Here is a 65,445-nt window from a genome sequence, read left to right on the forward strand (position 1 = left end):
TTTCCCTGCCCAGGGCCCCTCCACAAAGTCAAAAGTGTTCGAGATTACTTTGTAGTTGTATCATGAACAACTGGTGAAGAATTAAAACACTAAAATTAAATTTGATGTATATAAGTAAAATTAATGTGCAATAGAGAGTTTCTATTACGAAGAAAAGCTACCTATTCTAACAGTTGCTCTTTGTTAGTCTAAATTAAAAATTGCTAGTATATAAATCAAAGTGTACAGTACATTTTACCACAATAATTTAAGTAATAAAAGAGATAAAAAATTGTGCTATTTTATTTTTTCTTTCGCAATCTGTAAATTTTATTAATATTGTTATTTTGATTCATACTTTAATAAATTTCATATTACTTTAAATTTATACGATTTTCACAACATTGCACTTTAAAACTGACGACACTCCGCTTAAGCCGTCATAATTTTTCTATAACTTGAGGTGACGACTTATCGAGGTTTTACTGTAATTTTTTTTTAAGACAAGAAATTTGATTTGGTAAAACAGTAAGTTTGGGTTACACAGAACAGTGGTTTTTTATGACACCTTTACGTGCCTAAGCGGCCATGCCCTAGGAGGTGGGGGTGCATACATATAATTTCTTCATGACAACAGTGGAAGCAAATCTCAAAATTTATTGTCTCAAAAACAGCTACTTCAATAATTAACATACTACCTACCTATATCAATAGTAGGTAGCCCGAGGCATTTTCTGCTTGGACAGTCATAGACTATTAGTAATTATAACCACAACTATTTTCCCTCTTCTGAGCTGTCTACAGTCTTAACTGCCCATCGTAAAATTATGAAACTGCAGGAACTTTCCAATGAAGAGATGGGGGATAATTTTTTCAAAGCTTCGTTAAAGACCAAAAATCTCCACAAATTTGCATGCAGAATCAACATGTTTGTAGAAGAGTTTCTCCAGCAAAGCAGCTTCTTGCAAACGTAACGTCACACACTTCAGTGAAGAAATGAGAAATAAAATGGATGAATCAAATGGTGGATTTAAAATTCTGCACACGCAAAATTAGGTATGTGGTTTAGTCAAACCGCTCAAGAAAAATAAAAATTAGAGGAAATGTTGATATCAATATCTTGAAAATAAGGAATATGTAGTTGGCCAGACCACAAAATGAAAATATTAACCCATATTTAGATCTTTTGATTAGATCTTTTTTTGATCCATTTATGCAAGCAACAGCTAATTAGAATCAAACTCGCATTGGAGGTATTGGTGCTCGTCTTAGTTTTGCATAGGACAGACTGATTTTTCTTCATTAAGGCCTGTGATACACATGCTACTAAGTTGTACAAAAGTATGACACTTTCAAACATATGCAACCAATGAGATTATTAGTAACATTTCATGCAAATGCTACTAATAATCATATTGATTGCATATGCTCAAAAGTTACATGCTTTTGTACTACTTAATAGCATGTGTATCATGGCCTAATTCTGTCTTTCAATGCCACCCGTGTCTTTCAACCCTACTGGAAACCTGCACCCATTTCTGAACAGCTTTGCTTTCATGATGCTTATATTGAGTTTTGCTACACAATGATAGAAGAAAACATGATTTTATTATTTAAAAAACAAATGCTACATACATACTAGTACATTTTTGCCGTAATTACAATGGCTTGTTCATAAAAAACGTTTACAAAATTATACAAATTAATATATGAAAAAGCAATTTTTCAGATCAGATGGATCAAACAAAAAAAATGTATATAAAAATAGTCAAACAATTTGCGTCAAAATAATTCTTGAGTAAAATAGCGCTGCTGCATAACTGTATCCTGACTAAACAAAAGAAAATCATTGTATTTCACAAAAATAAACACAAGCATTTTAAGGGAAAACCAGACAATAAGAGCTATTCAAGGACTTGTCGTGTTTGGACAAAAAAATTTAAATTCTTAGAGACTTTTTTCGCATAAGTTTACCCATAAGACCGTATTAAATAACCAAATCTGGATCAAAACCAGCTATAGATATGAAAGACTTCATTTTTTCCTTATATAGTTATGGTATTTAAAAACTATATTTTATTATCTAACTGGGCATACATAAAAAAATGAAAAAATTTGAATTATGGATTATGGAACAATAAAAAGGCAATGTTTTATCAATAAAATATATTGATTCAAATTCATATTATGCCAAATCACAAGCAATAAAATTACAAGCTAATCATAAATCATTAAATACACTGTAATACAAGATCCACTCCTTGAACACCATAAAATAAGAAAAATTCATCAATCTAATCTTCCATTTCTGATTTTATTACTTGATTTAAATATATGCAATCTATAAATAATTACATTCTGCATGTTATGCTCTTATATAAATACACTATCCAATGGAAAACGGGTGATATGAAGCATTTCAAGATAGATTTCCCAAACTTGTAGATTCCCAAAATTATAAGAATTACTGCAATTTGGAATTGTGATGCCTTTCTATTTTATTTTTTTTCATCAATGTCAACTTCATGATCTGCAACTTTGCACATTGTTAACCTTGAAATTTTTTCCCCACTATCAAATAATATTTTTAATAGGTAAAAAAATGATCTAACAATAATTTAAACTTACACTAGCTGTAATACATGAATATCATAGGAACTTGTCTGAAGAGATTTCAATAATAACTGCTTTCATTATAATGCTCTACGTTTCATCATTTGAACAAATGGGAATATTTTTGCAAAAATTGATACGCCAGGATATATATATATGAGTTTTACTATAAATCTTAAAATTTTTGCAAAATAAAGTAGTTTTCCCCCATATTGCCAACTTTTGATGGCGGGCTTCACCTTCTTCTCCTAAGTTTCAGTTAAAAACTTTCATTTCAGAGCGAGTATAACACATATTTCATAATTTCACATAAAGGAATGAGGAGAACTGAAGGGTCCATCTTGAGTTTCTTAATAATTTACCACAAAAATCAGCAATCTTGCAAAAATTTAAGACTAGCCAGGAACATTGCAAACTGCCTGCTTTTAGACAAAATTCTTGGCTGTGGTAGTATCTAGACTGACTCTTGGTACTACCATCCGCTAAATTTGAAAAATTTCACAGAATTCACCAACAAAAAAATTTATGGCGACACCCCCTTAATTTTGGATTTCATCTAATGACGACCATAAAACTAAATACCTTGACAAAACTGCTATATCACCATGAAAAAATTATTCCAATGGGCAAAAAAATGGGGAAATCTAAATGCATAAATTTTAATCACATAAAATTTCAAGTACAAGGGGCATTTCAAAAATGAGAGAGGCAAATGGATTATATAAAAGAAAAGAACGAGAGAGAGAGAGAAACAGAAATATATCGTCAGCCATTTTCTACACTTTTATATATTTTTTAAACATTTTAGATACTGTAGAATAAGCCATTTTCAAGAACAATCAAATTTATCATTCTTTTTAATGGCCCAACAATCCATATATTTTGAATGCCCTCACAATTTTATATGCTAGGAGTTCACACAATAATAATTTACAGTAAATTCAAATTAGATTCACAAAAGAAGTAAATACAGTAGCCTGTCGATAATCTGGCTGTACACTAGTCTGGCCTATTCAGTAATCCAGCGTTTTTAAGGCAGGTTTTCTTCAAGTATAGAAGAGGAAAACATGTCACTGCATGTCTATGAGCAGAAGTTTATATTATTTAAATAAGCTTTTTCAATTAACTTTCAGTAATCTGGCAATTTTGGTAATGTGGTTTTGACATGTGCCAGATTAGTAAAAGTCTACTGTACTCAAAATTAAGGTTGAAATTTAGTATTAAAAAATATAGTGCAAGTGTGTTTTCTAAAACAATATGTATAACTTTATTTCGATATGAATTTTGAATCAGTTTTCAAGAAAACATTTTTTTTTTTTTTTGCATAGATAATGAAAAAAATTTCTTTCAACATTCATCAAAAAATTTATAGAAACACAGTTACACAGATAATATGAAAATGTTCAACCCAGAATTGCAGCAAGTAACAAATTCATCGAAAATATTTAAAAAAATGTTTTCCTTAATACAATTCTTATTTTATGTACATTTTTAAAATTTTTTTCTAAATTCTGCAGATAAGAATAGAAATCGAAGTAAAACAGATTGTGAAATACTGAATTTTTTTTTTCAAATTAAGTGCTAACACATGTATTTGATAAAATAAGATAAATTCACATATCTTCGTTATAATTTAACTGAAGCCAGGGATAAAATATGATGATCGAACGCAGATACAGTGGTACCTTGACTTTCAGTTTTTCACAAGCCCCTTTTCACAGCAAATATTCAACTTATGAGCTTGAATTTGCATTACGAGCAAAAGTTCAGACCTTTTGAACAAATTGAAGCTGCCAAAACTGTCAGAATATTTTTGTCTTGTAAGCAAAACTATCTCTTTTTGCACAGAATAAGTACACTGCACTATGCCATGCTAATTGATTTTTGATTTTTATACAAGTATTATTATTGTACGGACCTGGGACAAATTAAGGTGATCTCTATTATTTAGGAATAATTTGTTAAGAGTTTCTCATGAGATATGAGTATCTTTCAGTGATGAATCAAACTCATAAGGTGAGGTACTATTGCATTCGTTTTTCACTACTTTACTATGACCTATTTGTACAGCATAAAAGTCATAATAAAAGTCATAAATTTCATTTCTAACTAAAGCATGATATAATTAATTCGTATGTACACACACACACACACACACACACACACACACACACACTAGCACCAAAATTAATATCACTATATTGCATCAGCTGCAAGTTTCATAATTTGAATTACTTACGTTGACCACCAAAGCATTTGTGTAAGTATGTAAACATCATAAAGTGCATATAAAACTTTAAATTTTATCTTTAAAGATTTATTTTAAATAGTCTTTCTATAACCAAACAATGCTTTTTGAAGAAACAGTTTAAAGCAGTAGTTCCTAAAGTGTGAGAGTTCAGTAACTGAACTGGGTGGAAAGGGAATTTTCAAAATGAAAATGTCTTGATAAGAAGTTCAATTTCATCTTCTATAATGTAAATAAAAATATCAAATACATAGTATGTATGCTTTAACTCTTAACTGAGCTACATAATATATTGCTAATGGGCTGCAATAGTAGCATAACTAAAAAAAGTAAGTTTTGAGATAAATGAATTATGAAACTAATTGTAACAGGAGATATAGTGAGGAGGGGCACCTTCAAATTCTTGTCAAAAGGAGGGTCGCCAATAAAATTCTCATCCGGGTCACACTTTAAAAATGTTTAGGAATCACTGATCTCAAGCACCGATGTTGCTTATTCACACTTGGTATCTTATTAACATTTGCATTTCATTAGTAGGAGAATTTTTTAATTGAGTGATAATTTCCTCAGGTAAACGAACACATATTTAAAAAAAAAACATTTACTTTCATCATTTCTTTCAAATTTGTACATGTGCTAACAGGAGAGGCAGAGAGAATGAGGAAAAAATAATAACTTTTTACATACAGTAAAAGTCTGATCTAATTAGAGCTGCTTATAACGAGAATCATGCTATTGCAAATGATTTTCAGAGTCAATTTTAAAGGTTAAAAAAAACATGAGTTCATAGCTAGTTGAAAAATTAAGCAGCTTTCATTATAAAAGTAAACAAAATTCATGTAAATGCCACTTTTCACACATTTCACATTTTGAATTAAAAATTAGTCAGCAATGTTCCAATGACATTCTAGAGATTCACACCTATACATTTAACTTAAATTGCATATTATTTCATTTATACTGCTAGCAACTTTAATTATGTCATTCTTGTCAAAAATAAAACTATCCAAGCTTTCCCCTTGCATTTGATTGTTTATGTAATAATTGAGAAACAAGGATATGCAACATATATTAGTTTAAATTTTTTTTTCATCTTTTTATAAATGCAAAACACTTCAAAAAATTAATGATTAATAAAATCAGCCACTTCATTTTTGAAAATAAAATGTTAAAAATTTTCTATCAAATGAATAAAGGATATTTTTAAAATTAAACAGCAACTAATATTCTTTCAAATGTATGAAAAGGTCTTAATAATGATTTTTTTTTTCATCTCATGTTTAATTTGGTTTATGTGTTTTTTTTTAAATAATTAATAAGATGTTCAGTTGTGTATATTTTCAAAAACTGGCGGGATTATTGGAAGAAAGCAGAGCTATGACAATCTGTTTCAGAGAACTTCAAGGGGGAAAAAATGATGTAGGATCAAAAGAAAGATAAGCTGTTGCAATCCAAAGATTTCAAATAAATGCACTTGACAGACATACAAAGAAATTGTCAAAGCAACTGGGGCTTTGACAATCAACAAAGCTAAAGCAATCAGAGAATTACTATAATAGTAGTTCTATAAAATTAATTCACATATATTTCATTTAAAATTCAATGATTCATTCAAGTGACAAATTAATGAAAATAAGAATCCTGTCCCAAATAATTAAGTAAAATATATTTCAGTTTTAAGTGATTTTACTTCATTTGGTTCATAATTTTCAAATATAGTCAATTCCCAATTTAACTAATATCGTTATAGCAAAAATCTCTTTTTAATGTGAAAACTTTTGTAATAAAGTTTATTAAGGTAAGTTTACACAGGAACAATGTAAAAAACTGGAATTCCTTTATAACAAAATTTTTTCATAACAAAGTGATTTATCTGGTCTTTTGGAGTTTGTTATAACAAGATTTGACTGTATTGGCAGAAAAATAAGCACACTATTTACTGGAAATATTGTCACATTTCTTTACAAATTATAGTCTGATGATGCAATAACACCATGAATCACCCTCAGGAGGAAAAACCCTCATCAAGTTAAAAACTTAATTAGAAAACATGATTTTTTAGTAAGGCACTTTCTAATATTCTAAAGCTCTAATCAATTACTTAATACTTGCATCTCAAAAACAAATTTGGCACATGATGTGGCTGTTTGTAATAATATATTGCAAGCCCTAAAAAAATGTAAATAATTATTAATGATTTATACAGTAATAATTTACAGTATTTTAATGTGTATAAGGAATCTTGACTTTCTGGGCTTAAAATTTAAAAAAAAAATTTTCATCAAAGATATTTTTTATTAATCATAGAAACCATTAAATACCTCATCACTCTCATCCGATACATCACAATCAGCTACAATCAACTAGTTCATTATCATCAGAATCAATCCCATCATAAATTGCAAGGAATTGAGTGTAATTTGTTAATATATATAATACTATTCTTGTGTATATGAAATCCTCCCTACTTTTGAGGTCCAGTTTTCGGCAAAAAAGGGTTCCTTATACATGTTAAAATACAGTAATTTTTAATCTGGTAATTTCCTATGATCCTACCTCATACTTTTAGTTTCAAGTGAATTTTCACATCACTTATCACACATTCCCTCCAGTTATCATTTTTTTATCTGCACTGACTGTTGTTACTATGTACTCACTATATACAATATATTGTATATGCCACTATATACGATATAGTGAATTCTTATAGCGCAGTAGCAAATCTGTGTGAGCTGAAACATTTTCGACATACGTGGCTGCACACGAATGCAGCATAATGGGACCATTGCATTACATTAATAAAGTACCATATTTGACAACAAAATATTATTTTTACACAAGAGTTTCCAAGCAAGCATCTAGGTCAAGTTTCAATATTAAAGTACATTAAAAACATTGCTCATGAACTCAATATCTTATTTTTAATAGCTAATTCAATATAGTGACTCAACCAGAATAGATCTAATAGATAATAAATAAGTCTTTCACAAAAATAAAAATAAGATAAGATATTAATTGTGTGTGAGGAAAAAATAATTTCCCCAAAAAACTATACACTGATTATTCTTGTAGCAATATTTAAATTATTCATAAAGCTACAATCAATTTATATATTCCAAGTAAATTACCAATATTTTTGTTTTGAAAGTTCTAAACCAGGGATCTTCAACACATGGTCAGCAGGCCACTTTTGACCCATCAAGCTTTTTGAAAACATGGTTAGTATAACCAAGTGGCTTGCTTGTATAATTAAAATTTCAAATATTGCCCACACTGTGTCAATGGTTGACGGCACCTGTTCTAATCAGATTTAATATTTACACAAGTTTAACTTGTAAAACTTGTGTAAACATTAACCCTCTTATTAAATATTGTTAATAATATAATTCACCAATGAACTAATTTAAAATAAGATGCATAACTCAGTTTCTCCACTAAAACAGTCACTAAACAATACAAACACCGAGAAGAGACTATAAAAAAATAAAACTTAAAATTGATATATATATAGCTGCCAGAATAAATCTACAAAATGCAACCAACCTTAATGTATAATTAATATGATAATTTTAATCTCCCCTCTTAAAAAATTTTTGAATGAAGTCTAAAAGAAAGTTTTTAAGTTACAATGTTATGGCGTCACCGTTTTTGTGTGTGTTCATCTGCATGTATTTGATAAGCAATATATAAGAACATCATTGTCAAGTCATTTAATAGAATGAATTGAAAATTTTATAGTCAATGCGTTGATACTATAAATAATATTATAGAATAAAATTGTCACCTTAGTGAAGATCATAGCCAGAATTTTTGTCAAAGTAATTAAATTCGGCCAAAAAATAAAATTTTATTTTCTGTTAGGTTTTCAGTATTTTCAGATTACCATGTTAAAAGAAAATCAAATTGTTTTAGTCAATTATTATATCACAGCTATCAGCCCATAATTTTTTGCGACTAGATATTTCTCTAGACAGTTATAAATGATAGTTTAATTTATTTATTATGTAAAATTGCAGACAAAAAATGGACACTTCACCAAAACAAATGTAAACTAATAGTTAAGTTTCTTTGCCATGAAATTATGAACTACAAATCCCAAATACAAATATATATATGTTTAATTGAAAAACAAAATTCTCTCTAAAGAGCACTAGCCAACTAAAGGGCTAAATTCTTACAAATTTCCAAAAAGCTAGCAATGGCTTTAACTCTAAGCAAGAAACTAAAAAGCTTATCTTTAAACTAAAATCTTTTATTATCACAAAAATTAGAACTTCATTTATACAAAAATTGACACATTTTTAAGAAAAATAAAATTTAATTAGTCGATTGGTCGATGCTTTTCGGCTCTACAATTGAGAGCCGTCATCAGGACCTCATAGTCAGAATTCACACAAATGAGTCGTGGAGGGTTGATGTTTATGTCTGGTTGTCCGCAGAGTTCGCCTTTCTATTTGCTGCGTCCGAGTGGTCTTTGAATGTGAATTGGGGCGCCATCTGTTGCAAAGTGTTGAAAACTCTGTTTCGACTGAGGTTAAAAGCCTGTCCAAGCTGACGAAATAGGTGGCATGTTCCTTCCATCATTAACGAGGAAATCCTGGCATGTTCTGATGAAGTATCCCTCGAGAAAATTCAGTTCAGAATTATGTGTTGCTTTTTTAAAAACAGATGCTTTATCAAAATCAAAATTATGTGAATGTTGCCAACAGTGTTGAACAATAGCCAAATTATTTGTCTGTCCCTTCTCAACATGATTTCTGTGTTCGAGAACTCGAATATTCAGATTTCTCCTAGTTTGGCGAATACACCCATTTTTGCAATTCTTGCATGGGATGAAGTAGATACCAGATTCTTTGGAGGGTGAGATAGGATCTTTGAGTTGGGAAAAGGTGAGTTCATTTGTTGGCTGGAATATTTTATGCAAGTCCATACAATATTGTATGGAAGAAATTAGTATGGATTAAATTTTAAAAAAGCAACACATAATTCCGAACTGAATTTTCTCAAGAGATACTTCATCAGAACATGCCAGGATTTCCTCGTTAATGATGGAAGGAACATGCCACCTATTTCGTCAGCTTGGACAGGCTTTTAACCTCAGTCGAGACAGAGTTTTCAACACTTTGCAACAGATGGCACCCCAATTCAATTCCAAAGCCCACTCGGACACAGCAAATACAAGGGTGAACATCACCCCTCCACGACTCATTTGTGTGAATTCTGACCACGGGGTCCTGATGACGGCTCTCCATTGTAGAGCCGAAACGCATCAACCATTCGACCAATCAAATTTTATTCGTCTTAAAAACGTGTAAATTTTTGTATAAACAAAATTTTTTAATTGCTTATCTTATATAACAAATTCATCTAATGATCACAAAGTTTCAATTGATAAAAAATAAGTCAGCTGAATTATTTAGATGAAAAATTAATCAGATTTAAATTGTATCTGCCAAAACTGTGGAAAATGAAAATACAAGCAGATATACACAAATTTTCTTGCCTTGCACTTTACTTCAATAATGCTTTCAGCATAGAGTGAATATCTAATAAAAAATATCAAAGATTAAATTTTAATCAATATTAAAGAATGCTTCAAAAATATAAATTTTTTTATATATACATTCTATACCTACATTTTCAACTGGCAGAAGCCACATCAAGACAGTATCAGAATAACAAATTTAATAACAAAGTAACTACAATAATAATGCTAGTCACATTTTTTATGGACTAACTGGTTGTAATAGTCATTCAAACATACCAAAATATGCTTTCTCAACTTCTCAACACATTATAAGAAAAAAATATGTTATTTTCAATTTTTATGAAAACAACACTGCAAGAAAATAGTAATGAAGAAATAAAAAAAATGTTTAGAATGAAAACTAAGCAAAATACATTTACAGTTTTTGGCATTTTGAAACCCTAACCTATCATATTATTCCACGTATGAGGTATGGTCATCTTTCACTCTCTTTATTTTTTATAAGTGTTTCTACAACTATACAAACTAATTTAAAATTCACAGTATATATACAATAAGGTTCAACTTTTATTCATTTAATCAAAACTGAACATACTTTGATATAAATCATTAGTTTTTGGAGGTATTACCACTGTTTACAAAAACATGTGGAACAGTCATATGTAATACAAATTATATTATGAGGAAAAACGAGATTCTGACTCAATCCCTTCAATAACTTTTGAAATTAAAACATGAATGACTAGGTAATATTTTTACATAACTATACACTTTATCCGTGTTTAGGCAAATGGTTTAATATACATGGTCCCTTTACTCTATATATACATTTCAATTCCAGAGGTTGCATTTTTTTCTTCTAAAAGACAGATTCTTAATAGGATTCCTAATCCCTAAAGGTAAGTATTTAAAGATTAGAAATGAATCAATAAATAATGTATATCAACGTAAATACCATAAATTTTTATACATAGCACACATGGGCTATTCATGAAAATTGTTTTTTTTCGTTTGTTTTTTACATGCTGAGGGCAATATAACAATGCAGGCAAAACAGTAATAATATTTTTATTCCAAAATCAGTGAGAAATTTCCATCCAATTCAACTTTTACTTATCCTTCACTCACAAACAGGTTTAAAAGTAAAGTTCAGCCCCCCCCCCCTCCCCGCATCCTGAAATAGATATCCCAGGCTGGGGTCTTTCGCATGCTCCTAGGCAAAAAAATTTGAAGAATTAATTTCCAGTAAATTTACAATGCTAACAAATAATAACATCCCCTGTCAATTTAACTTATCTAAGAGGCCTTAACCCTTTAAGTGGCATTGATGAGATATCTCGCCTCCTTAAAGTCTCTTATTTTAGCACTGACAAGCCCAGATGTTTTGTAAAGTTGATTTCTCAATGGAACACTTTTTTCTATACCCCTCTCACTACCCTCAATATTCACAAAGTGAAAAAAAATTCATGGTAAATTTTTTAAAAGAAAATTAGTTTACATAAAGTTTTTTTTAACAAAGTTTTATTTTTGGAGAAATCAAAATATACACATATATGTATATATTGCCATACACACCACACTTTTAAAACTGTAGACATGGCTTGTCCAGAAATTAATATATAAAGGTAATAAGAAAAAAAAAATTCTTTTAAAAGAAAAATAGCACTGTAGAAAAGTCATCAACAGTGACAAATATTTGTGCTTGCTCTCCAGCTTCCTATAAAAACTATAATTTTTTAAAGACCAGTAACACAAAAATATTTTCACTCTTCAATTAAAAGGTACATTAGTGCTGGTCAAATTTTAAAAAGAAAAATTAATACTAGTGTGAAACATTTTTTCACACAGTTTCTCACTGTGAATTTGACATTAGAATCTGACCAGAGAATGACATCTTAGAATTACACTTCTAAATGACAATATTTAGTTCATTAATATAGTTCATATTTTAATATGTATTTTCAACCAAAAAGATCAAACTTTAAATCACAAAAATTTTAATTTATCATGAACTACATAAAAATGCAACCCTCTGGAAATACAAGAAAAAACAAACAGCTGAGAACTTGTGTATGTGATGCCTTTTCTTCACATTTCATTAACAGAAACTTCATTCATTGTCCTTTTCCTAATGGCACAAATCTGATTTATCAAAACTTCATTAAATGACTTGCTTCCACTCATTCACAGCATTAAAGAAACATAATATAAAAATTATTTCACAAAACAGAAATGAAATTTATACATAAGCAGAGTTATAGAGTTACTTAATTTCAGAAAGCTCATACAATAAATCAGCTTGTATATCCAAACTGTTTGATAATTCTCTGCGATTGTTAAAGTATCAAGTCACAAAACTGTAACAGGAATTGTTTTTTCTTTCTCTAACCCTGTTATTTCTTCAAGATCAGCTGCATCAGAAGTCAATGCCCTACTTTTCTTCCCATAGCCTCGCCCTTTTTGTTCACTCCATTTGCAGTAACAAAATATAGCAATGCTTATTAAAGACAAAATTAATACTGTAATGATAGTGCTCACAATTGCAGCCACAGGTATAGGTTTAACACCTGCACATAAAAAAAAATAAATGAATTAAAATCTACAGAAAATACTTTTACAAAGGAAACAATGCAAACATTAAAATTATTATATTATTTTAAAGAACTTAAACAATCTAAAGATCTAACTTTTTGGCAATAGCTGTATACAGGGTGATTATAAAAAAAACTATCCCGACATATGGGCCCCTAACTATCATACCATTCACAGAAACTGAATGAAATTTTGGCATAAGGTATTTTGATGTATGCGCTGAAGAATGATATGGAAAACAACAGTGTCACTCTAACAGTTACGGTTACAGTGAGAAAATTTCGAAAATATCAAATGGCAACACCAAGTTTTTTGTATTGGAATGTGATCTCCATTGTGAAAAACCCTAAATAGCGTTCGAACGGCAACTGTAACATGAAAATCACCGGCGGTAGATAAGCTAAAAGTGAGGACAACCAATAAGGACAGAGAAGCAGCATAAAATAAAGCATTTTATTGTCTTTCACAAATTTTCCACATGAGCTTGTGGAGGACTAATCAGGCTGGGATCTCAGCCGAAGAAACGGTGTGACGAATGAAACGAACATTAATGCTCTGGTGCACAGCAAAGTCCTTTTTACTTTTTTCTTGCCTAGCTCCGGGGATTTTCGTGCTACAGGTGCCATTCCAATGCTATTTAGTGTTTTTCAGTATGGAGATCGCATTCCAATCCAAAAAACTTGGTGTTGCCATTTGATATTTTTGAAATTTTCTCACTGTAACCGTAACTGTTAGAGTGACACTGTTGTTTTCCATATCATTCTTGAGCGCATACCTCAAAATACCTTATGCCAAAATTTCATTCAGTTTCTGTGAATGGTATGATAGTTAGGGGCCCATATGTCGGGATATTTTTTTTATAATCACCCCGTATATGCTTGTGCCATTAGTTTCCTTCCTTAACCGTTTAAAGGCCAAACTATGAACAAAGTGAATTATTGTTTTGAAATTTTTAATTCAAGATCCTTTTACATGCTTATAGATAGATCAACTTTGAAATTGGACTAAAAAAATTGTTTTCTATGTTTTTCACAATGTTCCGTAAATGGAACATTGGCGCTTGGAGAGTGGTGAAAGTGGAAACTCTATCACCTATATTCTGACGATTATTCTTTTCTAGAGTACAGTTATACCACAAAATTTTCTGCTTTCTACTACAAATTCAAATCTACAACTCATACCGGTTTTTTCAACACAAAAATGAGTGCAGAAAATTCAATTTTTTTCTAATGTCTGTGATAAAAGAAGAAAAACACCTTTCGTTGACCCATTTGTCATATTGGTAACATTTATAAAGTGTTTTTATGGCAAACCACACACAGTTCTTGCGTCACTGGCACAATATAATGGGCATCAGATGACCTGGCATCTTTTTTTCAGTTGACAACATGGACCTGGATGAATGGTTAACCCCTCCTTCATTCATAGAAGGTTCATTGTCACTTTTCTTTGGAATTCCAAATGTGAAATATGATACACTTCTCGCAACTATGAATGAATTTTCCTAAATATGCTATAATGGTCATATACAGTCCATGATGGTCATATGGCACATCTTTTTCTAATAGAATTCACAGTTGTGGTTTTGATTGGGTTCTTGAAAGAATTTTATCCCATGCAATAGTTTTTTTTTTTGGATTGCTCAAAACGTTCTTGCCTTTTTTTAAAATTTTCATGAGATGAGTATTGTGCTTACGTTTTGATCCAGTTTTCTCTCTCTGCCATAAATCTTCTAAAGAACACGCTGCAGGAGTTTCTAACACCTCGTCCTCGTTGTTGAAAATATATCTACCATTCCACATACATCAGTTGGAACTTTTGTCACTAGATCATTTTTCACCCACATCCTCTTCTTCATCCGTGATGTTTGCAGGTTCATTAGCTGGTAATTGGTGTATATTTACATCTACTATTTCTGAATCTGAGAACGTTTCTAAATATCCTACAGGTTCTCTAATGTATAAGATATGTTTTTGACACAGTTACACTCAGCTAAATGCAACAAGACTATCTATGATTGCCGATCTCGGTTGGATTAGTCTGCGTTTTACAAAAACATGCACTCCTAAAACTGCAAGAATAAAAAAGTACTAACCCAATGTAAACTATCCACCCCAGAAAGCACATTCCTCTGTGTCATATTACCCAAAATTCACCACTATACACATGTCAAATGATGACACCACCTTGTGGTTCAAATGGGAAAATTGAAGCAGTGCGCTGCACATTAGACCGGGATTACACAATAAAAGTTTTGTAAAAATGCCTTTATAAAACTTGAAAAATACAACCAATAAGCTGATCGGTACATTTGCTCGACTGTAACCGACAAGCTTATTGGTTGTATTTTTAAAGTTTTATAAAAGGCCTCTCATAAAACTCTTATAGTGTAATTCTGGCCTTAGACATCCCTAGAACTCCACTCTTTTGAAAGGCTAATGTTCCATAAATGGAACATGTATTTTTGACTGCATGTAGCTTATTCACGTGTAACAGTACAAAGAAATATTTAAAGTTTATTAGATTTTAAGATATTTTCATGATTTTTAAGCTTGTGGTGTTCATGTTGATGCAGCCCCTTACACATTAGTTTTTATTTGAAAGAGAAAAAATAATTTTTATATATTTGCACTCTGAAATGCAATGAAAAAAAACATTTTTTAGAGATCCCATTTTTCTTTGGTCAACCAAAAATTATTCTATGAAATAGATTAGGATATTTTTCCCACCTCCTAAATGCTAATCATATTCCACTACCTCACTTTCATTTGTTTTGCTTTCTTCAAAACCATTTGTTGAAATATGTGCCAGTACGATCAAAAGCCAGTATATACAAAATGTATATGGTGCTTTTTGTTGTTTCTTTTTTTTGCATACCAGCTGAATTCCACAAGTATGCAATTAAAAGTATTCAAAAATAACTTAAGGCTGTGGAGGAAAAGAAAGGATACTTCAAAGAACAGAGATGAAGTCAAATTTCTCTATTTTTTTTTCTCAAGAACTTATATAAACACTCAGAACTTTTAGGTTGACTAAACTGTTAAGAGGTATGTATGATTCAGAAGTTGTGTTCAAATGTGATAGAAGATGGATCCTGTACTGCTTGTATCAATGAAGTAGAAGTCCAAGAAAGGATAGAAAATCATCGCTTCACTGTGAGGTCGATGACAAATGCAGAATTAACACAGAAAAAAATGTGTCAAATTTTAAATGAAGACTAGAAGGAGAAAACACTTCCAAATATTTTTTTTACATTTTTTGTGTGAAGATGAATCTATATGTTCAAAATATGCAAAAGGACATTTTTAAAATTGTGTAAAAAAATTCTTGAATTTGATTGAAGCAGAAAATAAAATATGACATTTATGTTGTGATCCTACAAATAAATGCCAGGATGCTGAACTAAAGTCAACACCAAAAAAAAATAATAATAAATAAAAATTTCCTTCAAATATCAAAAAAGAAGGCAATGTAAGTGTGTTTTCTTGGAAGCAAAGGAATTATTCACAATGAACTTTTTCCTGTGGGAGGGGGTGTTAACTATTACTGCAATCTTTTATTTGAGCATTCTGAAATGCCTATGCTTTCTTCGTCAGATACAAGTACTCAACACCTAGCAATTGGTATCCATGCAGTTATTTTCTATTCCCAAAATTAAAGTTGCTATTGAAAGCTACTATCAAAAATTATAGTGAATTGAAATCCAAAAATAAAAAAATGAATTTTAAAGAAGTCATAATGAATTACTTACATATTGGAAGTTTCTCGACATTCCATTTCCCCGTAGGTAAGCATATCAAGTATTTTTGGCCTCTTATTTCATAGCCATCCTCACAACTATATGTAACATTGTTGCCTGCAGAGAATCCAGTTATAACTTTTTTTCCATTCCGAATTTCCCCGGGATCATCACAGGAGCTTCCTACCAGATTATATAGATTCAATTCATGAAAAATAAAATATATTGCTCAGAGGTGTCGACATAAAGAAAACATTGGGGGGGGGAAGCTGCTGGTCATCCCCATATATACAGGACTCAAGCATGTACACAGGAGATAGAAGGCGACATTGATTTACAGAAATTATTGGGGAGGGGGCTCAGATGACCTCAGCCCCTAGGTTCTGGCACCTACGATACTGCTTCAACAACCACAATTCTCAAGTTATTCTTCCTGGGCAGACAATAACAATTTTACAAGGTAACAGGCTTATATCCCTTATATAGGACATTATATACAGGGTGTTAACAAACTGTTTAGGAAAAATTTGGAGGGTGGTGATATTACCCATCAAGACAAACAATATTTATAATGTAACCTACAGTCAGGGTTGGCAAGTTTTGATGCATGGCAGTTTTTGATGATTAAACTGTCACATCAAAAACCTCAAATATTGCTTTTAAATACAAAAATTCCCATTGGAAATACACACGTTAATTGCATGTGATGTTTAAAATGACTTATGTTATACAAAGAATAAATATACTTAATATGATTGTAAAATAATTTTATACAGAATTATTTTGCGAAATGTTTTTCTTCTCACAAAATATACAATTTGAATAGAGCATAGCATAAAAGCTGAAGGAAAAACTATGGAACTATTTGATATTCTTCAATTCCAGATGATTCTTGACCTTCTAAAATTTCTTCAACTGCTTACACGTGTATTGATATAAATCACATGATGTACTCTTTTCATAACAAAAAGGTGTTTAAAAATGTCATACATGTAATGGTGATTTCTGTTATTACTAAATTATCTAGATAATCACTGATACTTAAAATAATATCCTTATTGTGCATAACAATAAAATATATCTAGCAATCAAAATACTAAATTGTAGGACTAATATGTCTTTTATTTACAGTGCTGGCTTGTATATGGTGCTTAAGAAACTCCTGTAACTTATTCTTAGTGCAAAAGTAAGAATAACTAAGTTTGACTATGATATGGTATATTTAATGGCATTTATATAATGCAATGTTTTTCCAATTGAAGATGTATTTAAATGTGCAAAACAATACTTTGGGTATATCTAGTCCTGCCAGGTCTTGCTTTGATTGAAAATACTTTTTAAAACTCTGAATTTATACATTATACAACCTAAGCTAAGAAATTTTTAGGTGAGAATAAATTAATTTAATTAGTGTATTGACAGATGCTGCGCAAAAACTTTTAATATGGAATAAAATTTTGGGATGATCAGAAAATTTTAAATATTGAAATACATATTTTATACACAGTAATTATAATTCAAAATATAATACACTTTAATCTACCTGAAAGTGTTTTTTTATTTAATATATCTATCAGTTAAAAAAAAAACTATTTGACAACATTGACAATAAGTTTTTCACTGTTTCAATACTGTGTTTCTGAGGTCAAAAACTTAACTCTGATCACTTATCACACATATTTTGAATAAACAGCTATATTTGATTAAGTAAATTGAACAAAGATAATTAATAGTTTAGATAAAATGAACCATGAAATTAAGTGTTATTTGTTCTAGAATCTGCGCGTCAAAAAATTCATTGGTATTTTATTTTAATTATTGTAATAAATTAGTGTTTAAAAATGAAACATTGTAATATGCAAAAAGGTAAGTCTTCATTATGCACTTATTCTGTTCAAAACATTATCCAAAAGCATTTATTTAGGTTTTTGATGGTTTTCAACTGTTTTTGACATCAAAAACCCAACCTTGCCTACAGTCGCACTCCACTCAGAAAAGCGAAACTTAAAAACATGTCCAACAAGCATATGTCCTCACTTTTTGATGTCATTTCTGTTCTGCTGTAGAAATTTGTGTTCTAGAAAATTGTTCTCTTCTTGATGGGTGCTATCAACCCCTCCAATTTTTTACACCCTGTCTTGATGAATGCTAATATCCCTCCAATTTTTTACACCCTGTATATATTAACTATGCAATGTAAGATATTAAAACGATTTTTCTTGAAGTCACTGAATTGTTCATTTTGTGTCAGAGATTATTGCAAGACATCTTTAAACACTTTGAGCGGTTTTTAAAAAATTTTCCTGATATAACTTCCACATTAGAAATCATTAAGCCTTCTAGAAATTGCCACCCATTTTCAAGAATTTTTTTCCAATTACAAGCGGATAAATGCTTCTCCCCCAAAAAAAACAAAAAACAACAGTAACAATGAAAAACAAGGAAGAGGAAAAAAATAAAGTTTTCCGATTTATGCTGTATACAATAATACTATATTACCTTGAAGAGAAAAGAAAAACATTGTCTCTCTCCTCTCCTGTTATCAGAATTTGAGCAAAAGCTAATTCCACCCACTGGCAGTCGATTGACAAGGTGGAGGTAACGGAAAACGTTATCAGAAGAAAACTCTCGACAGTATATGGGCTTGAGGGGTTATCATTTTGAGAAAATTTAAAGAACTCGCCATCGTAAGGGTTAAAAAATTCTTTGGTGCACAGCTTGTTAAAATTTGAAATGACATTGTATAACATTTTTTGTGAATTGAATCAGAAATTTTTGAATTAAACAATAAACATAGTATATAAAATAGTATCCTAACTGGGTACAGTGATACCTCAGCTTAAAAATCTTTTGGCAAGATTTTTCTACCATTTTTCAGACTCGCTAACAAACGTTTCAGTTTATATGGAAGCACACACTAACATAACTGTGTTGTGAACTAAATGTTCATACCAATCATCAGAATTACTGTCACTTGAGCTTGATTAAACTATGTCTGCTTTGAATCACTTTTCAGATATATGTATCTTTATTTCCCTTTCAGAAGGTTTTTCAAGCCATTTCATGTAAAATGAAAGATTAAGGTATGAGAAAAATGTATTTAAAAAGAACCTAGACTCTCATTATTCTCGTTTCATACCTTAAGACTTGGTATCAACTGGTAATTCTAGCATTTTATCTTTTCCATCTGCATGTATGATACAGAGAAATGTGCTGACCACATCATATACGGACACCTATGACCCCAATAGGATTGTGTACATAGTGTGAATCAAAAAGAACTGCAGTATTTCATCGTCCCTTAAATTCTCTTTTATCTAATTGTGAAGCTGTTCATTCCAACCTTTGGTCAATTTTATATTTTTCATAGTGCTACTTGTGTTTTATAAAACGAATCAAATTTTGGACAGTACCTAGAACGGATACAACAATTTTTCACAGATACCTATGGGAAATCACATTTTGGTTAACAAGCGTGATTCCGACATTAACTATATCCATTAGCTAGGATATCACTGAACATATATATTGATAAATTAAAATATTACCATTCATTGGAAATGTTGTTCCTACAGTTGGAGTTGTGAGTGTAAACAAATGAGTTCTTGTTACATCTACTTCAGATTCTGTATTCACAACAGCAGTAGGGTCACCTGAAATATGAAAATCATTTCAAAGAAAGTATAAAAGAATAAGTTTAAAATTAACACAAGATATTATAAGCATAGACATAATATGGCACATCAAAAAGGTTTGGTGAAGTTTTTTTTTAATTTCAAAATGATCTCCACCAGACATAATAAATTGTTTATAATATTCACAAAGCTCTTAAAAGCTATGGGGAAAACTATCATTAGCAACTCTTTTTCAGTATCACTGTCTTACACAGTGATCCTCAAAGTGTGCATCACTGCTTCTAAGGGTGTCATCAATCTTAGTCAGGAATGTCATGGCGATCTGGCAACACTGATGTATGCCTGTTCAGTGCTTTGAAGTGGTTTATTTCTGGAAGTTTTGTTTGTTTTCATTAAATTTGAGAAGCCACTGAGAGCGTTTTCATGGCAAGGGAGCCACAAATGGCAAAAGTTTGACAAACACTATATAACCACTACTAACATATTGAAAAATAATAGCATTTACAAAAATTTTATATAAGAAATCTGGCTAGTCACACAGGCTTTAATCTCTGAATGAATGTATGCCAGAACACTGCAACCAGGCTTATCCTACACTGCCGAGATCTCTTCCAGCCTAACTTTGTAGCATAGTCTGGAACAAGGCTGTAATCTCTGAAATGTTCTGTCCATTATTGCTTACCCCAAATGTAATATTCTGCATGCACAAATGTTCATTACTGTACATACCCAAACTTTTATCTATGAACCTTGTTTAGGACAATGGAAAGGTAGAAATTGAGACTACAGTAACTTAAAGATAGCCGCTGTGGTGGTCATAGTAGAGGACTCGCATCACAAGGATCCAGGTTGGAACCCCATCGTCGCAACAGTGGCGGTCAGCTGAAGTTGGTTTTCTGTGGTTCCTAACTTAACAGTGCGAATGCGAGCCGGTCTCTCCTGTTAAAAAGTCTTGCCACAGAGAGCAACAGGACTAAAACGATAAAATTATTCAGTCATAGTGAGAAAAATTGGTGGCAGATTTCAACACTACACATAACAAGCATTACACAGAAACAAACTTCACGTCAGGTTCACAACACATACACACACATTCCAACATGTACCAATTCGTTAGAAGTTCCACAGAGGAATACGGACGAGGTGCATTTATGGTTTAATAGCAGTAACTTAAAGATATACACTATGTTTCCAAAAGTCTGTGTCCTTTTGGAATTTAGGCATTTTCGCGAATTTCTAGAAAAATACTGGTTGAATCGTTCTTAAATTTCGGTCATATATATCTTACATTGATACTCACCATTTTCAAGTGAAATTGAAAAAATTTGGTACATTTAGGGGACCAGTGGAAAACTAAATAAGAAAAAAAATGTTTTTGATCAACCCTGTATCAAAAATGACTTGCAACTTCAGAAAATATTGTACTAACTTTGTGCAATACTTTTGTGCATTTTTGTGAGAACACCATGTATATTCACAAAAATATAAATGTTTTCTATAAAAATTCTGATTTTAATCACATATTTGCTTATAACTTGCTGAGTTTTCAACCAATTTTTACGAAATTCACAGAAAACATCATGCTAAACATTAGACATACTGTACAGGAACTTAAAATGTGACAAATCATTATTCAATAAGTTAAGAGTATTTTTAATAAATAATTATTAATTCTGCATGTGCAAGAAATACAAATTGAAATTTGCATAATTTGATTGTGAGATATATAGTAGAACTTGTGAAAATTCCAGCTGAATATCATGAAAATTTAGAAAGATATATGCGATATTGTGAGCTATAATTTCAAAATTTGCTGAAAGCAACTGAATAATAAGGGATTTTCCACAAATTGATACACTATTATTTTCTGCTACTTGATTATTTCGAGGATAAGCCCACAGCCTTATACGAATGAGTGAAGATGCGTATCTGATATGCTATGTAAGAGAATTGTTTTAGCATAACACGTGTGTATGATATCAAAGTAAACAAACTGAAGTCAGAAATGAAATAACAGCAAATAATCGTATACCAATTATGGAAAATTCCTTATTATTCAATTACTTTCAGCTAGTTTAAAAATTACAGCTTGCAATATCACATATATTTTTCTGAATTTTCATGATATTCTACTGGAATTCTCACATAAACTGCAATATATATCTGACAATCAAATTGCGAAAAATAAAATAAAAATTTCTTTCACATGCACAATTTATAATTATTTAATAAAAATACTCATAACTCATTGAAAAATGATTTGTCACGTTTTAAATTTCTGTATGGTATGTCTCATGTATAGTGTCATGTTTTCCGTAAATTTCGTAAAAATTGGTTAAAGCTCGGCGTGTTATAAGCGAAAATCATGTGCACATTGAGTGCAAAAAAATTGCACATTGAATGTTCAAATCAGTAATTGGTGAAACCCTCCCTGGTGGTGATGCATGCTTGTATACGTTAATGTAAGGAGTGATAAAGCTTCCTAATCTCATCTTGAGATACATTCTGCCAGGCATTCATCAATTGTTGCTCCAGATTTGAACATTTTTAGGTGCTCAAATACAGCAGTCTACCATGTCCCATACATGTTTGATTGACAAAAAGTCTTGTGACCTTATGGAGACAGTCCAGAGATAAGTAAACCGTATTTGGCCTGGCATTATGTTGTTGGAAAATTGTCCCAGGATGACATGCCATGAAGGGTAACGTGGCCGGCTGCAAGAAGTCATCAACATATTGTTATACTCTTAAAGTTGTACACAGGAGGACTAGAGGCAGCCTGCTGTCATAAGAGATAGCACCATCACACCAGGGATAATGGCTGTATGCCTCTGTAAAACAAAGGCTGATTGAGACTGTTGGCCAAAGCCCCTCCACACACGATGGTCATCTGCTCCAAGATTGAAACAGGATTCATTGCTAAACACTATGTGATGTCAGTATGCTGGCAGCCATGATGATAGGCAATGACACCACTCTAGACAAATCTGCCGATGTTGTGGGGTTAAAGGCAGATGTCTTAAAGGCAGCTGGGAGCATAACCCCGTTCAGTCGAGCGCCGTGAGATGGTGGAAGGTACCACGGGTGGTACGGAATACACTGTAGTACATTGGATAGCAGAAAATTATGTCATTGGGAAAATTGGGACCTGTTGCACAATCATCCAATCTTGCGTCACATTCATGCACCTTGGCATTCCAGAGCCTTCATTCCTCAAATGAGTTCCTTGCAGCACCTTTGCACAGCTGTGTCCTTATAGTGCAGGTGGTGGCCTATTGCTTGGTGTAACCAGCCAGCTTCATGCATCCTGACTATGCGACCATGTTCAAAGTCATCCAATTGGCTATAAGGTCTTTGACAGCCACGTAACGCCAATATCTGTTGTCTCCAGGGAACTGCAATGCTGACAATGAGGAAAAGATAAACCATCCATGATTGTTACCTGTTTTATGCAATGCCAGTTTTGCAGTAGAATCACCAGCTATGACCAAAGTTAACATTCATTGGCCCTGAAAATTTAACCATTTGCATACTTGTAATAAAGGAATTTTCAAGTGAAATTTCAAGATAATCATATTTTTTAGGGGTGCTTCGTTTTTCTTTTTTTTTGCAAAAGAGCGTATTTTAGTTTTATACTTTTTGAGGTCTGCTATAGCTCTAGAAAATATCACGACTAAGAAAATCTGATGAGAGACCAAAATAATTTGTTTCTTATACTCAAGGAGTCAATATATCCACAAAAGTAAGATTTTGACTTACTTCAATTTAACTGTTTCATTTTCAAGCAGCTTAACTTACAATAAACTATTGTAACACAAATTGCATCAGCAGTATTACAATGAAAAACAACCAAACTAAGTATATAAATAAATATATACACATATATCTATATGCCAGAGGTATAGGGCACCATGTCACAAAAGGGGGAATTTTTCCCAGACGAGCTGTATAAAAACATTTTTTCGTGTGTCTCTCTATGAAGCTTGCTTGATTTATAAAATGAATATCTCTATTATTTATTGAAATAGGACTTAGTGTCTCATACCAATGTGCAGTGTAATGAAATTACTGCAAATTAATAGCACATTATCTCAATATTAATGTAAATGGACATAGCGCTGTTACCTCTGGCATACAGGTATATATACATACAAATACAACGCCACAACAAACAAAATGCCCAACGAGGTGGCTGAGAAAGATGCCCATAACAAATATGGATGTCATATATTTCAAAAACACAGCAACCCAATTACAAACACAATCAAAAATTATAAACAATATATACACATAAAATATTATACAATGCCCATAAAGAATATTATGATTGTCTTATTCTAAGTATGGATAGCTTCTCAATTTACCCCAACATGTTTATCGTATTTCTTTTTAAATGTGTCAATTGTGTTACAATTTACTACCTTCGGGGGTAAGCTATTCCATTTATTGACAACCCTATTAGAGAAAAATTCCCTGCGATACCATAACCTCGCATTGTCCCTTACCAATCGATACTGGTGTCCCCCTTGTATCGATTGGTAAGGGAAAATGCGAGGTTATGGTGTCGCAGAGAATTTTTCGCTAATAGGGTTGTCAATAAATGGAATAACTTACCCCTGGAGGTAGTAAATCGTAAACTAAAAGGAAATGCAGGGTGGTCTAGAAGTCTAGACGTTCTTAAAAAAATATATTAAAGAGATGTAGACAATGCTTAAAGCATTTGAAAGAGGTTTCAAAGTTGTGTTTTTACTTACAACAAAATTTCTACATGTGTATTAGTGACAAAGAGGATGTAAAGCCTATAGCATTTCTTGCCATGTCATTTGCAACATGGATGTTGCATAGAATGGAAATAAGAATGAAAGTAAAAATACTCTGAAACCTCCTCTTTCAAATGCTTTAAGCCATGTTTCTATCTTAAATAGCTTTTTTATTTTAATTTTTTTTTCAAAACAAAGGTCTAGACCTCTGGAGCACCTTGTAGATGTATATACCTTCGCAGACAGGTAATGACAGTTTCCATGTTCCATCTTCTAAACACTTTGAAGCTTTGGTTTTCTTTTCATTATTACAAGTAAACACTGCAATATCTCCAGCTTTGTAAATAGCCTTATTTGGCATAATCCGTCCATTTTTAAGAGGACCAGGATTATGGCATGTTATCTCTGTAAAATCAAGAATTTCAAATGGGTTAATAATTATGCAATACCATCAAGCAATGTAAGTGAAAAAAACGTCTGAATAAGTCTTCCTCAATAATAATCATGGTTGAAAGTTAGATAACGTAAAAACAGGAATATAATAAAGCTTAAAAAAATCACAAACAAATATTTGGCACCAGCAGCATTACTTAGGAGCCAATCAAAATGATATAAATTTCTCACTTTTATTCACATCACTGATATACTAATCACTGATATACTAAGTTGTTAAATATGAGATTCAATAGTGAAACTTCAAACAACAGTAGCATGAGGAAAGTGTGACTCTTTAATCATAATAGGCATCATTAGATGCAATACATCTTCCCCCCATGAAGATAAAAATGCAAGAATTCACAAGTTTCACGGAAGTCTAGCATTTTGAACAAAAAAAACTCTAGAGGTACTTTTGAGGACTGTTCCATAATTGAAGCTATGCACTCTCAAAGAATGGTTTAAATGCTTAAAAAAGTAATAAATAGTTAGTGAGAGGCCTGGAAAGAAAGAGCCTCATGGTGCAAGCTGTGCATTCTTTGGACTGTTACTCTTCACATGCATGGGTTTTGTTTAATGAAAAAATAAAAGTCTATTTCTAATGACCAAGGTAGGTTGATAAACTAAGAAGTTTTTATGAAGCATGGCATCAATCTGGCTACAGAAATTCTTTGCAGTAATGGTTTCACTTCAAGAAGACAGCTTGGTCAACAACACTTCAAGAAAACAGCTCACTTCAATGATTCAACTTCAAGAATCATACTATAGATCAAAATTTTTGGAACCCTCACCAAATAGTTTATTAATTTATAATATCATCTCCACAGGTATTCTGTTGTTTCTGGTTGCCTCTGCTGTATTGTGATCAAGCTCACAAAGAAAAATATCCATATTTCGCCTAATTCCTTGTTGCATGCTACAAAGCTAGCACTCAAATGATTTTTTGCCCATATGCTGTAATATTTGACCACAACCCTTTCAGACTTTGTACGCAAAAACATATGGGTTGTTTCTTCTAGATTTAAATTGCTCTTTTTTTAACCTGAGGGAGTGCTGCTCTGACGTCAAGGATTACGTGTGTGTGTGTGTGTTATTAGGTATCATTGAAATCAAGGCTGAACTCTGAGCTAAAAAAAAATCTACAGTGAGAAAAAATTACCCTTGCGTTTGAGTCTGAAAAGATTATACAGTCAGACCCTGATTTAATGAACTCTGATTCAACAAATTCCTTGATTTAAGAAATGTTTTCTGAAATTCTGGCAAAAATAGAGGTCAGACCCCTATTTAACGAATAAAGAACCTGGATATAATAAATATTTTTCGAACTCTCCAATTTTTTTTTCTCATCACTCAAAACCACAATCGAAAGATTTGACTTTCCAGGAATGGACCTTCAGCCCCTCTTTAGAGACAAAACAAAAAAGAACAGGAATCTGTTGCTTTGAGTAAATGAGACAATAAAGCCATTCAGAATATATGTGGGAAGGTTCAGCAATCGGTACAACACCAATACCATAAAACAGTGTGCTGTTCGCTTATTAAGATTTCAGTAAAAAATAAAGTTATTTCAAGTTATATAGTGTCTTGACAAGTAAAGAATGGCGGATCATCTGAAGAGAAAACCTTTTTTGATTATCGGGGGAAAAAAAAGACATTTTCGACAGAATTTGATGAAAATTTTGGATGTATCAAACTAACTTTTAAAACACAATCTTTTCATGCATCCTGACTTTATTTTCAAGTTTATGTTGTTGTTTTTTTTTAATTGTTGTCAGAAATAAATTATAACAGCAACCCCCAAAGTAAATAGCTTTATAGCTTTTAAAATTTGTTTTGAGTGTGTTTATGCTCCTGATTAATTCGACTACACTTTAACTATTTCCTTTATTAACGAATAAAATTGTTGACTTCTTCCAGATCATTAAATCAAGGTTTGACATTGAAATATAAGTAAAAAATATTTTAAATATTTTTCCGCAACTTCAATAAAACTCACAAATGAATATAATAAAAAGTAACCTAAAAGATCTAAAAATTATACCAATACATGCTGGTATGTCTCCATCCCATGTTGCATCTCCTTGACAGATACGTTGCCCACTACCCTTCAAATGATAATGCCTATTACACTCGTATGTTGCAACTGCTTTATAATTTCTATGATACGAAATAACTTTTCCGTTTTCAGGATCTGATAAAATTGGACAATTAACCACTAGAAAAATTAAAGAAAAAGACATGTCAACAATTGTATGCCAAAATAATTCAAAAGAATAAAAAATGTTGAAAATTGAACTTGTTTCATATCTTATTGTCATATACCATTGAAAAAGTTTTTGGATTTGATTTGAAAAAATGTATATATATTTGTTTATTAAGAAGACACCAACGAATAAGGCAAATACATGAAAATAAAGTCCTAATGCATTTCAACACCAATGGGTGCCGTCTTCAGAGGAAAATTTAACCACTAGTCACGCTGACCGAGTTTCCCACTTGGGTTGATTTCGAGTTTCCCACCCATTGGTGTTGAAATGCATTAGAACTTTTTATTTTCATGTATTTGCCTTATTCATTGGTGTCTTCTTAATATTCTTGAAAAAATTTGATCAACTCTTCTATATATATTTGTTGTTGAAATGTTCTTTTTAAAAATTAAAAAATAAAATGACAAAACTGAAAATAATATTTCAAAAAAGTACCAGCAACCATGTAAGAAAATTTTTTAAAAATGAAATATCACCCTTCCGCTTTTTTCTTTTGCTTTAATTCTTTAAAATGCTCAGATATTTCTTGTCAAAGTAGAATAGTTCAGGTTTTGACAATTTTTTTCATTTTTTCACTCCTCACCCTCCTCTGGGACTTAGATCGGTATTTCCAATTCCCACCTCTGTCAAAAGCCTTCATTTCTTTCCCGCTGTTCATGAAAAAGCCTCCAAAACATACCCATACTCCCCGTCTGGACAGTCTTTGAGCATTAAGGGGTTAAATCTGCAAAAAGTGGCAAATTACTATCTTGGTAACTCATTCCTACTAATCACAAGATGCTCTCTCCCCCACTCTTATCAATGTAAGCTTTGTTAATATGTGAACCTATCTGACCATCCCTTGTGCATAAGTCAGAACAAGTGCTATATAACACTCCCTATGACATTGACTAGAATAACACTCCCAATGACATTGACTAGACATATCGTCTCCTTAACCCTTTAAGCGCACAGCAGAAATCACTAAAAACCCCATTCAAAATTCATAAATCTTTCATAATGAAGTAGGCTTTCTTCTGATTTTCAGCAGATGCAAACTAAGCAGTTTAGGGATAAGCGTTCCTTTGAGAAATCAACTTTACAAAATATCTGGGCTTGTGAATGCTTAAAAAAGAGGCTAATTTTAAGGAGGCAAGATATCTTGTCAATGCTGCTTAAAGGATGAAAAGTCTCTTATTTTAACATTGACAGACCCAGCCATTTTGTAATTGTTGTCAAAAGTCAACAGACAAAAAAAAGTCAAACCCAGTTGACTTTTCAATATAACACATTCCCATATACCTTTTGATTTGCAACTGGCAAAAATCAAAAGATTGGTCATTATTAATTTAACACTCACATTCCCAATGTGGGGGGCCAAATTAAAAAAAAAAGATTTTGTTGAAGGAAAATTTTTTTTTGCATTTAAAATTTTATGAAAAATAATCAGGTATGTACAAGGTGAATTTCATCTAATCTGCCAAACGAAAAGGGGTGTTAGACAAACCCATGTGGAAAGTAAAATACCATAGCAACTTTTCCCTGTCTCCAACCGTTTCTAAATTAAAATGGACAGAAGAGAAATGTGTCAAACCTGAAAAACCAAAATTTGTGAAGTTTCTGAAAGACCTACATGCACAATAAGTACATATTTGGCAAGAGAAAAAATCCTATAAGGTGCCACCATTTCTATCAAGATATCTGGATTTGATGATAAGCAACAAGCGCTGAGAGATTGTGGAAGTTCAAAATCTGTAACTGCAAATTTTGCAAACACCCGATTTCAGTGATGTATTGCAAAATGAAAGGCTAAATTTCTCCTAAACTAGAACACCAATATGGTTTATTGTAGGCTCTTATGAATGCTGGTAAAATGAACAAGTTTTTGGTAAATTTCACCAATTGTAGCTAGAAGGATCATATTGTCTATCACACCCTTTCATTTGTCAGATTAGGTGAAATTCATTTTATATACCATTAATCATCACCAACTCGCATTAATTGTGCTTCATTAAATACATTTTGTATTGTAATTAGTTTTTATACCACAGTTTTTGCAAAATAGCTTCTTAATTAAGCATATTGAAAGTAATGGAGAAAACATCTCTATATGTGATTAATAATAACATTCAAAATTTTCAAACACAATTAAACATTATCCTGCAGTAAAAATGTCGGCAAAAACTCATTATAATCGCTCAAGGTTAGAATAGTAGACAAAAAATTATTGTATAGCATGCGGCTTTGAATTAGCCACAAGAGCAAAAAATTAACTTAAAAAGCTATACCAGCAGCAGCTTAATTGGGGGTAGTTTTAATTAGCCATAAATATTCATGAAATGAAATTACTTTTGATATACAGTGAAACCTGCCTAAGATGGACACTGTATGAGATGGAAACTGGTCTTGAACAGAATAAAAAGATAGTTCCATCGATGAATAGTATATTGAGATGCACCTTCCTAAAATGGAATATTACTTCAGTTTTTTGACGTTCCCTTTTCATGCAGGTTTCATTATGTTTATAATGAATGTGGATTATACTAACCAGCATTCAATTTTATTAGTATTCGTTTTTTTATCCTAAAAATGATTGAAATTGAGTGGGGTCAAGATGACCCTTATCTCCAGAATATATGTAATTTTTTTATCTTGGGAATGCAAAGGTCAACTTGTTTGTTTCTACATTCTTATAATTTTTATTTCTTTAATGATCATAACTTATGCTTTTGTTCAGTGGTACACTTTTTGCCTTCAAAGTTACTTTCGACGTGTGTATACTCTTCCAAATTTATAATAAAAACTTATTGCAAACCAAATTTTTTACTGAAGAAAAACTGGATGTATTCAATTTTTTCCCCCCACATGTAAAATTTTAAACCTACCATCACATGAGGGTAATTTTGGTTGCCAGGCACCAGATGCTGTACAAAATACTGTTGGCAATCCTTTCATCAAGTAGCCTTCATCACAGTTGTAAGTCACTTTATTTGGGAAAGTAAAGGAATCCCCAGTGCGATGTGAATTTTCAATATCTCCTGGGTATCCACAACTTCGAGCTGCAATAAAACAAACAAAAAAATTGATATTCAAAAAGTATGAAATGAATTTTCAGGAAAAATACATGAAATTAGTCCATGATAACTTTCTTTTTGAAATTAATACACCTAAAATTTAAAAATTAATCACTGTATATCATATCATAAAGTGTGTCAAAAAAATACTTATCCCAGTCAATTTTCTTCTCAACCATTGATCACAGACATATACTTCCAATTACAAAAATATTTTAAATGAAGTAAATATTCATGTTATTGCATCTTACATAAACAAATTAATTTTTGAAAAAAAACAATAAAATCTAATTTCTCATATGCTTGCTCCCTCAGTCCTTATACTGTAGTTGCAGACGTGCCAACTTTTGAAATCCAGAAATCCGGAGATTGCGATTTTCCTGAGGGGGGTACCTCCCCCCCCCGACACTCATAGACTCGATCAAAAAAAAAGTTCATAAAAAAAAATTAGAAAAAAAATTTTTTTTAATAAATTAAGAAAAAGTTATTCTTCCTCCCCCCCCCCCAAGGCAGGTTCTGCATTGCCCCTGAGAAGAACATAATTTCATGTCAGTCTTTCCATGCAGAATAAAAATATCACATCTACATACTGTTCATACAGTATAAGTGTTTCCTTCCGTGGATGCTATCAGTGATTGATAATCTTGGGTATATGAATTCTTAAAAGCTTTATATTTAGCTTTATATAGCTTAAAGTTTTATATTTTCTTTTTGAAGATGTTAAATCGGAAGAAACAATTTAAAAAAATTCAAATTACAAAGCTGCGGACGAAAAAACATGTTTACCGCACGGCTGTTAATGGAATACAATAACGATTATACAGGAATTTCGGCAACCAAGGTCATGCCCCTGATAAATGATTGCTGATAAACGCTATGAAAACAAAGTCGCGTCTTTGCCAGTTGTTTAAATGCAGTCACAGAGACTTTTTTACGGCTGTGCTCGATGGAAATGACTACGGCTGTCCTCTATGGGTATTTTCCCTAACGGCAACGGTAATCATTGACGCCACGACAACGTGAAAGTTCGCGTAAACTCTAATTTTCTGCCAAAATCCAGAGAGCGGGAGGAAGGATGAAAAATCGGGAGAGTTGGCAAGTCTGTAGTTGTATTTAGAAAAAGTTTGTCTTTTCAGAAATATGCAAAACAAAACAAGTTTCATCACTGTATAACAAATATTGACCAAGATATTAAATTTTGAAGTATGAGAGGGGATTAAGAGGTCATTCAGAAATTGAACAGCAAAATAATTAAATTTTACTGATCTGTGATATTGGGAAGATGGGAATTGTTTCCAATTTAGAATGAATACTGCCTTGAAACTGTACAGTTAAAGTCCAATAGAAAGAGATTTAAACATTCAACTCAGAGCATCAAACACACAATGCAAATTATTGGGAGGCTAAGATGCACATTTCATAGTCTCTAGTGTCAACAATATTTAACCCAGTAGTGCTCGCACAGTAGAAAGTTTTGATGAGAATGTACAGAGAAGGCATCTCTTATCTCTCTACCTGTCAGACCAGACACAACCTGGGCTCTGCCCCTTCCGGGATGTAAGCCCTTTACCTGTGTGGTTGTGGTATCTCTCTACCTGACACCAGAGGCACATAACTGAGTCTGGAACTTTTGTACAGATGGTGTAAATTACGGATATGGTGTTATTGGCCTGTAGCAGAGCTGCACAGAGTATAGTTCTAAGAGTGGTGTCCCTTTGTTTCTTATGGGTTAGTATGAACCTATAAGTGAGGGCAAAACCATTTGAACAAAACCATGCAAACAAGCATCATAGGCCCTCAGGGCAAAGTAATTTTTTGAGTCCCATCTCCCCCACATATGAATAGAAATGCCTGTGTGCTAACCAATTTACATGCTCACCCTCTAAATTTTTTATCAGATCTCATTTTCATGAGGTGCCCAGGTAAGTTCAAGCTTTAAAATGGCACTGAGTAGGGGAAGAGATATCACCTCCAAAAACCATTGCTCAGCATAGAGTAGTATTTACAGGCAGGTTAAACGAACTATAGCCCAGGGCAGCAAGTTTGGAGAGGCAGCCAATTTTAGTAATTGGTGGTTGAAAACATTAAATTGGAACGAGAGAAAGGCATCCAAATTTTAACAGCCTGCAGGCAGCAAAGCCATAAATCAACCTCTGGCTCTGCAGCAAGGCATAGTTGAACAAAGGCAAATCATAAAGCAACAGTAAGAAATAATTGTTCAGATAACTAATAAAAATTCTTGAGGGAAATATGAAAATCTCTGGTTTTCAATGTATTTTTCTTTTAGATACACCCCATGATTGCCAAACCATAAGGTGCGACTTCTCAGGGAGGCATCAAACTTTCCCAGTAAAAAGGTCCAATTGTATTTTTAAAACTTGCTAAATAATAAGCTTTTTTTCTTTTTTTCTTCAAACATTACATTGATGAGAATAGAACATGGGGGAGGCACGGGTAGATTTTGGAATCTCTACCTTAGGCAATAATAATTGCTACTACATACAATTAAATCCAAATAGCTGAAAGCAAAACAATATAAATTAAAACTCATTATGTGGAGGGACATAAGATTACCTCTACAAGGTTCTTGAGGAAAAAGCCATGATCCATTTTTGCATATTATTGTTGGAAATGGAACATCAGCAGTATATCCTGGATTACATTTGTACGAAATTGAGTCGCCCGTAAAAAATGGTGGTTCTCGTCCATCAAGTTTCAGCATACCATTGTCAATGTCAGGAATACTTTCACATGCCGCTAAAAATATACACATAATCAACATGATGAAAAAGTGAAGTGCTTAAGTTTTTTAACAATATAATTTCAGACCTGCTAACCTCAGAAGATAAAAATCATACTCTATCCATAAAAAAAGCGTAACGCAGCCCGTTTTCCAATTTACATGGGGGAAAGGAGGTGGGAAGAGGGTGCCCCATACTAAAAATTGATTAAGAAGTTAACTAATTATAATCAGAAAAAATAATTGCTGCATGAGAAAAGATATGGTTTACTTTAAAAAAAATTCTCAGGAAGACAACAGATCCCTAAAAAATTTGTTTGCTTGCGTCTATCTTTTGACATTTTCGCACTATAGACGGGTATGGTAGTGCACTACCATGCTCGTCTTGATAGAGAAGCCATCAAAATATTCAAGCACCACAACATAAATCGAAAGGAGGAGACGATGAAGGTGCATCCCACTTGGGTCCTGGTACTTCAGCGGCGTAGAGAGTCGAGATGTGCTTCCGATGAATGCCAGAGAGAAAATTACCTCGACAGCCAATTGCTACTTGCAGTCAATCACTGCACAATACATCCACACAAGCCAACCAATGCGGTTTTTGCGGCCGATCAAGTCTCAGAAGTGCATATACAGAACAAGTCAATGGCAGTAGATGTACGAAGCCTTTCTTGCTTGCCGCTGAGACTTACGTCCAAATAACTTCAGATGATGCCTGCCACAGATGTGGGCGAAACGTCAGGAAGAAAATCTCCTAGACCATGGCCTAATAACCCAGAAACTGTTTGCAAGTCATAATAATAAATTGACAAGTAATCATTTAAAAATAAATAAATTAATATAAAAGTATTAAAAAATAAAAGGGTAGAGAAAAACTTCTATTTAGTAAATAGGAAGAAACGTGCAGAAATTTTTCAAAATCAACAAATAGTCAGGACTGGATCCAATAAAGATGTATTATGCTTAAAATGATAGTAATTATTAGTTGAAGAATTTCCTATTTGATACTAAAGATGATAATGTTTAAAATATAATTCTCATACAGGTATCCATTGCTTTACTTGATTTCGCTATAATGCAATTTTTAAAAGTTGATTTTAGAAATTCCAACCTCCAAGATTCGGCTCAGAGTTTAACTTCAATCCTGGAAATGGGCTTGCAAATTGAAGATATATATCATACTTAAGTCTTTTGATGACTAAATACGAATGGATTTTATGATGTAGCTGAGACAAATATGAGAGAAATTCTTAGATACAACTTACCAGATCTCACTGATAAATGTTTGGTAACACATTGACAATGCCACAAAAAATTTAATAAGAAAAACGGTTCCAGTGAAACTAGAATTATTGTATTTGAGAGAAATATACAGCTCTGGATTTCTTACTAAAGTTTTATAAGGAGACAAAAAATGCTACTTGTCAGCCAAATCTCGACTATTTCATTAAAATGAGTTATCAGCCTATGATACAAGGCTTTTCAGGAAAAAAAACATTCACACTCACTAGACTCAATCAGAAGTAGTGAAGACAGAAAAAGTATTAATTTAATTCATTCATACTGCCTAAATTTATAGAATTTATTCATATAAGTTTGAATAATTAATTCATTAAAAAAGTTCCTTTGCTATTGGGTTCAATTCTTTTAATTCTTCTGAAGAAAAAAAAACCAACCCCCTCCCATCCTTATCTTTCACATGTTAAATTTAACTCATTTTACACATTTTTGTCTTATGCGACTATGTTGCAGAACCAATTGATTGTGTAAAGCAAGAGATGCCTGCACTGTTTCATTACTCCAGTTATTTAATAATACTAAAACATATTCAAAAGAATGAATTTTCACCACTTAAACTGCTCTCATTGTCTGTGGATCATGAGCATAGTAGCCTGCTCAACTGCTTCTTAATCATCAAGGAAAAAAATATGGTTTTTTTTTCTCACACATACAGAAAGGTCTAATTCTGACAATTTGCACAGCCACATGGTTAACTCTTTAACACTTGTTTTTTTTTAGAAGTGCGGTCAAATATTATTTTGATATTTCCGCATATGTCCCTACTACTGTTTTCAAAAAACTAGTTTAAATGCTAGCAACACATACCAAAGTCTTCATCCATGAATAGGACTTGTCAAGTTTTTGCATGTTTTGCAAGTGCTTGAGCGACTAGCTCCTTTTAATTTTATTTACCTGAGTGATAATAAAAATTTTACAGAGTTTGAAATTTTATGAGTGAATTGGTTTTTTTGTATCTCATATTTGTGGTATGCTTCACTCGGGTACGATTGATAATTTGTTCACACAGTATCACATTTTACTAAATAAAGACACTGTGTACATGCAACCCCAAGCACTTGGTGAATTTTCAACTTTTAAAATAGAGCACTGATTCTAACCTTTCAAGCGTTTACAAGTACCCCAACCCTCCTTTTATGAAATGCTTAGGGCACTTGCATACCCTTTGAAATGTACAGGAGACTTGTTTACTCCTGAGAATGCAAATGTGTGAGTACTCTTTGTAATGCATAGGAGGATTACGTGTTCCTAGAAATGTATGAGGCATGCCAATCACTAGAAATGCATCAGAAGCTTCGCTATCCCTATAAATACTTAGGGAGGATTGCACATTCCTAGAAATTTGCCAAAGGCATGCTTACTGACTAGAAAGACATTTTTACTCTTACCTTGTGTCATAATTAAATTGAAAAGCCAAAAAAACTGGTACACCTGCCTAATATCGTGTAGGGCCCCCACGAGCACGCAGAAGTGCCGCAACACGACGTGGCATGGACTCGACTAATGTCTGAAATAGTGCTGGAGGTAATTGACACCATGAATCCTGCAGGGCTGTCCATAAATCCGTAGGAGTAAGAGGGGGGTGGAGATCTCTTCTGAACAGCATGTTGCAAGGCATCCCAGATATGTTCAATAATGTTCATGTCTGGGGATTTAGGTGGCCAGCGGAAGTGTCTAAAGTCAGAAGAGTGTTCCTGGAGCCACTTTGTAGCAATTCCGGACGTGTGGGGTGTTGCATTGTCCTGCTGAAATTGTCCAAGTCCGTCGGAATGCACAATGCACATGAATGGGTGCAGGTGATCAGACAGGATGCTCACGTACCTGTCACCTGTCAGAGTCGTATCTAGACGTATCAGGGGTCCCATATCACGCCAACTGCACACGCCCCATACCATCACAGAGCCTCCACCAGCTTGAACAGTCCACTGTTGACATGTAGGGTCCATGGATTCATGAGGTTGTCTCCATACCCGTACACGTCCATCAGCAATTGGAACCAAGACTCGTCAGACCAGGCAACATGTTTCCAGTCCTTAACAGTCCAATGTCAGTGTTGTCGGGCCCAGGCGAGGCGTAAAGCTTTGTGTCGCGCAGTCATCAAGGGTACACGAGTGGGCCTTCAGCTCGGAAAGCCCATATCGATGATATTTCGGTGAAGGGTTCGCACGCTGACACTTGTTAATGGCCCAGCATTGAAATCTGCAGCAATTTGCGGAAGGGTTGCACGTCTGTCACGTTTAATGATTCTCGTCAGTCGTCGTTGGTCCCGTTCTTGCATGATCTTTTTCCGGCCGCAGCGATGTCGAAGATTTAATTTTTTACCGGATTCCCAATATTCACGGTACACTTGTGAAATGGTCGTATGTGAAAATCCAAATTTCATCGCTACCTCGGAGATGCTATGTCCTATCTCTCGTGCGCTGACTGTAACACCACGTTCAAACTCACTTAAATCTCGATAACCTGCCATTGTAGCAGCAGTAACCGATCTAACAACTATGCCAGACACTTGTTGTGTTATATAGGCGTTGCCGACCGCAGCACCGTACTTTGATTGGTTCCATATCTCTTTATTTGCATAAGCATGCCTGTACCAGACTCTTCAGTTTATAATACTGCACTTTAATACTTTACTAATTTTTTTCCACCTAAGCCAATTATCTTTTGCATATGCACATGTTGGAATCCCAAGAAGGAAAATGCTCATGCCATTAAGCTCATATGGGCTCAAGAGCAAAAAGAAGAGTCTACCCTGATCAACTAGCTTCCATAATCACTCTTCAATCTCAATCCATCTAAGCATTTATGGGGGTGAACAGGGGTTACCAGATTCTGAAACTCTGGAAATGATAACACATACACACATCTCCTTGGCAACCCCACTTACCTCTGTTTACAAAAGATAGTGACACACTACTAGAAAAAAATCTAAAATTTTCGAACTAAACCCGAACTGCTGTCTTTTTTTTTTCCTGACCACTACCATATTCTATACATATAATTGCATTATTTCCATATTTATCTTTTAGTCCTAGCATTTATGAACTGATCTTAATCTTTTGAGGATAATCAATTTTAGGTTTAACCTTTTACCGGGCAAATTAAGATTTGATTTTCTTAATTTTTCCTTTTATCTCCCCCTTCTGATCCTTTAGTTTAAAGATATCAACCTAAAAAATTAATAAAAAAAATTTCCTATATGTTTTTTTTTGGTTATGCGCATGTCCATAGAAACAGCATCAAAATAAAAAACAAAAAAAAATTAAATATTTTTTTTCCCTTAAAAATAGGCAGGGTTGGTAAAAAAAACCGTTTTTTTTGAAAAAAAACCAAAAAACCGGGTTTTTTGGTTTTAAACCAGGTTTTTTTGGTTTAAACCGGTTTTTTGTTTTAAATAGTATTAACATTAAAAACAATGAAATTTCTGAAAAATCATTCAAACTTCTAATAATTAACTAAAATAAAATGTTTATTAATGTAATTAACACTATTCTCCTGCTAATTAATCAATAAATATTTATTACATTTTAACAAAAACCAACTTTTGCAATTTAATTATTTTTTGCTTAACTCAATGAATTACTGTGTTTGAAAATTCTTTTAATGTTATTATTAATCATATAATATATAAAGGTTTTTCTCCAGTTACTTTCAGTATACTTAATTAGGAAGCTATTTTGCAAAAAGTAATAAAAATTAGGTGAATATAATGTATTTAATGAAGCATAAATAATGCAGATTAATTAGCAATTATTTACGATATACCGGGTGATTATAACTAAGGTTCTGATTTCAAAGCACTGTAAAAAAAGAACGATTGTCAGAATGACTTGAAAATTGACATGGATATTCCTGAAAAAATTCAATTTTATTTGATAAAGGGGAAAAAATACTTAAAAATGTAAAATTAATGACATCATCCAACATGTGGGAAATTTGCTCGCAGAATGGAAACGATAGCCAGTCATGGCAGAATGATACCTTAATTATAGCATTTCACGATTTCATAATTCATGGAAACATCACAAAAAACGAAATAATTGAACAAATAACTATAACTTACTTAAGAAATGTTAAATATATTGTCCACCGTGTGTTCTGGCTATGAGGCTGAAAGCACAAAAATTCTTGTTCAACAACAGAATCGGAGTATGCCATGGTCATAATGTGGTTGTGCTTGCAATTCAGCTTTATTAAACCAAATGCGCCCCCCCCCCCGGTTAATATTCCTGAGGAACTTCTAATATATAGGGAATGTGCTGGAGATTGCAATTCGCCAAAGTTTGCAATCTGACCACTGTTTATAACATTTTAAGGCACCCCCACAGCCAGAAGTTGCAAGAGTTAAGGTGCATCCTGTCAAAATGGGTCTTCAGCAGCTGCTTTGCTGGTATTGCAATGTGCATCTTGATAGAAGTTCTATCCACACACTGATGCTGTGGAAGTGCCGAAATGATGTGGTTGCACAAAATAAATTATACTGCTGGCCAAGTACAGCATCATCTACTTGCACATTTTGCACTTTTTTCTTTTGCGAAAGAAACTTCCATTGCTTCAGGAGTATCCATGCAAATTTTCAAGTCATTCTGATCAGTACTTATTGTATAGTTTTGGAATCAAAACTTAAATTATAATCACCCTGTATATAGCTGATTATTTTTCATAAATCTGTTACTACTATAAAGTAGAACCTTGATTAACTGGGCTTAACAGTGTGTGTGTGAAAGTATAAAAAAAACAACTATTGAATATTAAGACTGGGAGATATACAGTAGGAGATGTGCTACTTCTTATGGGAAAGAAAATGAAAATGTATGTGAGGTAATGTAACAACTAGTACACTAGTCTTTGTCCTTTAAGGACAGCTGGTGTCTTTATTGGATTATAGGACCACCTGCCCCTAGCATGATGGTGTCACTACTATAGCTGCTTCTTTGTGAAGGGAAAAAGAAACCCTGTGAGATAATATACCACTACATTTAGATGTGTGATGCAATCCTTATTCATGAATTTGCTAAAGATAGAGCATCAGAATGTACCCAAAGGTTAGAAAATGTTGTAAGAATGAGAAATTTTGGCTTTTATATATAACTTTAAATGACTAAGATACTTCATATGAAAAATATATATATATTCTCATATTTTATGAGACTTTTTGAAAAACACCACTTATAAAATCTTATGTCATTTAAAGATATACCATCAGAATGTACCCCAAGGATATAAAATGTGGTAAAAATGAAACATTTTGGCTAATAATGAACCAATATGATATTTTTCAAGGAAAAAAATGAAATTTAGGCAACTTTTATTTGATTTTTTGAAAAAAACCAAACCACCCTGAAAATAGGTGATTCAAAAACAAGAAATTCATGACATAAGTGCTGAAATGAAATTTTTATTTTGTTAATTAAGTTTGGAATATCACATCTCTTTAAGAGAAAAAAATCAAATGCTTTTTTATGAACAGGGAATGTTTTCTTCTAATTGATAAAACAAATGTTCTTAATTGGGAACATGGGCCATTAAAAGGTCAAGTAGATAACATTAGTTATAAAAATAAGGAAGAAACCCTCAAGTTGTCAAAGAATTAGTGTTTCACACTAGGTGCAGTATACTGAGCGTATACAATATATATTTGAGCAAAAAATGATATTCAAAAGACGGATGCTACGGTTTTCTTCTTTCAGAGCTGTTTTTTGAACTGTGTATTTTTCCATACTAGCCAAGAATAGTTGGAGCTAAGTGCTATGATAGCATCTGCCCTGCTTATGTCTCTCTCCCTCAGTTCTCATTTTTCACTAATTTCAATGAACATTTGTCAAAGTATGAAAAAAATCATCTTGGCACACACAGATACATGCTTCATGCAATGTTTTCCCTGGAAAGAGTACAATTACCCAAAAATATCAAAATGAAAACAAAAAAGCAAAATAGTAAAAATGTATAAGGACCCTTAGTAATTCACTCTTTATAAATTCTTTTAAATTATATTCCCTATTAATAACATTTATGAATTTCATTTTCATCTACACTTGACTCAAGAACCTCAATTATCCAAGTGATTAACCAAAATTCTGGTCAAATAGCAAAGACAAAGGATTCATTATATATATACGATATATCCCTCTACAGTGGTATTTTTTTCAGATCATGTTTGAAATTGCCATAGTCTAATGTTATAAACTCCTTTCGAAACAATATCCTTTACTACGATAAATCTCTGTATAACAATACTTTTGGTAGATTTTAAAACTGCTACACTTCTTATATTTCACTCAAAATCACCCCTCACCAGTTTTTGTTCTTTTGAGGGTGTTTAATAACATTGGTATCTTACACTATCTACCCTCCGAAAGTGTTAATGAAATTGCTGTGAAAATACTTTCTGTGTAGTGCACAATAGCACTGTGGTGTAAACCACTTTACACACACAGTGGGAAACAATTACCTTAATTTTATTAATTAACTAATCAATTAGAATTTTTGCAGCAAATAAATACTTATAAATGCATTTCCTGGTGGTAGTAACAATGCCAATTCAGAAAAAATGCCAAAAAAAACATAAATTTGATGGCAACTGATAATATGCTACCTCTTGATATAACGATAATCTCTCCATAGCTATCTTTTTCCTTGGTTCCCAGAGTACCGTTATATTGAGAGGTTTCGCTATAATCAAATATTTTAAAAAAACTGGTGATTTAAAAATTTTATATAAATAAGCATAAAGCAGTTTAAATCATTAAAATGGTTGTTAAATTGCTTTCATCACTGTCCATCCAAACATTTGGTTATCTAAACTGTCAACCATAATCAATCAGTTGGAATAATTAAATCTCTACTATATTTATCAATATAATATTTCATATTATATTGATAAGTATATACATAAAAATATACATAAAAAGTTCCCTCAGTTGATTCTTTTTTTATTTTGAAGTTAAAAGCTCTCAATTTACGATCAAGAAACTTATCGGGAAAGGTGTTGACTATTTAGGAAAACTAAGGATAGGAGAATAGCAATACATATAGCATCAATACATTTACCAAAGATTTTATATCTTTATGAAAACATATCAAACTATCAAGATAATCTATACTGGTATTTGTACTGATATGCAGGGAAGGTATTCGTACCTTTCCTGCTTATCAAAATGTGATAATTTTTCTTCTAATAAACTACTATACACATCAATTAAAAATCCCTTATATCATGCATGGTATTCATGCATTACATCGCTACTACATGCAGCAGAGCAGAGTAACAAAAGGAAAAACAATTTTTAACAAATATAGTAAAACTTGTTCAAGATGGAATGTGAGTGGGGAAAATTTTTCAATTGTGAACAGATTATTTAGTCCCAGTCAGAATAGGGATAACCAAACATCCTGAGTTGAAGGGCCTTTTTTTTTTTAACCTTTTGTTCCAGTGTCTTGGCCGATTTCTGAATTGTGCTAGGAGAACATAAAATTAGGCATTGTTCCTATGGCTATTGTGCATAATCAAGAGTAAAAAGGAAGACAAAATAAAAATAACAAGTGTATCAGTAAGTTTTTTACTAAAATAAATATAATAAATGTATTTCTGAATAAATGTAATATTTGAAGGTGGTGGTTGTTAAAAATAGAGAAAAAAAGGGGGGAAGAGATCAACAATGAATAGAGAAAAAATTTTATTCTTTAGAAGAGTTATTTGAACTCATTCTGATTTGGCAAGATGTGCATACAGAGACATAGTTGAATCTCATTAATACGAATTAAAGTATTGTCCTGTGGGATGTATATTTAAAAATCATATTAATAGCTTTGTTCAATATGAACATGTAAACCACGGAGTTCTTAGTTTGGAAGAAATGACAATTGCCTTTCAATTGTTTTAATTGTATTTCAAATTTTGTTACATATAACAATCATACTTAAGAAAAAATATCCATAAAATTCAATTTTTTTTAAATCATGTTATAAATTACTTAAGAAACCATAATTGACAAAACATAATGTTGTTTAAATCTTAAGTAGCTACTGTACTTTCTTACTCTCCAGGAATAACACTAAGGACATTAAAAAAAATTCTAAAAAGACACATATAGCAGCATTTGAAAGTTTAAATTTGTATCTTTGAGGCTCTCTGGACCTGCTGATTTCTTAAAAGGCAATAGATTGTCATATTAATATCCATTCTAACATTGTCATAGTCGGTACAATATTTATTTTCGTGTTCGTCACCAATCGCGATAAAGTTTATGGCTTTTACAGTAACATTATGCATGAAAAAGGATCTCAGCAACACATTTTCACAATCAACAAAATTATGTGGATTCAACAAATAGGAATGAAATTTTAAAAAGATTCAAAGTGAGTCAAAGTGAACACACTGAGTAATTCAGGTTTTGTATAGAATAAGAAATGTAATGAAATATTTTAACCTTTAAACATATAGGAAAGAATTATTATGGAAACTGATGCCAAGGGATTGTATAAATGTCAGTCATATAACTGAGATGTGTGAAACGTTCTGTTGTACATTTTTTTTTAATGCAACCTAATGGTGCTGACTGTTCCTGAAGCTCAGGCAGTACCAGATGAGGTGAAAGACATGCTAATATGAAAAATAACAAAAAATCTGGTTGAAAAATATACCTGTCTAAGTAAGTTGAATTTTTTTTTTTTTAACCATAGAATACTAACTCTACGTCTCAGAAACGTAAACATATAGGAAGTTAACATACAGTTTTTATTTTAGTTACTATTCTAGGGTTAACATTGTTAAAATTGTCCTTTTTCCAATTCGTTAAATTGGGGTTCATGGGTCATTCCCAAAAAGTGCACAAACCATTTCTGAGATTTCATGATTTTATTTTACAAAATTTCAGAGCACTTTGGTAGTAATTTTAGCCTTTTTCTAGTTTTTCATTTAATTCTTTGTCATATGGTATTTCTTAATTTGTTTCAGATAGTAACAATTTTTTTTAAAAACCCAAAATCTGGCTATCCCAGCTTGAAAAAAGTGTTAAACAAAGAGACTTGGCACAAATCTGGAATTTTTTTCATAAAACTTTGAATCACATTTTATATGTGCCATAGATCAGGGTTTTCCAACTGGTGTTCCGCAGAATCCTAGGGCTCCGCAGAACCAAAAGTGACGGAACCCCAAAAAACCCAGAACCCTGATTTGTTCTGTAATTTTTTTTTTGTTACTGTTTCACCTGAAGCAATTTTTTTCCTCAGAATTGGTATTACCGAAACTCAAGACCTACAAGAGGATGAAATTATGAAGGTCTTCCTCCAAAGATACAGAGCTTTTAAATTGTTTCTTTGCATTCTGTGCCCCCCCCTCTTCTTTCGGATGGCCAATTGAGCTTCATGATGTCAGAGATTGTTATCGCTTTTCTGAATAGTAAATCCTAAATCGCAATCGTAAGACAGAGAAAAGAAAAAACTTCACTTCCTAACTTGCCTGAGGTAATTTTTCCGAAACTACAGATTCTTTATCGCACGTGGAACCTCACATATACGACATTCAAGAGGCCATGTCAAAACGTTGCATATCTTACAAGTGGAACTTCACTGAAAATGATCCCTCCCCAGCCCCATACACCTCAAAGAAAATATAACAAAAATTCAATGGTTTTAATTGCATTTTGCTTGTTATATAATAATCATTCTTGAGAATAATTACCCCCAACATTAAATTTTTCAATGTCATATTATAAATTATTTAAATAACTGTAATTCACATTACTTCACCGTTGTTTAAATCTTGAGTATTCTTATATTGTTCTCCTGAAGATTTGAAAGAAAAAAATTTAATTTTTCACTTTTTAAAGAAAGATTTTTTTTTTTTCATATCTAAAAGCAACGCAGGTAATGAACCGAATCTAGCTCTTTAACAGTTGTCTAAAAGAAAAGAACAAAAATACTGGACATTAGTGTTTCTCAAACCATGCATCGCGGCTCTCAGGGGCATCACCAACCTTTGTCAAGGGCATCACGGATAGCTGTAGACATTGCAGATTTCCTGTTTAATGCTTTGAAGGGATGTTTTTTTAGACTATTCTGGGCAGGGATGCAACTGGGGAGGACGGGACTTGGAGGTTCTAATTAGGAGGTGTGGTGTCCCGAGCGCCGGACCAGACGGAACACAACTTTCACCCTTTAGCCTCTCCTTCAACATTACAATAGGTGCCAAAATGCATCCTTGCCCCAGCTGACTAATTATCGAGTAGCTGCCTTGATACCATATCTCTGTCAACAATCAGTCAATCATCAAAGTTTAAGGATTTTGAGTTGACGATATGCATTTTTGTAATTCACAATAATTAAATAGATTCAATGTATAGAAATGATAATTTTCTAAGCATTTGGAGTTTGAGTTGAAATGAAAACAATGAAGTTTTTCCCACTTCAAATGTCCTGTTGTCTCTTATTTTGCTCCCGTCCTCATCTATGAGGTACTTTCACAATTCAACTTTGAATTTTCCATTTCAAAAATGTGGAATGTACACTTTTTTTGGGAATGACCCACATGACTAAAATAGTAAAACATGAAGATTGCTTTATTTGTGAGTTTCTTGTATTTGCTGTGAAAATGGGAATGTAAACCCTGCAAATACTAATGGTTGACTGTGTGGCATATTTGGTCTCTCGCAATTCTACTTTGAACAAGTTTTGGTGTATTAAGTTATAAAAATTTCTTATCATATGATCACAAAAATTAAATAGATTTCACAGAATGAAACAAAAATTTTCAATCAAAATAAATGAAAAAAATAAAAAATTCAAAATTATTAAAAAGAAAATCCTAATGAAAAATTATATGTATATGCAAAAAATTGGGAAAAAAATCCATGCATACGTTCACAGGAAAAGGATTGAAGCTGCCATTCATATGAGTTGTTTCCAGAAATGCATATGGCGGAAGGATTGATAGAGGAATTGAGAGCATATCCATAATGGCAGGTGTAATGAATTACAGTTCCATTTGAATAGGAAGATAAAATTTCTTCAGTTACATCTGCATTTTGAACATTCGGTGGATCTTTACATCCCACTAATTATAAAATGAGCAAAATCAGAGATTAAACACTGAGACAAAATAAATATTAAAAACATTTCAAAATTATTTAATCTTCCAATAGTTTACCTATCTTATAATAAAAAGGGTTTATAGCAACTTAAAAACAGCTTTTTATAATACTGCCTTTAAACTCAATGAAGAATATGAATTTGACAATATTCTGAAGAAGTAAAGTTGAAATAAATCTGGAGGAGAAAGATCCTAAAATAATAATAATCTTTCTTTCCAGAGGAAAATGGAAGAAAGAATAACTTCAGCTGCACACCCCTCCCATACTTTGTGTATGCGTGCAACTTAGAGAAAGACATCGTTTCTCTCTGCTTTTCATATAAAGTATGAAAGACTGGATACTTTGTATGTACACAACTTACCTCCACATCAGTTGACCAAGCTGTGTCCATGACAAAAGGTCTATAAAGACATTGTGATTTTTCTGTTTGTGTGTGTGCCTGTCTTTTTTTTAAATTTTATTTTTGAAAATCGATTTATGGAAGACTTGAAAAAATGTACTCTGTTTTGTTCTGTTTTCTTTTCGGAGGATACAGCGACAGAAACTGTCCCAATGCTTCAAGAGGCTGTTAAAGAAGAAAAGTCGAGCCAAGCACAGGTTTATGAAGTGTCTTCAAAATCAAAAATGATCTGAGCCTTCTTCAACCACAAACATAGAATCAACAAAAAAATTTATGAAAGTTATAATGCTCAATCACTGTTGAGCTATTGAAGGGTTGAAAGTATTACCAGAAGTTTCTTTGAGCTCATGTGGAAGAATTTTGACAAAAGACTTTCACATAAAATGAGTTGCCTGAAAATTTTTTCCTCCCTTTCTCTTGGAGAATAAGAAAATGAATTGCATGGATGTGTGCCATGAACTAAAAGATCACATGGAAACCGATATAGACTTTAGTACAAATTATCACAGGAGATTAATTAGGTGATGCAGTGCAAAAAAAATTAACCAAATTGGGGGAGGGTAGGCAGGCGACTTTTTCAGAATGAAATCGCTCTCATCTACAGAGCATTTATTATACATCAGTTTCTCACAAAAAATGTGATCACAATAGTTTTGTGACCCCCCTCTTCTTCTAGAATGTAGAGAGAGTGATTGATGAAAGAAGCAATGAGGGATTGAAAAATGTCACACGAGGAGAGTCTCAGAACTGTTTTCACAAATAGTAAGAGCAGTGATGACAAGAGCATTTTTCTAAAGAAAAGTACAATAAAACCTCCTCTAACGGCCACTTCCAAACAATGGTAATCTCTGAATAACGGCCTCATTTTGTTGGACATGAATGCATATCTATGAGAGAGATTTAAATGCATAACTAGAAAAAAATTTAAATTACTATGAATTTTCTGAAATTTTGTAAAAAAAATTACAAAGTTTTGGAAACGGTTTTTTTTTGGGAATGACCCCCTATACCACGTAATCAATCATATAAATAATAACACAATATGTTCACATTTTCTATAAATACCAGTTTAGAATAGTAATACAAAAATTAAAAAATATATATACAGGCCTACTTTATACGAAACAATTATCAACCTGTACAAACCAAAATAATAAGGCTGTTGCTAATATAATATCATAGAGAAACCCTTATAGACCTGGTGTCCCTTGAGGTCAATAGTGTATATAATATATGTTTGTATATGTATCTATATTGGTAAATTGTGTCATCATCATCAACAACCACTTTCAATCCACTGCTGGATGAAGGTCTCTTCTACATTTTTCCATTCTGCTCTGTCTGATGCTTTAACCATCCAGTTGACTCCTGCCACTTTCCTGATCTCGTCAATCCATCTTGCGTGGGGAAGCTTTCTCAGACGTTTAATACCACTGGGGTACCACTCTAGAATACTTGTGGTCCATCTGTTGTCCTGTCTTCTTGCAATATGTCCAGCCCATTTCCATTTCAAACGTTTGGTTCTTTCCATGATGTGTGAATGATTTCCGTGATGTGTGATCTTCCATGATTTACCTTTGTGTGGTTCCTTATCCAAGGGATTCGTTTTCTGTCTCTCCTTGTGATGTCTAGCATACATCTTTCCATGCTCCTTTGTGTTGTCTGTAGCCTTTGTATCGTCTTGCTTGTGAGTGTCCATGATTCAGCTCCATAAGTCAGTGCTGGTAGCACACACTGGTTAAAAACTTTTCTTTTCAGGCATAATGGCATGTGACTCTTCAGAATTACAGTTTTTGCCAAAAGTGCTCCATCCAATCCTGGTCCTTCTGTTTATTTCCTTAATGATTCCGTTGTCCATGATAATTTCTTGTCCCAGGTATACATAGCTTTCTACTTCTTCTATCTCTGTGTTGTTGAGCAAGATTGTCCTCTTTAACGCAAAGGGTTGAACATAACTTTAGTCTTTCGCAGATTCATTTTCAAGCCCACCTGAATACTTTCCTTTGCCAATTCTTGTATCATTTCTTCTAGTTCGTTAGGATTACTGCTGATAACAATGTTGTCTGCAAAACGCAAATGGTTGAGAAATTCTCCATTTATTTTAATTCCTTTTTTATCCCAATCCAGTTTTCTGAACACTTCTTCTGAAACAGAGGTAATGAGTTTTGGTGAGATAGTATCACCCTGTCTGACAAAAATTAAACTTGGAAAAGGATTCAGACAGGGTAAATTGTATAGATATTTGTATATGTGCATATCTCTGTATTTGTGTAATTTAAAAAAATGTAGTTACATCAATAATATTATAATAATTAATGAACAGGGCGGGTCCTAGAAATTTTGTCGCCTGGGAGGCAAATATATTTTTGCCGCTCTTTGAATACGTTTGTCTGAAAAGAGTTTTTCTCCATGTCCTTTACCCTAACACAGTAGTTCGTAAAGTATGGGTTCCGATGGATAGAAGAGGGTCACACCGGTGATTTAGGGCACTAGTTCTCATACTTTTGCCAACCATAGCTTCCTTGTCACAACATTCATCTGCAGCTCCCCAGAATAATAAAAAAGAGCCACTTCAAAACACTATATAGACAATCATCAATGTCAACAGCTTGCAGCGCTATTGAGCACTCTTTAAGAAACACTGGTCCATAGAAAAGACACTGAAAATAAATAACTCAAAAATTTAAAGTGTTCTTTGTCTGATACCACTAGATCAGCACTAGAATAGTGTCTGAGACTAACTTAGCGCTAATACTGTATAGTGTTTACGTCTTTGGTGATATTTTGGGCTGCAAATTACAATAGGGTTGGGAAATAAGTAGGGTCAGCATCACAACTAGGGTGGAAGAAGGTGGGTTGGGTGCCTTGGTCACTAGTACAGGTGGTGCCAAAATGAGTGCTTGCCCTGGGTGACTGAACATTTAGAGGTGGCGCTGAGTCATATCAAAACAAGTAAAATATATTATTTTAGAAGCATTTGTGCAGACCGCCACTAATACTACTAAACCACACATGCACCTCATCCGCATTCCTCTGCGGAATGCCTAACGAATTGTTACATGCTGGAATGTGCGTGTATGTATTGTGAACCTAACAAAGTTTGTTACTGTATAATGCTAGTTATGTGTAGTACTACCATCAATTTTTCAGACTGTGTGAAGTTTAATGATTGAAGATTTGTACCATTGTAGGCTTGTTGCTCTCTGTGGCGAGAATTTTTAATGGGGAGATCGCCTCACTTCAGCACCTCAAAGTTGGGAACCACAGAAAACCAACCACCACTGCAATGGTGGAGTTCGAACTCAGGTTCTAGCGATGCATGAAGAGTGCTGCGGAAAACTGACATGAAACTAGCACCTTTTTATGGCACCTTGTTTGCAAGGAAAGGAGTGTGTGTGTCAGACAATTCCGATGAGACTGAATACAAACAGCAATAATTCTCAAACTTTTCTCACTCTCGGCATCCTTGCCCTACTCAACATTGATTTATAGCTTCCCAGAATAGTCTAACAAAGAATCACTTCAAAGCAACTAACAGACACATATGGATACTGCAAGCTCACCGTGACACCTCTCACAAAAGTTGGCAACGTGCCAAGAAGCCACAATGAGCACTTTGAGAATCACTAGTATACAAAAACAAACTGTCAAACAATTCCTGAGCCGAAACAGTACCACACTAGTGATAAGTTAATCTTTCTAGTATGTTGTTGGCCGAAAGGGCCATTTGTCGGAAGATGAACGAGGAATCAAAACTTGCTGAGGGATTCGGCCAAAAAGAGAGTCAATTGAGTAGAGCGAAAAGTTCCTTCACAGAAAAGAGGAACTTTTGAGGAACCAGCTTCTGTAGAGACCTGAACCTGAAGAACCAGCAGATGTTCTGAGGTTCTCATCACTAATACGGTTTCGGACCTCTCTGAAATATGTATGCTACTGGAAAAGATATAGTCTGGCTGTCTACAGAGACTGAAACTTTTTGGAAGTACAAGAAAGAAGAAGTATTGAGATTAATTTTTAGCATTGAATAGCAAAACAGTTTGATAGCATTTCAAAAGTATTGTTATTTACTTGCACTTATATACCCATTCACGCTTTCCCCTCAAAATGATTTCTATGTGAACAAATCTGCAAGAAAATACCCTCACATGACAAATCTGACATAAAAAATGCTGCCCCCTCGTAAACATGCCTAGTGCTGGCCCTGTTGATAAATCAATCTACAGTGCTATATTGTCATCCTAAAATTTAAGCATGCAGTGCCGAGGTAGAATCCAACGGAAGCAACTTAGCAAGAAAAACTGATATGGGCCAAAATGGAGTACCGGCAATCCTGAGTAGTTCTTTGTTCCCATCCACAATAAACTAAACCTTCTTTCCAGGGCGTTTATAAGGTCAATTAAATAGCTGCAGATGTAGACACTACTTTATGCACACAACCTGGTTGCTCCAGACTCGGTAGGTAAAGCACTTGTATGCTATGTTCTTCTCCTGGTTCAAAACAGTGGACCCTGGCAGTAACCTGCATGGTGGAAGACAAGCAACTTACTACTGCACCACTTGGGCGCAAGGCGTAGACACTGACAAGCATTCTTGTGAAAAGATTAACACATCTCTCCCGAAAAATTAAAAATGCCCTGGATATTTCTATTCATTCCCTATTCGCAAGAAACATTTTTGGGACAGGACCATCCCTTGAAGTAGGGAGTGCTGAATAAACAAAGGGTTTCAAGTAATCTGAGGGCTTGCATATTCCCTTTGTGATTTGATTGTTGACAGTAGGTCTTCTGTCCTCTCCTCTACTCTCTAAGTTTTTCTTTCCTCTCCACTGTCTTCAATACCCATCTAGCATTTGTACCCCTGGAAAAGAAAGCATACATAATCTTTTTTTTCCCCGCAAAGTTCAGAAGGAAAGGGAAACTGCATTGAATATAAGCTTGAAAATTATTTTTTTCATCCCAAAATATGCATTTTTTTTTTACTTCATGTCCAAAGTTTGGAGGTTACTTGCAATGTTAAGCTGATGAGACACGTTTGGTTCCAACAAAATAGTTAGAGGAGGTTTTAACGTATAAAAATATATTTTACTACAATAAATCCCTTTATAGCTATATATTTTTAAAGAGACTGAAACCTTTATAAAGATATTTTTTACTTCATATATTTTCAACGCTCATTAAAACATAAGCGACTCAAAACACCTGACTTCCAAAAATATTGATGAAGTTGCTACCACAGTAATGGCATGTTATATTCACGTAAGACAAAAAAAAGTGTAATGCAGTAAATTCTTCTTCAGGGTAAAACAACTCTAAGCTCTTAGAAATACTAACAATCTGATAGAAAATAGGCAAAGAAAATATCCAGTGATCTGACCCTATATTCCCAAGATTTGGTCATTTCAATCCAAGTACATTTCTATAGTTTTTAGGCTAAAACGAATAAAGTATTAGCACAAAAGATAATATGCATTTATTATAAATACAGTAGAACTCTAATTATCCAAATCAGTTGGGACCAGATATCATTTGGACAATAGAATAATCAGATAATTAGCTAATGCGCACACAAAAAATTATTCCTAAGTAAAAAATGAATTTTGTTTTAGTATGTAATGTAATTTAGTGAATATAAAAACGATTTTGTTTACATTTTGTACTTACGTACTGCATTGAAATGTATCATTGCTTGAACATAATTGGTCAAAGTCAGTTGTTTCACTGTCTGTACTCATTTCCGTGCAGCCAAGTCTTGCATCTGCTAGATGGTGAGTGGTTGCAGATGGTCACACTTCAGGCTGCCACTCCATCCATTTTAGTGCTGTGTCAAGGCACTCAAACGCCTTACAAACTGACAGTCCAGCATCTGGTCGAGTAGCAATGTTGTCATCATCTTAGGGTCATCAATGTGAGTTCTTGTCTCACACTTTGAATGAGTTCATCATCAGTGAGAATTTGGAATCCAAGGTCCAAAAAATCACACACTAGCTACTCACCTCTGTCCTCTGCACTGCACTTGGAACACCCAGGAATTTTCACTATATGTTTCTTATGTCCTCAACTGGCACTTAAGCGTCTTCTGTACCTCTTCCTTGGTCAAAATGCCTTGCAATTTGTTACAAGCTCTTCTTAATGTGGTTGACTTCACCAGAACTAATGTTCTTGTTTAACTTCACCAAACTATGCTTCCGCCACCATGTAAGAGCAGTTTTTTAAGTCAATCTTTTTGTGATGAGTCACAATGCTTTCTTCATCTTCTATCAAAAGTTTTCTTGACAGTTGTCTTATATAATTGCACTTCATTCATAGATTTGTTAACTGATTGGTCCATCAGTTGTAACAAACTTGTTATGTTTGACGGCAAGAAGTGTTTCGAAAAGTACATTTTCTCTTTCAAGATGATGTTATTTGGAGTGGATGGGTGCATTGTCAATGATCAAGAACACCTTGCTGCCTTCTTTTCTTAAGGCTTTTTGATGTTTTTCCTTCTGGTATAAAAACTTCAATGTACAATTTGGTAAACAGAACAGCAGTCATTCAGGTCTTTGATAGATTCTTGTAAAAGAGGATAAGTTTCTCATAATCTGGAAAGAATAAGGGTTTCTCGATTTGCCTATCAACAGAAGGGGTATCTTGTTTCCCAGAGTTGGCAAAATTTAGCAGGGTTACACAGTCTTTATTAACATTATGACCAGGAGCACTAGATTCCCTTTCACGAAGCTAATGTTGTTTGAGGCAAAGACTTCTAGATGAGGCCTGTCTTATCTGTGTTATATAAAAATTTGTATAAGATTTTTTTTGATCCATTTTGGATTATTCAATAAAGTTTTCTGCTGTTTTACGGTCTGCTGGTAGCCTTTTGCCACTAGCATCTAACTCATGGATACTGTGCCTTGACTTAGAATTTTATAGCCACCCATTACTTGCCTTAAAAGACAAACCTACGATTTTCTCGGCAAAGATCTTTGCCTTTTTGCAAACAATCATCCTAGAAAGAGAATTCCCCGTAGTTTGTTGCAGCAAAAACCAACCATTTGAATACTGCCTCTATCAGTTCTTTGTTTTCTACCATTTTTATAACTCTCTTGACAAACTCCTATTTTCACTCTCGAGGACAGACACAAAGTTTAAAATTGAAGACCTGCTTTTAGTAACACCCAAAATTGTTAATGGTGCCACGCTGTCTCAGCTAGCTGTTTACCAGCTCCATCTTTTGTCTAATTGTTCTATGATTTTTATTTTGTCTGCCAAAGATGGAACAACACGTTTCCTTTTAGAAGCCACACTACACAGTAAAACAAATAAAAATGGAACACGAAAGATGGAATGCAGCAACAAACAATACACCTGAAGGACAAAGCTCATTTATATCGGAGATCAAAAAGCCAAAGCTCATTTACATCGGAGATCAAAAAGCCAGTTTTTTCCAGTCAGCAATATGGAAAAATTACAAAGGATTATGGGATAGGGGCATGAAACCGCAAAAATCTACCAATCAAGAGGGTGTGAATTTTTCCTCTTCTTTATCTATGAAAGAAAAAAAAAAGATGCCAAGCAGGTGCTATTCACAAAACCACCCACATTGAAACCATAATATTGCACACATAAACAGAGATTGAAAGTAGCAAAACTGGTGACTCATCATCTGGGAGTGTATTCGCTATTGCTACGCTAGTGCATTTTTTTTTATAGTTCACCAATGAGAAACTTTTAAAATGCACAGATTTTGTTGATTTTTTTTCTCAAAGCGAATTGAATCACTGCAGTTTAGATAATTGGAGTTCTACTGTGAAAAAATTAAATATCTTGAATGCTTATGATTAATCAAAATTATAATTAACACAATTGTCAAATTTACTAAACAAATTATTTTGAATTGGTATCTACTTTTGTGTTCATTTCTTAATGATGAATCACTGTAGGCTGTAATAGCTACAGAAATATTGCAGATAAATGAAAGATTAATGCACACACACAACAATATCATTTTCATCAGCTTTACTTGAAGTTTCAAAACTATGAAAAAAGTAAAAAAAGATTGAGAAGAAAGAATATCTGAAATCATATTCCATATAAAATATTTAAAAGGCAAAAAAATTAGAAATCTTGCATGAAATTTCAAATAATTGAAGAGTAGCTGAATGAAAATTTGTAACTTGAATTTAAGCAAAAGTTCTGGTAATACTGAACGTTTCGTACTAAACCCTCTAATCTGAATATTCATAATAAACTACAGTCAAATCATTAATGTGAAACCAATAAAATCAAAATTATTTCAATACCCTCCATTTCACATATTCTCCATTGAATGCTTCACAGAACAATAGGATATTAATTCTGTATAAAACTGAATTTTTTATTACTGACGTGGCTGCAAAGAGCACATTCAGAGACGACTGCTATCTAGTACTAAAAAGATTGATATTCTGATAATAAAGATTCTACTGTTTATGGATATCTTTTGATTAAAGAATAATAACAACAATGTAAAATGAATTTTGAATTAATAAAACATCAACAACATATGTTTCCTATTTATATTTAAAACAATATTTACTAATTTACCTGCAATGCAGGTCGGAAGGAACAAGGCTATGCATATGCACCAAAATAAAACTGACAGATTGGTGTCTTCCATTTTAATGGCCACATATGAATTCTAAAATAAAGAATAAGCACATTTTATTATGTATATAAATAACATCATAAATTTCCTCCAGAAAATTGAAATAAATACAAAAGATATTTAACTATACTGAATTCACAGAAATACTGGTATAGACGAGCATTTGCAAATAAAGGAGAAATGAAACCAATCAATGTGACTCGATGTGGTCAGCAGTGCATATATAAGACAACAGATAGCTGAGGAAGCTGTTAGATCAATTTCTGCTTTTAAAATGACAGGTTATCATGATTTATGTGGCTTGGTAGTCTGCACTCGTGAGATGGGTCGCAGCATTTCTGAGGTAGATATGAAATTTGAATTTTTGAGCATAATTATTGTAAGAGCATACTGTTAATATAAAGAATCCAAAAAAATATCAAATCTCCGACAAAGGTGGGGGCAGAAAAAGACCCTGAAGGAACGGGACCATTAAAGGTGGACAAAAGTCGTTTCACGAGATAGACGTGCTTCACTACCTTCAATCACTACAGATTTCAATGTCAGGACATCAGCAAGTGTCAGCATGCAAACTGTACAATGGTGCTTCCTTGATATGAGCTTTTGAAACCAAAGGCCCACTCAATTACCTTTGATGACCGCAAGGCGCAAAACTATGCGCCTCACCAGCACCACCATAGGACTCTTGACAGCTGGAAACACATTGCTTGGTCCGACGATTTGCGTTTTGTGTTGTATCTGGCTAATAGACATGTACAAGTGGGGGAAAACAAAACCATGAACCCTGCGTGAAACAGGAGACTGTTCAAGCTGGTAGAGGCTCTGTCATAGTATGGGACGTGTGTACTTGGCATGATATAGGAAACCTGATGAGTCTACAGTCGACTCAGAATGGTGACCAGTATGTAAACATCCTTTCCAATAACTTACACTCATTCATGTCCTGTGTGCATCCCAATAGGCTTGGAAAATTCAAACAGGACAATGTGACACCACACACGTCTAGAGTCGCTACTGAGTGACTCCAGAAACACTCTTCTAACTCCAGCATCCTCCATAGGTGACCTAAATCCCCAGACATTAACATTATTCAGCACATATCGGATACCTTGCAAAGTGCTGTACAAAATCACATCGCACCATTATGGAATTGTGGACTGCCTTGAAAAATCATGTGAATCGTCTTCAAAATACCTTCCGACATTAGTAGAGTCCATGCCATATTGTGTTACAGCAGTTCTGAGTGCCTGAGGTGACCTACAGGATATTAGGCGAGTACCAGTTTTTCCAGCACTTCAGTGTAGACGTCAGTGTTAAAGAATATTGGGCAGACAATAATGTTGCCTGGCGGCAGTCGAGTGGTTAAGGAGCTAACCTCTGACTGTGCAGGTCTGGGTTCAAATCCTGGTTCGATCATGGATGTCTACTAAGACTAACAAATTCCCAGGATAGACAGTAAAGATCGCTTGGGAGTATGTGATGACGTAATGGAAAAAATATATATATGTTCAAGGAAATAGTCAGAGCTATTTGCTTTAATTGTGTATGTGTGGAAAAACAAGTTCAATATTTATCATTTCATAATGAATATCTTCTTTCATGCATTCTTGAGTGCACAGGAATGAGAGACTCCTTGCCTCCAATTGAAGTTCACCATAATTCTGGTTTACTTTTTCCAAATAACCCCTTCAATTTTTCCCATCGCTGATCTTATCCTATCATATCCCATCCCTCATTTCATTAGTATATTGACAGTGCAGTCTTGCAAACTAATATTCAAAATATTTAGGTGTTCAAAAATATCAAAGTAAGCCAGCCTAAGGGTAGAGGCTGGCTTCCGATTCTGCAAGTTAGCTGCGCTCTGGACTGGTTTAAAATCTGAATTTCAGGTTTTTCAACCAATCTGCATTGCGGTGTGCATTGTATGCTTTTGCTTTTAGGTAGGTTTATTCCCTATCATTAGCTGACGACCCACCCAACAAAACATATTTATGAGTAACACAAATAAAAAAATAAATAAAATATTTTTTTTAATTATGTTATTTGGCTAGTTAAATAGGAATATTCATGGAGAAAGCAGTTCATGTATTCATTAAAAATCAAAACACCATTTCTTATTTAGCTATTGTCTCTGTCATCAAACTTGAGTGACGAATTATCAAGTATTTTACTGTTCATACACAGCATAATTTTGCACTAGCTCCTCAATCCCACTAATTTTGTAACATTCTCTCTAAATCAGCTGACACTTAGACCCAGTTAGGCTGGTTATGAGAGGATCAACTATACTACTTGAACACATTCAAATCAAGTAGAAACACTTACCATGACATCCAATAATGTCAACGCAAACACACAACTTTTTGATACAAACTAGACAACTTGCTGATGCAACAAAACAGTCAGGTCTAAGAATTCACCAAATACTAATCTCTTAGTTCGAAGTGGTGAAAAAATTTCGAGAATATAATAAATAAACAAACAGGAACCATTGCTGAACAAATTGTACATGATATTCTCATATGTCGGTAATGTTCAGTCCATTTTAAGATATTTTGATATGACCTAAAGAAATAAGTTTCTGATCAACGAGGCAGTTTTCTAAACCAGGAAATTCAAAAATTGTCACTGAGGAGCACTTCACCTCGGAAACCATGGGAAAAAAATTGTTAGACGTCAATTAAATCAAATAATCGGCTCGAAACTTAGCTAAATCACTCAACACATGGATAGACGAATCAACAAATTAAACAGTATAAAAAAATCTTTTAAAACAATTCAAACATAACAAAAACAAGCGGCTAAAGTATTATTAATAAATATTTATGGCGTTGTGAAAATAAAGTTACATTATTGCATATGCGCTGATGATGATGATCATAAATAAAGTAGTCACTGATGCCAAAAAACAATTCCATATGATAAGTTATGATAAGTTTACGAACCATACGTCCCGCTTTATATTCTAGTGGGGCGGTTGACCCATGGAGGAAAGAATAATTGTTGTCTTGGTTTTAAGTGAAATATGGGTTTATGAAAATGAAATTGCATTGTACAATATCCCCAATTTTTCAAAATTTTTTCAGTGTCGTAATGAAAATAGATCTGGAGGGGTTATGGTTTTTGCAAAAAAATCTCTCAATTTCAATCAAATAACCCTTGTAACAATGCAAACCGCTGAATATGTTGTAATTTATAGTGATCTCTTAAAATTGTTGGTTTTTAGTGCATATAGATCTCATGCGTTCTCCTCTGACTGTTTTGTATCTGAAATTAGTCCAATTTTACAAACACTTAAATATCGGAATGTTGTTCTGATTGCTGATATAAATATAGATTTATTGAATGTTAATGATAACGTTGTCATTGATTATCTTGATTTTCTCTATGGTATTGGTTTCCAATTGTTCATCAATAACATAACCAGATCATATTCTAATGGCAGTGGATCATGTATTCACCACGTTTTCATCAGAATGAGCAGAAACATGGAATGTGTTAATTCATTTATCTTCCAATCTAGTTTAACTGATCATTATGCAATTGGTTGTAAATTAAATTTTATTAACAATACTTACAATTCCAATAAATTGAGAAAGAAATTTATCTCTGTTGATTACCAAAATATTACTGATTACTTGAGCAATTATGAATTTGCATATGTAGAAAGTGATCCCAATATTTTATTTGACTCTTTTCTCAAAACTCTTGAAATTATCACTATGAATCATACTAAGTGCTTTAATAAACCGAAAAACAGTAAAAAAAAATAGTTGGGTTACAAAGGAGGTTTTGGATCTTGTAAAACTAAAACAAAGTCTCTATTTGAAATGTAAAAAATTTCCATTTGATGTCTTGGTGAACATTGCCTATAAATCGGTTACTTCTTGTGTTAAAATGAAAGTTACTGAAGCAAAAAATAAATTTTTTCTACATGAATTTAATAAATGCCGTACATCACAACAACAATGGAAATTTATAAATAAAATATTAGGTATCGATGGGCCAAAACAATCTTTGCCTATGGAAAGGGATCAAATTTTAACTTTAAATAATATTAATACCCATTTCATTACGATGTCGGATGGAAATAACTCTTCATATCAAAATTACGTTCCTGCCTATTCAATAAACAATAACTCTCAATCAATGTTTCTTTCTGAAATAAGTTATACTGAGGTCTCGAATATTATATTTGATATATCTCGAGGTAAAAATTATTCTAACATTATTAATTCAAAGATACTAAGAGTGCTTCCAAATAATATGGTTTCTTATATGACCCAACTTTTTAATGACTGCATTAAATACGCTATTTTTCCCGATGTTTTAAAAATTGCAAATGTTACTCCAGTTTACAAATCAGGAGATGTGAATGTTTTTAACAACTATAGAGCAATATCTGTTCTTCCAACATTTTCGAAAGTGTATGAGACCATCATAAAAATCCGAGTATTTGACTTCCTCAACAAAACAAAATTCTTTTCTGATAATCAGCATGGGTTTCAACCTAAAAAAAATACTGAAACAGCATTATTAACTTTTACTCAATTTGTCTATGAAAACGTTGATAAATCCCACAAAGTAATAGCAATATTCTTGGATATAAGAAAAGCTTTTGATTAAATAAATCACGATATTCTCCTTTCGAAAATGTATTCAATAGGCATCAGGGGTGGCACACACGATTTGATGAAATCATACTTGAAAAATAGAATCCAAAGAGTCAGATGTTCAAGTTTCTACAGTTGTCCTTTAATAATTAAAAGGGGAGTCCCTCAGGGCTAAATTTTAGGTCCCTTATTTTTCAAATATTCATAAATGACTTTTGCCACATTGATATTTTTGGTAAAATTATCTGCTTCGCTGATGATACGGTGGTCATGTATGCAAGTAATGATCCACTAGAGGTGAACCAAAAAATAAATGAAGAGCTTTTAAAAATTCGGAATTGGTTTCTTATTAATGATCTGGAAATCAATATTGAAAAGAGCAAATACATGAAATTTTCCCTACGAGATAATTCTCCTGACCCTATTCAATTGATATACCATACTAACCAATGTAATCTCACTTCATGTTGATGTAACTGTCTTGAAGCTGTCAAGAGTATTAAATATCTCGGCCTCTATTTCGATAATAATTTAAAATGGAAATCGCACGTAAACTTTCTACATAATAAATTGAGGTACATGATTTTCAAGTTTTTTCATCTCAGAAGTGTTAATAAAGTGTTCATCAGAAATTTTTATTTTTCGTGGTTTCAATCACACGTATATTACGGTCTTTGTATAAATGGTGGAGATTACAATAGTAATATTCGTCCTGTAATTAATCTACAAAAAAAAGTAATTCGACTAATATATAATGACTATAACACCCAGTCTAATATTCTTTTCCGTAATGCTGACGTCTTAACTGTTCGTCAGCTGTACTTGCTAAAAGTTGCAATTACTCTGTACAAAAAACAATACCATTTGCCCACTACAGTATATCCTCGTAGACCAAATTGTATTTTTTCTATTCCACATGCACACAAAGGTATTTTGCAAAAACACTTCATTTTCATAGCGCCAAGGTTCTTCAATTCAATACCTTATGAAATACAAACAATTACAAATCTGCCTCATTTCAAAAGAAAGCTTAAAGAATATCTTCACTCAATAAATGATATTGAAATTTATTTTCACATAGTTCCATAACTGCAAATCTTATTAATCCCTTTTAATGTCTAATTGAAGTAGCACTCCGAAAGCCAGCCACAATATGTACATGTATATACACACACAAATTTCTTCCCCCCCCCTTTTTCTTTTTTACTTCAACATAATGAACACATTATAAACATTTACTAATTAATTTCAAAATACTTGTACTACTAATTAACTTGATTTTGTATTTATGATTATTTGAGTGTTTGAATTTATGTATATATATATTTTTCCCCATGAAACGTTTGTATCAGTTTTTAATTTTTTTTTCATGATCTTAACCCCAGTATTGGCAGCCATTTGCCTCTTGGGTAGTGTTATTTTTGCGAATGTAACTGTTATTTAATAAAATAAATTGAAATTGAAATACACCACTGCCTAAGGGTGAGCTCATAGTGGAGCGAAGAGGTACAAGAGATATAAGAATTGCAACTTGGAAGAAAAAACTGCATGGGGTGGAAGAAAGGAGGGATGTCCACACATAGTAGAAAATGACTGGAGGGGTTCTGAAATGTAAGGGTGTGATGATTATGATCCTTCCGCAGAAGAGGGAAAGAAAAAAAAGAAAGAAGTGGACTAATCAGGATAGCAAAAATCAGCAGATCTAGGTGTAAACAAACTTGTTTATTCAACTCCCGCACCTCAGTGATTGGCCTCTTTCTCTCCCTTGTCTTGCTTCTCAAATATGTGCATTGTAGGTTGCTAGTCTCTATTATGCACTCCCATACCTCTTGGTAGCCGCACTATATTCTAGAGACTATAGGGCGCATTAGAACCCCTTTATATACCCCAGTATATGAAGGCGTCTTAGGGCGCATTAGTGTGACGTCACGACGGGCAGCACTGATTCCAAACAAACATGAGCTGAGCGGGATTATAAAAGAAAACGTCATAGGACGTAGATGAGACTCTGTTTAAATTATTTTTCTAAATAAAATATGATTAAAAATAAGACTTGTGAGCTCTTGAAATGAAAATTTCAAACTCTTGTGAACATGCAATGTTAAAAATATAATAATAGTTCGCCTCTAATTAGCTATGAAACCTTTTTATTTCTCGCATGCCATCCGTTCACGTGAATTTGGCCTAGTAGCCATACTTTTGATTCCGGAATAGAATCATGAATTCTATAAAAAAGATAGCAGAAAAAAGCAGGTGAAGTGGAAAAAGTAGAGAAATAGAGAGATTTTTCTTTTTTCAAAATTTTTTTGGAGATTTTATAGCAGAAGTACAATAATAAAATATTAAGTGAAAATAAGTAAAAATAAATGAAAATAACAGAGAGAAGGTGGACGAGAGAAATAGAGAAAGGAAGAAAAAAAGAGAGGAGGGTCCGGCCGGAGACAAGTCGTCAGGAATTATTCCTTGATTTCTTTCTGACTGTATTTTTCTCGGAGTTGCTTTCTCCTTTCCACGATCTTCTCTTTGGTTCCAGGGGTCGATAATGCTTGCACCCATTCTTGGATGCTGCCAATGTCTTGTCGTACCTGCATAAAGGCTTCGGAACATGTGAGTTCGTCTTTTTCGGTTAGCTTAGCCATAACATCTTGGTAGGCTAGTCGGAAGTTATCCATTGGGTCTATCTCTGACTCATCCAAACTGGTGTCTGGAGAGTAAGAGGTTGCGGCTTCACTTGTTTCCAGGATTTCAGCTGATGTTGGGAGCTTCGGAATCGTTTTGGCTGCTCTCTGGGACCCCTGAGCGGGTTTCGGGCGCTTCGACTTCTCGGATAACTTGTACGTTTTGCTGTATGGAGAAAATTCACAGTTTTTATAGTTCGCCGTGAGGAACTTTTTGCAATTGGTGCACTGGGGTTTATTGACCTCGCGTACATTCGGACAGTCTCTTGTAACCCTCCAGATGGGAAGTCCTGCCCCCTCCCTTCTTCTGCGTAGCTGCTGCACCTTAACCGCTTTCCTGTAACGAGAGAAGTATGTCTTCGTTGGAGGACGAAGGGTCTAGGCCCTTTATGACATAGCTTTCTGGTTTGTCAGTTTCTAGGGTGAACGAGTGAAACTCGATACCATTTTCATTCAAGTGCCTTGTGAAAGAACGATGGTCATCCTCGGTTGAAGGAAAAATCAGGACGTTCTCATTCTGAGTTTTAGCATCAAATGCATGAAGGCAGATTTAGTCCAGTTCCTTTGTCAGTGTTCTCCATTTCCCATTGGCTGAGACATAGATAGGCGAGATCTTGCGTCTTCTGCGAACAGGCTGTTGGTCCACTGTCGTTGATAGGTGGAGCTTCAGAGACCTTCTCAGTAGGAAGCGTACTATTGGTTCGCTGGGTTTAGTGGGTGGGGTCTGGGTATCATCAGAAGATGCACTTTCTTCCAGCATCGTAGAATTTCCCGAAGGCGGGAAGGGGACCTGCGAGAATAATTGTTCCCCGGTGACCTCGGCAGATTTTTCCGGCTCCTTCTTCGCTGGCTTGGTCCTTTTGTGAACTATCTCGCAGTGGGTCGGATCAGCGATGACTTAGCAGATAGAACTTGTCGATAAGTGCAGTACGTGCACATATCTTCTCCGCTTCCGATTTCAGAGTCTTGACCCTCTGGAACAGTTCAAACGTCTTCCTAAAAAGGGAGAAAGATTTGCAGGATCTTTTTTTGGTCAGATTTTCCTGTATTGCTGCCACTTGTTCCTCATTTAGACCAAACATGAGCTGAGCAATGGCTTCTACGATCTCTGTGATCAGGTTAGCGGGCTTAGCCTTCTCGACATAGTCGCGGGATAACTTCCCCCAGTGTTTTCCATTGAGCCTCCTTTACCGGGACCAGCTTCGAATGGAGGAAGCAGCGTTGCAGAACGCTGATCTCTATCTTCCCGGATAAAACAGGTTTCTTAGCACTTGCGGGATCGTGTACCTAGAAAGAGAATGGTGGAAAGTGACGGAGCAGCAAAAGTTGCGACCGTACCCCACATCTGCTTTTCACCGATGAAGAAATAGCGGAAACCTTTGAAGCCCAAATTTCACCCAATCGGATGCAACCGAAAACTACGTCATCAAATAATCGATACAGATGCCCCGCCTAAGCAACACCTCCTATAACTAGCTATAGATGACGCTAGTTATGGGCTATATAAAAAAAAAGCCTCCTAGATACTATTTCTAGATAGTACTTCTAGGAGGCTTTGGCTATATTCATATAAAGGGGATTCTAGCTCCGCCCCACTACAGAGACAACCATTCAGACCATATGTCCCCACAAACTTTGAGTTTCTTAATTAAGGAGGAAATTTCCTCAATGTCAAAAAAATCTCCCGGGATCGATGGCATCGGCAACAGAGCTCTTAAATGTCTCTCTCGCCCTGTTATAATATCATTCAACATTTTTAATTCTTGCCTTTCCACCAACTACTTTCCCAAACCATGGAAACACTCGGTCATTAATGCTATACCCAAAAAGCATGCGGACCCCCACCGAACAAGCTTCTTTCACCCCACCAGGCTTTTAACGAGCATGAGCAAACTGTTTGAAAAAATAGTCGCCCAAAGGCTCTCCCAATTCAACACAGAGCACATAATCCGCACTGAGCAACACGGATTTCGTCTCGAGCACTCTCTTGCGTAACGCAACTGCTCATGGTCACAGAGTACATAACCGACGTTTTCAACTACTGCGACACCGTTGTCCACTTTTTTTGCGATATCTCTCGCTCCTTTGACAAGTGCGATCATCCTACCCTTCTCAACAAAGTGATCAGAATGAACTTCCCCCACTTAATAATTTCCTTCTACCACTATTTGACTGGGCGCATCTTCCAAGTTAAACAAAACGCAACGTTATCAAAGACTCGCCGTATCACGGCCTCCGTACCCCAGGGTAAGACGCCTTCATATACGGTGTATAAAGGGGTTCGCCTCAGGCATTGGCGTACGCAAATGAGGGGTCTTGGCAATACCGTCTAGAGGTATTCTGCTCTAGAAGGTACTAACCCCCCTCCAAGCCGAGATTATAGTGTTATTTTGCAGGAAAAAATGTAAACCCCCTTGAGAAGAAAAAAAAAATTGAAAACCCCCCTTGAGAAAATTCTGCGTACGCCTATGACCTCGAGTGTACCCTGTAGAGAGCATATTGCCTTTACTAGAAACAAAGTTAACGGCATCATGGGCATGGTCAATAAAATCATATTCCCTAAGCTAAATTTACAATCAAAAACAAAATCATATTGTACAAATCCATACTGAGACTAACTATGCTCTCTATATGCCTCACCGGTCTGGACCTACGCCCGCAACATAGGTACCATGCAGATACAACAAAATAAAACACTTCGTCGCCTTCTCAGAGCCCCTTGGCCCGTTCGCAATGTCAACATTCGCTGTGTGTGTGTGACTTGGGAATTCCCATCTATTCACACACACACCAGGCAGCTCAACATTGCCATTGCTTCGAAGCACCGGTTTACACCGCATCTTTTCTATCATTGGAATTCATTTAACATGAATTTTAAGTAAACAAACATGGCTATATGCTCAATCAAATTTTTTAAATGAGCATGTTGACAAAAAAATGAAACCCTTATTTTATCGTTTGCATGGAAAAGGAAGTAGAGCGAAAGGGATAATCTGGGTTAAATATATATATATATAGGAATTGACTATTTATATTTACATTTGGGTTTTTCTAGGCCCCTTTGCACTATTGCTCTCTTCAAGCTAATTCCTTCTTTCTATATATATATATTGCATGATGCGAATAAAATTACAAGATTTCTTGGTCAAATATGATTAAATAATTCTATCTGGATTTTTTAAATATTTTTCTTG

The 65,445-nt window shown here is 33.6% G+C and overlaps 1 protein-coding gene across 2 annotated transcripts; it reads right to left on the reverse strand.

Moving 5' to 3' along the window:
• Positions 1-11,857: 11,857 nt before the first annotated feature.
• On the reverse strand, positions 11,858-57,838 carry LOC149085615 (protein lev-9-like). 2 transcript variants are annotated; one of them, XM_089233757.1, is made up of 10 exons: positions 57,286-57,838; positions 54,900-54,993; positions 45,707-45,901; positions 33,384-33,566; positions 30,621-30,794; positions 27,531-27,704; positions 25,289-25,459; positions 20,208-20,312; positions 16,672-16,842; positions 11,858-12,895 (listed from the first exon to the last, which is right to left on the reverse strand). In XM_089233757.1, exons 1-10 carry the CDS (start codon positions 57,286-57,288, stop codon positions 12,678-12,680), a joined length of 1,488 nt encoding a protein of 495 aa, XP_089089883.1. In that variant the 5' UTR covers positions 57,289-57,838; the 3' UTR covers positions 11,858-12,677. The 2 variants fall into 2 exon arrangements, with proteins under 2 accessions (XP_089089883.1, XP_089089884.1); XM_089233758.1 differs by lacking the exon at positions 45,707-45,901 and having other exon boundaries at positions 12,544-12,895; positions 57,286-57,421.
• Positions 57,839-65,445: the final 7,607 nt, after the last annotated feature.

This window comes from Pholcus phalangioides, unplaced genomic scaffold (assembly GCF_987345545.1).
Source record: "Pholcus phalangioides strain wild (caught in Gottingen) unplaced genomic scaffold, Ppha-v1.0 ptg000007l_1, whole genome shotgun sequence".
Taxonomy (NCBI): Eukaryota; Metazoa; Arthropoda; class Arachnida; order Araneae; family Pholcidae; genus Pholcus; species Pholcus phalangioides.

What these genes read in the sequence shown, in the direction of transcription:
- LOC149085615 (XM_089233757.1), bottom strand. An exon ending in TCAATCCTTTTCCTGTGAAC is followed by an intron (nt 33,567 to 45,706) that starts GTATGCATGGAT and finishes GTATATTTTTAG; the next exon opens with CGGCATGTGAAAGTATTCCT. An exon ending in AAAATTACCCTCATGTGATG is followed by an intron (nt 27,705 to 30,620) that starts GTAGGTTTAAAA and finishes TAATTTTTCTAG; the next exon opens with TGGTTAATTGTCCAATTTTA.